The 72,089-nt window shown below is 35.4% G+C and overlaps 1 protein-coding gene across 1 annotated transcript; it reads right to left on the bottom strand.

Annotated features, from left to right (window-relative positions):
* Positions 1 to 17,107: 17,107 nt before the first annotated feature.
* On the bottom strand, positions 17,108 to 68,226 carry CWC22 (CWC22 spliceosome associated protein homolog). The gene is made up of 20 exons (XM_037000378.2): positions 68,091 to 68,226; positions 55,959 to 56,096; positions 52,000 to 52,067; positions 50,552 to 50,662; positions 48,405 to 48,650; positions 45,365 to 45,493; positions 43,729 to 43,897; positions 43,291 to 43,344; positions 40,676 to 40,811; positions 40,380 to 40,586; positions 40,225 to 40,287; positions 36,131 to 36,238; positions 34,896 to 34,977; positions 30,199 to 30,259; positions 26,824 to 26,901; positions 25,991 to 26,143; positions 24,236 to 24,363; positions 22,578 to 22,679; positions 22,267 to 22,484; positions 17,108 to 17,968 (listed from the first exon to the last, which is right to left on the bottom strand). Exons 2-20 carry the CDS (start codon positions 55,983 to 55,985, stop codon positions 17,373 to 17,375), a joined length of 2,736 nt encoding a protein of 911 aa, XP_036856273.1. The 5' UTR covers positions 55,986 to 56,096; positions 68,091 to 68,226; the 3' UTR covers positions 17,108 to 17,372.
* Between the last annotated feature and the right edge of the window lie 3,863 nt (positions 68,227 to 72,089).

The following is a 72,089-nucleotide window of genomic DNA, read 5'->3' as shown; positions in this document are numbered from 1 at the left end:
CCTTTCAAGCTGACCAAGGAAGAAACAGAAAATCTGAACAGACAAATTACCAGCAACAAAATTGAACTGGTAATCAAAAGACTATCTAAGAACAAATCACCTGGACCACATGGCTTCACTGCTGAATTTTTATCAAACATTTAGTGAAGACCTAATACCCATCCTCCTTAAAGTTTTCCAAAGAGTAGAAGAAGAGGGAATACTTCCAAACTCATTCTATGAGGCCTGCATCACTCTACTACCAAAACCAGGCAAAGACACCACAAAAAAAGAAAATTACAGACCAATATACCTGATGAACATAGATGCAAAAATACTCAACAAAATATTAGAAAACTGAATTCAAAATACATCAAAAAGATCATCCATCATGATCAAGTAGGATTTATTCCAGGGATGCAAGGATGGTATAACATTCTAAAATCCATCAACATCATCCACCACATCAACAAAAAGAGAGACAAAAACCAAATGATCATCTCCATAGATGCTGAAAAAGCATTCAACAAAATTCAACATCCATTCATGATAAAAACTCTCAACAAAATGGGTACAGAAGGCAAGTACCTTAACATAATAAACGCCATATATGACAAACCCACAGCCAACACTATACTTAACAGAGAGAAGTTGAAAGCTTTTCCTTTAAGATCGGGAACAAGACAAGGATGCCCACTTTCTCCACTTCTATTCAATATAGTACTGGAGGTCCTGGCCACAGCAATCAGACAACACAAAGAAATAAAAGGCATCCAGATTGGCAAGGAAGAAGTTAAACTGTCCCTGTTTGCAGATGACACGATATTGTACATAAAAAACCCTAAAGAATCCACTCCAAAACTACTAGATCTAATATCTGAATTTAGCAAAGTTGCAGGATACAAAATTAATACACAGAAATCTGTGGCTTTCCTATATACTAACAATGAACTAGTAGAGAGAGAAATAAAAAAAAAATTCCATTCACAATTGCATCAAAAAGAATAAAATACCTAGGAATAAACCTAACCAAGGAAGTGAAAGACCTATACTCTGAAAACCACAAGATACTCATGAGAGAAATTAACAAAATACCAATAAATGGAAACATCCCATGCTCATGGATAGGAAGAATAAATATTGTCAAAATGGCCATTCTGCCTAAAGCAATCTATAGATTCAATGCAACCCCTATCAAAATATCAACAGCATTCTTCAAAGAACTAGAGAAAATCGTCCTAAAATTCAATGGTATCACAAAAGACCTTGAATAGCCGGAGCAATTCTGAGAAGGAAGAATAAAGGTGGGGGCATTATGCTCCCCAACTTCAAGCTCTACTACAAAGCCTCAGTAATCAAGACAATTTGGTACTGGCACAAGAACAGACCCATAGACCAATGGAACAGACTAGAGAGCTCTGATATAAACCCAACCATATATGGTTAATTAATACATGATAAAGGAGCCATGGAGATACAATGGGGAAATGACAGCCTCTTCAACAGCTGGTGTTGGCAAAGCTGGACAGCTACATGCAAGAGAATGAAACTGGATCATTGTTTAACCCCACACACAAAAGTAAACTCGAAATGGATTAAAGTCTTGAATGTAAGTCATGAAACCATAAAACTCTTAGAAGGCAACATAGGCAAACATCTCCTGAATATAAGCATGAGCACCTTCTTCCTGAATGCATCTCCTCGAGCAAGGGAAACAAAAGCAAAAATGAACTCATGGGACTACATCAAACTAAAAAGTTTCTGTATGGCAAAGGATACCATCAGCAGAACAATAAGGCATCCTACCGTATGGGAGAATATATTTGTTAATGACATATCCAACGAGGGGTTAACATCTAAAATATATAAAGAACTTACATGCCTCAACACCCAAAAAGCAAATAACCTGATTAACAAATGGGCAGAGGATATGAAGAGACAGTTCTCCAAAGAAGAAATTCAGATGGCCAACAGACACATGAAAAGATACTCCTCATCACTAACCATCAAGGAAATGCAAATTAAAACCACAATGAGATATCACCTCACACCTGTAAGGATGGCTGGCATTGAAAAGACTAAGAACAACAAATGCTGGCAATGATGCAGAGAAAGGGGAACCCTCCTACACTGCCGGTGGGAATGTAAGTTAGTTCAACCATTGTGGAAAGCAATATGGAGGTTCCTCAAAAAACTAAAAATAGAAATATGATTTGACCCTGGAATCCCACTCCTTGGAATTTACCCAAAGAATACAACTTCTCAGATTCAAAAAGACATGTGCACCCCTTTGTTTATCGTAGCGCTTTTTACAATAGCCATGATATGGAAGCAACCCAAGTGTCCATCTGTAGATGAATGGATAAAGAAGAAGTGATACATATACACAATGGAATACTATTCAGCCATAAGAAAGAAACAAATCCTACCATTTACAATAACATGGATGGAGCTGGAGGACATTATGCTCAGTGAAATAAGCCAGGTGGAGAAAGACAAATGCCAAATGATTTCTCTCATTTGTGGAGTACAACAATGAAGGAAAACTAAAGGTACAAAATAGCAGCAGACTCAAAGACTCCAAGAATGAAGTAGTGGTTACCAAAGGGGAGGCATGTGGGAGGGTGGGTCAGGAGGGAGGGAGAAGGGGATTGAGGGGCATTATGTTTAGTACACATGGTGTAGGGGATCACGGGGAGAACAGTGTAGCACAGAGAAGGCACATAGTGAATCTGTGGCATCTTGCTGCACTGATGGACAGTGACTGCATTGGGGTAGGGGTGGAGGGGTGGGGACTTGATAATATTGGTGAATGTAGTAACCACATTTTTTTTTCATGTGAACCTTCATAACAGTGTATATCAATTATACATTAATAAAAATTATAAAAATTAAAACATAAATAAATACATAAAGTAGGAAGAACAATCCCAAATGAACAGTCTAAATTCATAATTAATGAAACTGGTAAAGGAAGAGCAAATCAGGCCCAAAGTCAGTAGAAGAAAGGACATAATAAAGATCAGGGAAGAAATAAATAAAATTGAGAAGAATAAAACAAGAGAAAGAATTAATGAAACCGACAGCTGGTTCTTTGGGAAAATAACAAAATAGATAATCCTCTATGCAGACTTATCAAGAAAAAAAGAGAGTCAACACACATAAACAAAATCAGAAATGAGAGGAAAAATCACTATGGACTCGAGGGAAATACAAAGAATTGTTAGAGAATACTATGAAAAATTACATTCTTACAAATTTGATAATCTAAAAGAAATGGACAACTTTCTAGAAAAATATAACCTTCCAACATTGACCCAGGGAGAAACAGAAAATCTGAACAGACCAATTGCCAGCAATGAAATTGAATCAGTAATCAAAAACTACCCAAGAACAAAACCCCCAGGCTTCATCCCTAAACTGTATAAGATATCCTTCTTTACGTTTTCCAAAAAGTAGAAGAGGAGGGAACAGTTTCAAACTCATTCTATGAGGCCAGCATCACTCTAATACCAAAACTAGACAAAGACACCACAAAAAAAGAAAATTACAGACCAATATCCCTGATGAACATAGATCAAAAATACTCAACAAAATATTAGAAAACCGAATTCAAAAACACATACAAAATATTATCCATCATGATCAAGTGGGATCTATTACAGGGATGCAAGGATGGTACTATATTTGAAAATCCATCAACATCATCCATTACATCAATGAAAAGAAGTACAAAAAATTACATTATCATCTCCATAGATGCTGAGAAAGCATTTGACAAAATTCAACATCCATTTGTGATAAAAACTCTCAACAAAATGGGTATAGAGGGCAAGTATCTCCACATAATAAAGGCCATATACGAGAAACCCACAGCCAACATCATACTTAATAGTGAAAAGCTGAACACATCTCCTTGAGCAAGGGAAACTAAAGCAAAAATGAACAAATGAGACTACATCAAACTAAAAAGCTATACAGCAAAGGACACCATCAGTAGAACAAAAAGGCATCCTACAGTATGGGAGAATATATTTGTAAATGTCATATCTGACAAGGGTTTAGCATCTAAAGTATATAAAGGACTCACATATCTCAACACCCAAAAAGCAAATAACCTGATTCAAAAATGGGTGGAGGATATGAACAGACAATTCTCCAAAGAAGAAATTCAGACAGCTAATAGGTGCATGAAAAGATGCTCCACATTGCTAATTCTCAGGGAAATGCAAATTAAAAAATAATGAGATATCACCTTACATCAGTTAGGATAGCCAACATCCAAAAGACAAGCAACAATAAATGCTGGCAAGGATGCAGAGAAAAGGGAGCCCTCTTACACTGTTGGTAGGAATGTAAATTAGTTCAACCATTGTGGAAAGCAATATGGAAGTTCCTCAAAAAACTTAAAGTAGAAATACATTCGATCCAGGAATTCCACTCTTAGGAATTTACTCAAAGAAAACAAGATCACAGACTCAACAAGACATATGCACCCTTATGTTTATTGCAGCACTATTTGCAATAGCCAAGATATGGAAGCAACCTAAGTATCTATCAGTAGATGAATGGATAAAGAAGAGGTGGCACATATACACAATGGAATACTATTCAGCCATAAGAAGAAAACAGATCCTACCATTTGCAACAACATGGATGCAGCCAGAGGGTATTATGCTCAGTGAAATGAGGCAGGTGGAGAAAGACAAGTACCAAATGATTTCATTCATCTGTGTAGTATAATGAAGCAAAAACTGAAGGAAAAAAACAGCAGCAGACTCACAGAACCCAAGAATGGATTAGCGTTTACCAAAGGGAAAGGGGTTAGAGCACGTGAGTGGGGAGGGAGGGATAAGGGGATTAATGGGTATTATGATTAGCACACATGATGAAGGGGGGCACAGGGAAGGCAGTATAGCACAGAGGAGACAAGTAGTGAGTCTATAGTGACTTCTACGTGGTATGTGGTGGGGACTTGCTAATAGGAGGGAATGTAGTAACCACGGTGTTGCTTATGTGAAGCCTGAGCATAAGATCATATATCAATGATACCATCATAAAAAGAAAAACTAAACAACACAGAGACTTAAGCAAATAAAATGTTTGGCCAATGAAGGGGTAGCCTTTCTTTCGGTTGCTGGTGACAGGGGCTGAGTCAAGCTATCTGTGAGCTAAATATAGGTTTTTTGTGCTTTAGATTGATTCTTTTCACCACAGACTCAAAGGACTTGAGGATGGGATTAGAACTTTCTGCTTGGCATAGCTTGAAATTTGAGTACTTGGAGGGTTTAAGGTTTCCTATCTGCCTTTAGCCTTCAGTACACTTGTGTTCACCTGTTTTTTAAGGTTAGCTGTTAACCCGCCAAGTCCTCCCTCAACTTCAGGTGAATGCTGCCTTAGACCTGTGAGGCCTGAAATGCTTGGAAGCATTCTTGCAGTTCTGCTGCTCTGCCCTCAAGATTTAGCAGGCCCAGCACCTTGAGCTTTAGGGTAGCACAGTGTCTGTTTCCACTTCATTGCCTCTCCTCCAGCCATAGAAGGCAGCCGTTCCTGGTGTAAGGGCCACAGTGTTTGAGTTTCTCTTAGTTATCCTGTCCTGCCTTCATGCGTCAGCACCTGTGTTTCTGGTGGTGGAGGTGGAGTGAAATTTTCCCCCTTTCTTACCCTTTCCTCAGTCTATCTAGTGATGACTCAGTAAAGGCCTGTGGAAATGTGATGGGTGAGTGTAATTTGTCTTTGAGAATGGGGATCTTAGGGTTTCTGAATCATCATCAGTGTTTCAAAATGTGTTAAAAGCTCAGCTGTTTCCTTCTTACCGCTTTGTGGCAGCTTCCTCCTCTTCCTACTGATCCACCCAAAATGGAGCATCTAGGATTTCTTCTCTCACTTTCTGAATTGTAGTTTATTAGGTTTCTTTGCATCTTCAATTCTCATCTGTGCCCCAAAGAAACCAAAGCTATTAATTTGTATGTTCCCAGATTTTTCTTGTTGTTAGGGTAGGAACAATGTTTTCTTGTGACTTTCTAAGTGGATGCAAAAGGGCCAGGTAAGTGTTTATGTCACATAAGACTCTCTCTCTCTTAAATCCTATGCGCTGTTCAGATAGGTTTGTTACTTCTCTTTTCTCTAGTAGGACTATGTTAACTTGGATTTGATCCTGAGGGTCCTCATTCTTGATGATGTTACTTTCAATACAATAGAAGCTTCATATACTATCATACAGATTATGTCTAATGTAAGTGAACCTTACACTGAACAAGTCTCTCAACTACGATTCCTCCTCTCCCTTCCAGTGCACCTCCATCCTCTTACTCTGTCACGGTGGTCCCGTCTTTTAACATTGTTCTCCTATGGACTCTGAATACTGCTGAGAAATAATTCCTAAAACATAACTATAACTAGCTTTGAAACCCTTCAGGGGCTTCCCACAGCATAGTTGAAAACGCTTTTTATGAGCTGGCCTTCTGTTATATCTATAACCTCTCCATTCTAGATCACAAGATGCGCAACTATATTTTCATCCAATGACTGTTTTGTAGTCTATTCTGTTTAGTGGATGTTGGGTAAATGGAAGTTTTCAACCAGAATCCCTGCCTTGTCTTGATATTGATATGCATATAAGGGCCAGTTCGCACATCAATGTGATGTTTACCAGAGCAGAGCTGCTAATCTCCCAAGGAATGCTGTTCAGGGGTAAGGGGTGAAGAGTAGCAGCCATTCTCTCCTCCCCTCCATTCCTGGTACATAATCAATCACGTGCCTGCTAGTCACCAGGGACTGGCCCACAGAGTTCCTCCTGGAAGCGGCCGGGAGAAAGGGCATGCACTTGACTGGAGAGGGAGGACTTGGCGAGGGTGGGAGAGAGAACAGAGCACCATGGGGGAGAGAAACTTGAGCTATGACAAATGAAACCTTTAATGCTCAATCTACCATTTCCCTTGTCTTCCTTTGGTCTCACCAGATTCCTAAGGCAATTGCCTTGGGTGGGGGGAAGCCCCTTCCTCACAGAGCCACAGTGGTAGAAAATTAATCTAGTCATTTTGGGGTAAATCTAGTGAAGTCATGGTTTTCTTGCTCTTTTTGTCCCCTAGATTGAGTTTCTTGTTCTGTGTCATGGGTCCATCTTGGAACATTTCAGTTATCACCCTGTTCTTCTGCACTGGTGAATCCTGTGATGTCTGAGTTCTTGTCTAACATCTACTTGGAGGTTTCTTTCCAACCCAGTGTTGTAAGGAATCCATAAAGCTTCCTAAGATCTATTGTATTCAGACATTTCTAATGTACTCTTCAGTGCTATGGTGATAAAAAGAATATTTTAGGCTTGCCACCTTCCAAGGAAATTCCAAAAGCCAGCAGGGTACAGTTCTTAACTCTGAGGATTTCAAATTTATATGGAGTCCCCCATTCTCCCTTCAAGTTCAGAGAATCTTTATCTTAGATGGAAGCAGTAAGTCCTCTTCATCACATATTTTTCCAAGTATCTCTGCCTTACTCTTTGAAACTCAAAATCCAAGATTTGACATCTCTGTTCTCTGATTTTATGGTAGCAACTCCCACTGAGGGCGATAGATCATGTGTCTAATGACTTATATGCTGAAAAGTGTGCCCTGAGTAATAGAAAATGATGGCAGGGAGGTCAAAGATAGAAACATACCAATTCACATTTGAAAACACCCATCACATAAACTTGCTTTTATTCTTCCAAAATTTAAATTACTTGGGACAAGTAGAAACAAAAATAGAGATAACATTCTATGTGATACTCCTAAGAGGTTGTTTAAAGATGACGCTATTGAGCCTCCATCAGTACATCTTATACGTGTGTAGGTTTTCCTGTAGCAGCCACATAGTTGTGTTAATCATTCACCAGAGTCTCCCTCATCCTGCACCTCTGATTAGTAATACATATTGGATGGATAGTGGCCAAGAGACAGGGGGATGGCCTATACCTGTACAGTCAACAGAAGTAATTGATTATACAGGATTCTCCTAAAAACTCAGATTATAAACCACAAGTCTCTTAGAGCTAAAAACATTAGAAGAATTGTTGTCAGTCCTACTATACTGCATGCTGACTTTTCCAGGGCTTGCTTCTTTATGTTGCATTCGGCATAAGCTGAAATCATAGTACTGAAAGGTATCAAAAGACTACCTTTAGGTGTGTTCAAAAAGGAGAGAAGTCTTTCCTTCAAAGGCTTACAGGAAAGTAGATCTCAGAGCCCTCCACAGTAAATCTGTCTGACATTTTTCTGATAGGCAATCTTTAAAAAGTAGTGCAGCTGCTGCTAAAGAACAATTCTATTATATTCTAAACACATAGGAAACAGTGATGAGCATGGTTTGTGGGGAGAACACTAGCATATCTGAAGGTCAGTCTGTAGCTTTCTAAAAGGCTGGCATAGTGAAACAAAACAAAGAAACAACAGTAAAAACAATGCAACAAGTATTTAAAATATTTAAACATTTGTGAAGCTAAATATTGGGGGTTTATATAGGGGAAAAGACTAGAAAAATAAGAAATTTCCATCATTAGGAACATTTGTTAATTACTTAATACAATATGAAAGGTATTACACTAGTTGCTGTAATTAAGAGGTATATCCTATTACTCTACCATTGGGACCAAAAGAGATGCCCAACACTGAATCTGAGTTTTATGTGAACCCTAGTTAGAATTTCAGCCCCTTTACGAATACAATATATTTTTACACCTTTGCAAGAGATTTGATTCTCTGCAGATGACTTGCTTTGGCCAGTGCACCCTTAGCAAAGTTCAGGGATCATTATTGTATCAGTATTTGCTATGTAGCGAACTGTAGGCAAACCAGTGACTTTAAAAAGGATTTATTAATTTTTCAAGTTCTAAGGGTTGGCTGATGGTTCTTCTGATCTGCACCAGCCAGGTTAGGGCTCACTCATGTTTGGTGCTTGGCAAGCTGGTCGGTCTAAGGGGGCTTCACTTATATGCATGGCAGTTGGCTCAGTGTCAGCTAGGAGGATAGACACAGCCTCTCTTCATCTAACAAGCTAGCCTGGGCTCCTGTGCTTAGGGTAATACTGATTTCTATAGCAGGAGAGGCCAAAGCCCCATTATACAAGACTATTCAAGCCTTCCTGAGCATCACGTTTGCTAAGAGTGCACTGGCCAAAGCAAGTCATCTGCAGAGATTCAAATCTCTTGCAAAGGTGTAAAAATATATTGTATTTGTAAAGGGGCTGAAATTCTAACTAGGGTTCACATAAAAACTCAGATTCAGTGTTGGGTATCTCTTTTGGTCCCAATGGGGACCATAGTAATAGTACTATACCTCTTAATGAAAGGTACACAGAGAGATCAGAGAATTGACGGCATGATGCAATCTTCCACATCACGCATGTTTGTTTATAGTTAACATGAGGCAATAATTACAACTGTATGGATTTGGAGAGAAGGTAAAAAACACAGTTTAATGTAGGAGATTTTATGCATTATTTTTAACTTGCTTTTGGTAGTAAAATGAAACTACACTAATCCTAAGCATTTATAAGTAATGAATTAGCATAAAATGGAAAGACCTGTGTAACCAACACATTATATCTGGAAATAGAACAATTCTAGTACACCATCTGTCCCATGTGTCCCCTTTCCCAACATCATCTCACTCTCCTCCCCAAAGGGAACTATTCTGACTAGATCAGTTTTGCCTTTTCCCCACCTCATAGAGTTAGAATCATATATTGTATGTTCCTTTAGTTTGCCTTTTTTTGTTCAACTTTTATGCTCTTTAGATTCATCTATGGTGTTGAACATAGCTGTGGTTTTATCATTTTCATTCCTGCGTATTATTTCCACTATGTGAATAAACTACAAATATTCTTTTGTTTTTGGTGTATTGAAGTATAATTGACAAATAAAATTGTGAGATATTTAAAGTGTACAAAGTGATGATTTGATATATGTGTACATTATGAAAGGATTCCCCCCCATTGAGTTAACTGACATACCTATTACCTCACAGTCACCTTTTTTTTTTGTTTGGTGAGAACATTTCAATTTTACTCTTTGCAAATTTCAATTATACAACAGTGTCATCAACTATAGTCACCATTTTATACATTAGATCCTTAGACCTTATTCATCTTATAACTTAAAGTTTGAACCCTTTTACCAACCACCCCATATTCAATAAGCAGTGTTCAAGCTCTATTGAACACCTAGGAGTGGAATTACTGGCTTACAGGGAACATGTATGTTCAGCTTCAGCCAATACTCTCAATTTTCTGAATTGATTTAACTCATTTAAACTCCCACCACTTCCATGCATTTTCTTCCCTTTAACAAACTGCTATGAATACATTTATCTTCAGTTTGGTGTCCATTAGGTTTCAAGCTAATGCATTCTTGCCTTCTACTTTCTCTTGCTCAACTATAAAATGTTTACATTTGGACTCCAATTGGATTAACAGTAGTTGATCCTGCATTTAAAATTTCACAAAACCCCAAGTATATGAATCCCAAAGTGTATCAAATGATTCTGTCTACAATAAGCCAAAATAATTTTTGTTTTCCCTGTTCATTCATCAAATACTTACTGAGGACCTATAAGAGATTTTAGATTTGAACCTAGAGATGCAAAGAATGTAAAACTGAACTTTTGATCGCCAAGAAGTAGTAGATGACTCTCATCAGTAACTGCCTGCTCCCCCACAGTGCCCCCTGCCTCTCTAGTCACTTCTCCCAAACTTGATTCCAGCCTAGGCAAGCAGTGCAGGTTCTTTCATCAATCACAAACACAATTTCCCTTCTCTTTTCCCTCTTGGGATAATTATCCCCATAAGAGTTGTTTTCTCCTTTGGACAAATAAAATAGTATTAAGGACATGAGCAAAATTGTTCTCAAAACTTGAGGAATGGTGGCAATATTTACTTTTCATATTTTTTTATGTATTTTGAAGAATAGTGTGTATGTATTTGGTGTAATGGGATTTCCAGACTGCATTTATATGGTGTAAGAAGATTGCAAATGTTTGCAGTGTTCTTACTGTTCAGTATTTCATATTGTAAAATGATCGGTAGGATACATTAGTTGTTAAGGCAATGCACTTAAGTATCTTTGTGGCTTAAAGGAGGTATTAAAGCTCCCAAAATAGCTGTAGTTAGTACTCTTCACTGGTAATATGAAACCAGTTTTTGTTTGAGAATTGAATTGTTGCATCTGTGCAATACATTTCAAAGCCCAAGAAGAGTGCTGTAGGAAAAGGCTCTGTTGTTTACGAAAATAGATCATGAGTAATAAATTTAACCTCATTTAAATCATTCATTTAGATGTTTCTGTAAAACATTAAGAGCCACCCAAAGGTCCTTTGTTGTATATTTTTCACAGGCCATATTTATTGGGTATATATTTATTTCCACCTATACTCAAAAGGAAGGGCTTCAAGCAAAAGTACTTAAGTGAAAGTGAGGTGAGAACCGCTGTCCTTATCACCCAAATGATTCCAACCCGTCCATCAACAGGAATAACTCTGAATTAATATGGATGGTTTTAGTGCAAGTGGTACAAATCCAAATCAAAGTAGCTTCAGTAGGAAAGGGAATTTACTGGCTCATGTAACTGAGAAGTCTACTTCAGCCATGAGTCAATTTATTTAGGGACTCAAACAAAATTGTTAGGACTTTCCCCCTTGATCTGGACGCTGCTGACATCTGAGCTGTACTGATCTGTCTATTGCAGACTAGCTTTTTCTATGGGCTGTGGATGCTCCAGTTCCAGCAAACACCCGCCTTGATCTATGTGCCCTTAGACATGGCCTGTTTCATGCTCCAAACTGAAACACTGTTGGGGAAGGACTCTCAGTGACCTAGCACAGGTCACACACTCACTCCTGATCCAATGACTTTGTCCAGGGGATCAGGAATTGTGTATGGCCAGGGAGTTCTTTTGTTGGCAAGTTCATCAGAATTACCAGGATTATTCCACAGACGAAAACAGCAAATATCCAGTACAGCCCTCCCAGGGGCTTCAGATGTATTGATCATAAAAACAGTGTTAGGGAAGGGAAGATCTCTGGCTAAGCAAAACGGGGAGCTATTTAAAGTATATATATATATATATGCTTACGGGATTCATACAGATTCCTGAGTTCCTACCAGATACTTGTTCCAGGATTTTTTTTTTCCAGGAGAGAAGCTAACTTGCAGGAGATTCAATGTCTGTTTAAGTGACTAGGTAACTCACTTTAACAAACATTTGACTGTCACTGAATTGTTAGATCTTGAATAATCTAATTCTCTAATATAGAATTAAAAATAATACAATAGTTACAGACAATTGTTTTCCATTTCTAAAATGTGCTGGTTATAGTAACAGGTACAGTGAGAAACCAGAACCTATGAGACAATTATATCAACAGGTTAATCATGCTTCCATTTGCAGAAAACCTACCTCTCAAAATACCACCCAGAATGAGGTAATATTTTGCCAAACAAGTTGGAATATTGCTGTCCACCACACTATTAAATAATGAGTTCCTCATTTAAAACAAACCTCACGAAAATAAGAGGGCAGTATAAATAGACAGTTTAACATGCGTGGACACGTTTAACATGCGTGGACACAGTGATGCTCCTGGAACAAGCACCGTCACTATGATCCACTATAGAGTATTTCCTAAGTGGCAGGTCTACGGCAGGACACAAGGTAGTCTACTACGGTAGTCAGCTGGGATGACTCTGCCTCCTAGGATATATTTAGCAGAACTTGGAGACATCTAGATTCTCAGGACTGAGAGACTGATGCTACTGTTATCTGGTAGGTAAGAGCAGGGATGCTGCTAAACATTCTACATTAGTAGAAACGCCCCCCAGAACAAAGTTTTAACTGACCCAAAATGTCAATAGTGCAGAGGTGCAGATAGAAAGGCAGTGCTAATTACAAGGTCTTTACTATGTGTGCCTTGAATGGCATCAACTGGTATAGAAGAAAAAGCCACTGTTGAGTTCTACATCAGAGCAACCTTCATATTAGTAGCAAGGTGTGTGTGTGTTGAATGTTGAAAGATTTGGATAGGCAAACGGAAAAGGATGATTTGGGTGGAGGGTAGCAGGAAGCACAAACGTAGAGATGAGAAAATTGTCTTTTCAGGACAGTAAATAAGCAGCCCAGCCACAGTAGGGTTTGTGTGGCTGGGCAACCTAAAGAAAAAAATGCTTTCACCTGTCATGTGGGATAACATGGTAGGTGGATGGAGCCCTGGCTTTGCCAAATCTTAGCTGGGTAGACATCAGCATGCCAGCTGGAAAATGGGGTCATGTTTTACCTTTCAGTTGTCACTGTAAAAATTAGGTACTCTAACATGCCTGCTCAAAGGATGGCAGCTCCTAGAACAAACATTAAGAAACACAGGTTGAACTTGAACTTTAAAGAAACTAACGTAACAGCCTGGGGATTTACATTTATCCTGTAGGCTAGAGGGCTTCAATGTGTAAGAGACTGACAAAATGAAAATAGTGCCTTAGATTAATCTGAATCCAGGTAGATGGTATACAGGTTGTCACTGCACTATTCTTTGGGCTTTTCTGAACAGCTGACACTTCTCAGGGGTTAAGTTTTCATTTTTTAAACTGTTCTCCTCTGCAGGAAATTAGGCTCAGTTAAAAACAGATTCCTGTCTGTTTGCTCTGTTACATCCTCAAACAGCACCTGACACAGAGATGATCAATCAACCATTGTCGAAGTCCAGCCAGAAAATAAAAAGGGCCAGAATGATGGCGGTGGCAATTTGGGTGGGAAGATAGGAACATATATCAAAGATTTCCTAAAGTACTATTGACAGAATTTGGTCGTTTAGGGATAGGGGCACAGCTTTGAAATCTCTAAAGTGATGGGAGATTGGTGGCATCAATTGCAGTTAAGTTAGAACTAAGATGCAGACGTAAAGGAAATGTTGTATTTTGGATACATGAAATTATGAGGAGTAGATGAATGAAGTGCAGAAATAAAACTTGACAACGTTGTGGAGCAGGTTAGCTAGAGGGGATTGCTGAGGTTAGCAAAGTAAATGAAATTTCTAAGGAGAGATTAAGAGCCTTATCCTTTCACTCTATGAGAAGAAATTAAAACAATGATCTTTGTCTAACATATAGTGTCACTTCAAAGTTGAGTGATAGTTTTTGAGGCTCTAGAGTGTGCTCACAAACTAGCTTTCAAAAACTAATTTACTTGCAGAGATCAATTTGTTTGGATTTTTAATAATGGGGCGATTTCAAACTTTAGAAAGTCATTAACATTTAAAAATCAGAAGTTATACAAAATCTGTGATTCTTCAATTCTTTTGAAAACCAGGCAGACTTGTCAACCTTTGGCCTTCTTTTCTACAGGCACAGGCGCAGTTGGATGGAGCTGAGCAACTGTTGCTGCCTTTAAAGGACTCCAATTACTACCCACATTTGGTTTGTCTCCTCTGACCCCTGTAGGTATTTGAGTTTGCAATTCTTGGTCTAGCAGTACTATGTGAGCTTTAGTGACAATAATAAAAGAAGTAACACTGGGCACTCCGTTGCAGGCTCTGTTCTAAGCATGCTACAGAGATCATTCACTATTTGAGGGAGGTACTATTATTACACAATTTTACAAATAAGACGACAGACACAGTGGTTAAAGGACTTGCTGGAAAGTCAAGTCAGCAAGTGTTACAGGTGAGATAAAAACCCAGTCAGATTTAAATGTGCAGTTAGCCAAACAGTAGTATTCAAATGAAATGGTAATAAATTGCTCCTTACAAACCTGAGTCTTTTCTTAAAGCAAGCACCTGCCCTTCAGTCAGAAAGACCCGTGTTCTTTTCTGCAGTGTACGCTAGACATACACACTCCTGTGTGACTTTGGGTAGTTGAATATATTTTTTCTACTTGTGCAAAAATGGCCTAAGACAAACTCAGCAGTTTGTCTTTGGATAAAAAGCATGGCCTTTGGATAATCGGGGGATGGTGGTATTAGTAAGATCGGTCCTCACTTTTATCTCCAGAAAACAAAATACATAGATTGGACTAACTTCAAGAAATGTGCGTACTAATGGTAGATATACAACATATTCAAAGGCTTTTAAGAACATTTAAAAAGAAAATGTGGCGGGTATAAACTGGAGTTGTAGAACATATCCAAGGTGAAGGGGCACAAGAGATGAGAGTAAGGAGCCAGGGAAACCATGTGGAAGTGCTGCAGTAAGGGTCTGGAAGTGTGGACATGAAGACGTCCACATTAACAGAAGTTCCCTAGAGCTCACACCGGGCACTCTGATCTCTCTGAAAGTACCAGTGGGCATTAAAGTTTGCTTGACTGGAGAAACAGTCAGTACAATAAACATGGAACAGAATGAAAGCATTTTAAAGTTCAGAAAGGACATTTAACTACATTGAAAAATGTTGAAAATTGGATTGGGAAAAAAATGATCAGCATGTTAAAGCATGAAATCATAAAGCTGACAAATTAGGAAAGAAACAGCAGGCAAGGTTAACAAAAATCCCTAGGTAATACTTACTGTAAGCGTCTGTGCCTCCCCGGCAGCTCCCTGTTCCTGGGTCCCTGCCTCAGCAACCCGCTCGGCCCAAGCCCTCACCTCCTTCAGCGACCTGGCTGAACATCACCTTATCAGAGATCTTCTCTGGCCTTCCTGCATAAAATCACCCCCACCCTCAAAATCGTGCACTCTCCACTCACTGCTTGACTTTGCTTCACAGCACTTACCACTACCAGGTATGTTACAGTTACTGTCTTTCATGACTCTCCCTTCCAAGTATAACATAAGCTCCGTGAGTTGAGACTGCTTTGTCCACCGTTTTCTCTCTAGTGCCCGGACCAGGACTGGGTGCTTTTAAAAGCTCAATGAACACTAGTTACATTTAAAAAGGTAGTCAACTTTAATAACTTTTTAAGGTCTTAAGTACTTAATAGAAAGAATGGTTTCCCATTTTACATTAAGGAAAGAAATTATGAGTTAAGCTTAAAGTGAAGAAAATAAACTAAAATTTCTAGTCCACTGTTTTTTCCTTTTTAGCATCCCTGACGATCAGCATTCAGTTATAAAAATAGCCTCTTTTATTTCCTTTAGGGCTCACAGTCTATGTGCTCCTTAAATCCAATTTGCTGAGCTTCACAGTTCTGTGAAAGGCACTATGTCCATCTCTTCTAATGACAACTCAGCACCTTCTAACCACCACGGTAGGAGAAAATGCTAAAAATAATTTTTCCAAGCTGCTATGTTCAATAAATACATTTACGGGGACAGAACAGGGGGATAGGAGGAGAGGATAATATTTCTTTATATACATGGACTTTATTATTACTTATATTCAAGTTTTTAAACAATAAAAATAGAAAACATTTTGAATCAGAATATGCCTGAAAGCCAAACATTAAGACGGTGGCTCTATTATTCTTGAACCCAGACACCAGCTAAAATGGATTTTATGTACTTTTAAAGTGAACAAACTGTAAGTAGCCTGTTATGTAATATGTAAGTAGGCTTAAATGTCTGTCAGCAAATCTAATATTTCTGAGACAATATTTTATTTCAGAAGTAGTAAATAATATGGCATATATTAATTGTTAAGAATTACAAAGATGGAAACCTTAAAAATTCTTATAAAAATTGATTTCAGTTAGGCTGTCCACATTTCTCATGACCATATGTTTTCCAATGATCTATTAATACAAATTAAAAATTAAACACATTAACTCACCAACAATGATATAATCTCAAGGCTGAGGAAAAAGCACTAATCACAAAGAATTTCAATTAAATATTAATTTAGCAGTCCAGAAAGAAGAAATGTTACCAATGAGAGAAGTCTGAATTATAATATAGCTAAGTACCTGGTTAAAGAATAACATATACCTAGCTTTACCAAAGTGAAAAAAATTACACATACCTATTTTGTTCAAGACATATTATGAAACTTGGTAATTTCTCTACTTTAAAAAAAAGGGTAACCTTCTAGAAGAAATTCAAAGCATCTCATTAACAAAGCAAAAACATTAAACTCAAGTGGTTCATCTGTTTCGGTCCTCAGTTACAAATAAAAAGCCGCTAATAACTCTTTACAATAGTTCTATAAGCAATTGGAAACATTATCAGAAAAAAAAATCACTGATTCCATGAGCATTCGATCATTTTATTAACAAAATATAAGCAAGAATTACATCCCTCTCTGGTGAAACTTTCCTCTTCAAATAATTTTATGGGGAAGGCCTTGAGATGTATCGATTATAAAACACATTAAAATGAAAACATTTTTGAAATGTACAAACATCAATCAGTATTTTATACAAGAATTCTTTATATAAAGTTTGTAGATGTAAAAAATAATTTGTTTCAACTGGATATAAAGCATGTTCAGTTTCTGTCATTCTGCAGAATTATTTTTTTTGCTTTACTGGAGACTTTTCTCTTCGCCAGTCCTGAGTTTTCTTTGATTCTTTGGACTGTTTAGAGTATCTGCTAGATTTTTCCCATTGCCTTTCGGTGTCACCTTTCCCACTGCCATTTTGATACCTATCTTCATCACTTCTAGAATCTGAATGTTTTCGATCTTTTTCTCTTGACTTTGATCTTTCTCTTCGTCTGAAAATTTCACTGTCTTTATTTCGGTATCTGTGCTCATTTTCAGAAAAAGAATTTCTCTCTCCTCTCTTCTTTTTGGGATCACCGTGCTTATTTTCCAAATCTATTTGCACTGCTTGGTCTCTTTCACTCATACCTCTACTGTAACTATTCCGTTCCAAAGGAATACCCCAGTCGGATGGGTATTTTGTTATGGGATCTTTCCAATTTGGATCCCTTGAGTTTTTATCTCTGTGTTTTTCTGACATTCTTTCTCTCTCAGTCCTTGTCTCCTGATGCCTTTGCTCTCGTCTTCTTTCTTCTTGTTTCCTATCATTTGCTCGTTGTTTCCGGATCAGTTTATCTACTTCTTTACTTCTGGTGCTCCCATGGCCCTTCTTTCTTAGATTGGCTACACATGTAAAATGAAATATAGTTAGCTTTTATTTTAATCTTAATTTCATAATTTAACAATATATTTATTGATACACTGTAGGTGTACTAATTTGGATAAACTGCATGCAAAGCTAAATTGATTGAATGGAAAGTCTGATAATAGAACATTTTACAAAATGTGTAATTTTTAAGAATGTACAACATATCAACATTAGTTACCAAAGTACTGTTTTGATCATTAGTCTAAAAACAGCACTTTGTCGGCACTGAAACCTGAGTCAAATATGCAATCCCTCTCTCTTTAAGTAAACTATAGCAAATATCATAAAAATTTTCATCAAGTGATTAAAGTGGTACATTTACACTTATAAATTTATTCAAAAACAAATATTCCAGTCTACATGCATCATATCATATGGGATATTATGTCAGATCTGGTGTCATCAAAATACAATGATCACATGTGCCAGCTGCATCACTTCCCAAAGGTCGGGGAGCAGAGTGACCGAGTCTGCTTAACAGAATGATGAGTATGTATTTTTTCAGATAAAAACCTCTTCCTACCAAAACAACAGTTCCGCAATCCAGTGCTGTCAGAGAAGGTCTAACTACACCAGAAAGAGAAGCTGTGTTAAGATACACAGCCACAGGCTTTATGAGAGCCATGAAGGCTTGATTTCTGAGGACACTCTTCTAAAAAGGTCCTGAACAATTTATTTTACTGATATAATCATAAATATAAATATTAATTACCATGAAATAACTTATCATTTTAAGCTATAAAACAAATTTAATCACTTTGTTATTTATTGTTGGTACATAAATCAAAGGTGCTGAGATGACCAAAATTTCTGTTAAATTCACTTGTATACAGAAAGAAGAAAGAATGGTAGAAAACTGCCTATCCCTGTCCTACCTCCACCCACATCTCACTGTGCTAACCTGTATTTCCTCGGCCAAATGCCTACCCTTGGCATGGTCAGGTGGTTTGCACTTAGGATTTATTTCTCTGGTTCCTACCAAGCAGTTCAGCTGAGCTGAAGCTACCCAAGCAGAAACCATCTGGTTTCTGTGCTAAATCAACACCTCTCTGACCGTACTCTCTGCAACTCTCAGGACTTTGTCGGCACTGAAACCTGAGCTAAATAATAACATGCAATCTCCTCTCTCTTTGGTGTTTGCTTTACAATTTTCTAATTTGGGGGAGGTTAATATTGTTTTTATGCTACTTAATATTTCACTAATAAAACTGAAAGCTCTCTACTGAAATTGTATAAGGCAAATTAATTTTGAATCAGCAAGATCCCTACTGCAGCAATTCATGCTGTGTTATCATCTGTTCTCAAAACGATATCATGAAATACCAAATCCTTTGGAATTAAAAGAGGTGAATGTTAAATGAACAATGTCAGTATATTTCAATTCAAGAATAAACTTCCTGTTGAGCAAATGGAATCTTGCTCTAATAATACAATACACTGAGAGTACAATTCTGGCTGCTACATAGTACGTAAAAGACTTTTTAGTATAATAAGCAAGAGAACAAGGATGTAAAGATCGACCTTCTAATCTACTAAGGTTACAGAGAAAACTGCTGCTTCTCTGAAATAGGCACAGAAAAACATGCATTTTAGACAAGTAGATATCTCTTTTTCAAACTAAGACACTCTGATGGAAGAAAGCAGAATTGACCCTGAAGAAAACCATATATACCTTTTCAGAGAATGGCACATTTGAAACAAATCCTTTACTATAGCACCTCCCCTTCTAAGTAGGATGGAGAAGGCTGTGGAAGACAAGTGCTGCTGCTGAGAACAACCAGAAATGTCAGAAAATTTAAAATCACTTGATTAAAGGCACTCAAGATCTTGAACAACTTGAGATGCTATGAAGGAAGAAAGTGCTCAAAAAATGGACAAGGATATGTCAAAAGAACACAGAGGTCAACCTGAAAAAGTCCTAATTGCCAAAGCTGAAATGACTTGAACAAAATAAATGACAGCACTGGGCTTCAACCTGCAGAATAAGATAAACAGCCATGAGTCTGCATCGATAAAATAGATAGTTGAATTTTAATAAACAAATGGGGGGAAGGACAACTCTATTTAACAGAAGAAATTCAAACTAAATAAAGAAAAAAAGACAAACAGAAAAATCACCATTTGGCAAACCCCACAGTAATAAATAATACAGAAAAGATCCAAAGATGGACACTGTAAGTAGAAGATGACAGTAAGGGGTGGAGAGATTTGCATATTATCAAATTATCTTCCTATAAGATATTAATTTACAGAGAAAAATAGTTTCCAATCAAGTAATCCAGCAGATTCACTTTAATCAAATGGTCAAAGTTAACATCACCAGTAAGACATATCAACATTATTAGATGTACTCGATAAAACACACTAAGAGAAACACACCATTTCTGAGGTGTTCTGGCCAAGAATGCATAATCCCATTCTAATCATGAGAAAACATCAGATGGACTGCCATATTGAGGGACATTTTACAAAATAAGAGACCAGAGGACTTCAAAAGCATCAAAGTCATTAAAAAACAAGGAAAGCCTGAAAGGAACTATCAGAAGTTGTAGAAGACTAAGGAGAAATACAATTAAATGAACGTAGAATCCTGAAACAAGAAAAAGAGCATTAATGGGAAAATGGTGAAATGCATGTAACATCTGTTGTTTGGTTAATTTCCCGGCTTTGAATAATTCAACTATGTTTTATAAGATGCTAACATTAGGGGAAGTTGAGTGAGGGCTGTATGGGAATTCTCTGTACTATTTTTGCAGTTTTCTTGTAAGTCAAAAATTAGTTCAAAATAAAAAGTAAAAAATAAATGCATCAGAGAGCTGGCAAAAAAAAAGAGGACTGGAAGGGCCAAGGTTCAAGAGAAGGCAGAGGTAAGCGGAGACAACACAGTCACTTTCTCCCTGTGCTCATCTGCTGGCTCCAAGTTGCTGCTGTAGGACAGAGAAACCAAGCAGAGCTCTGGAACTTATGCAGGACAAGAGACACAAGAATGGAACTAGTTATTTGCAATATATACATGTGCAACAAAGGATATATACTGAGGATACCTAAAGAACTCCTACAAATCAACAGAAAAAAACAACTTAATAAAACAATGGACAAAGGGCTTGAATAGCTACATAACTAAAAAGAAAATATCCAGATGGCTAATAATATATAAAATGCACTCAATGTCATTAGTGATCAAGGAAATACAAACTAAAAACACAGTGTACTACCATTACACATCTATTAGAATGGCTAAAATGGCACAGATGGCCAATTAAAGTGTTACTAAGGATGGGAGCTACTGGAACTCTCATACATGGCTGACAGGATGTAAACTGGGACAATCACTTGGAAACTGTTTGGCAGTATCTACTAAAGCTAAGTATACATGCAACCTACAACCCTGTGACTCTCCCTCTTGTGTATACCCAACAGTGTGTGTGTGTACACACACATATAGAGTCACCAAAAGATATGTACAAGAATATTCATAGGAACACTATTTGTAAATCTAAGTTGCCACTGAGTAAAAAGGATATTAAATATACTGTGGAATATTCCAATAGTGGAAAACTATACAGCAACATGAATGAATAAAGTATATAACTAAATGTAATAATATGGATTACTCTCACAAAAATAATTCTGAAAGACAGTCCAGACATAAAGGAGATCATACATAAAGTTAAAAACAAGCAAAACTAATTTTTGTTATTACAAATCAGAATGGTAGCTACCATGAGGCAGTAGACAGGAAGAGTCCACTAAGAGTGGTACTAACAGAGACAGGAAACCAGGAGGGCTTACAGGGTACTGGTAATTCTAGTTCTGGTTGCTAGCTACACGGATGTGTGCTCTTTATGAAAATGTATATATATCTATACACCTATAAGGTATGCAATGAATATGTGGTAATGTAAAAAACTAACAAAGCTTTAACATAAAAGTAAAAGACTTAATTAAAAAAAATATATAATTATCAGGAAAGCTATAAACTAGATTATCGATGTTATGAATGGTATTTCAGTCATCACTCAAATATTTGCCAATGAAACATCTCCATTTCTTTGAAGAGGATTCCAAAAAGGTAATATTAGCATTATAAATGTTTTAGTTCACTACAGCCTGCAACAGTGCAGATCATTATTTATATTATTAATTGAGGCTTTTAAACAACTGAACTCTAAAATAAACAAGCAATCAAATTATTTTCTTCCCTCATTGTAAACATCCCCAGCAATAGACTTGTTAGAAAAGAGCGTGATCAATTATAAATGAGTTTCAATACCTGAGGCAGAACTCTGACTACTGGCGGATGAAGAATCACTGTCTTCACTGGAGGACTCTGAACTGCTGTCACTGCTGTCCGAGTCGGAGGCAGAGGAGTCAGACTCTGAGGAGGAGGATGCAGAAGAAGAGGAGGGGGAGGACTTATCTGGTTCCACATCTGGTTTCTGTGCCACAATGACCTTTGGTGTATTTTTGAGATGCTCACGCAATTCATCCCTAATTAAAAATATAATCTGTTAGAGTCTGCTTCAAAGGCAATTGTGCGATAATTTTTTAAGTTGAAAATACAATTCAGAAAATTATCCTTACGTTAAACCTCCAAGACCTATCGAAGTAAAGAAGTTGATGGCAAACCGAGTATTTCTTGGATTATCTCGGGGTAATAACCCTTCAAAGAATGGCTGTAGGGTTCTAAAAAAGGGGAAAAAAATGAACAAAAGCAGACAGATTATTCAAAGATAAAAAAGCAAAATTCTTATACAGCCATTTGTCAGATTTTCTACATATTACATTAGTAAATAAAATACAACCAAGTAAGTTTTTATTATCATTTATTAGGTTAGGCTACATGTTATCTATGAAATGTGTAGAATCAAGTCTTAATTTACTAAGCTAGATTTCTATAATTATACGAGAGGAAGTGTTGAAAAACTTTTTTATATCCCCCCAAGAATAGATACATATGCAACATATATATATAAAATGTAAATGTATATAAAAAAAACTCTTCTCTGTTGTGTGTGTGTGTGTGTGTGTGTGTGTATATATATATATATATATATATATATATATATATATATATATAAAATATACATGCATGCATACACAGCACAGCACAGTAGTCACTGAAAGGCAGAAATCATAGATGAAGACGACATAATCACTATTTCTAAGGAGGGGAACAAACAAAACATTAACATACAATGCGTTTTTAACTGCTTCACTGAATAACTAAATCACAGGGTCAGGAAAAACTGTTTCACTGGAAAAGGTACATATAAGAAGAATGGTCAAGAGTTTGTGGGATAGAACAAGAGAGGGAGTTCCCAGCTCTGGTAACAGAGGCAAGGAAGCACGAATGAGACTGTTCTGCTGAACAGGCTGGGCAGCATTGGTGTGGCTAGAGGGCAGCTTGCTGGTACGAGGAGATGAGCCTGGTAAAGAACACTGGGACAAATAAATAAGTAAATGAAGCCAATGGTGGGGTAGGTGGGATAGCCCAGAATGGGCAGGCAGAACACAGGATGGACCCTTGGAGAATTCTGGAAAGGCAGGCTGAGAAGACACAGACTGAGAGAAGTGAGGCAGGAGGAGAAGAAAGGAGCCACAGTGAGCAGAGGCCAGCTGTGTGAGTGAGGCTGAGAAGTCAAGGGTACGTGAGGCCTGAGAAAGGTTAGATTTGGCAGGTAGTCACTAAGAATTTGAAAGGGTAATTTCAGTAGTGTAAATGACGTAGAAGCTCATGGGAGTTGTGATGGGCAATCTAAATAAACAGCAAGAAAACGGGGATAAGGATTATTACATAAGAGTCCTGGGACAAGCACCAGGCTCAGTGTAATACTCTGAACAAGCACATGACTGATATTCATCTGTATATGCTCACAAATGTCCATTGATTATAAAAAACTATCATTCTAAGGTTCAAAATTAGGGTAAAAATGAAAATAAAATTTTAAATATTCATCACTGAAGAACTCCAGTGAACATGCAAAAACAATTTTGTGTGCTCCAACTAGATGAAAATTTGAGTAATAATTTCTGTGTTTCTCTACTTGAACTAAAAACCACTATTAAAAATTGCTTGTTGTCCTGTGCTACGGAACATGAGATCCAGAGTAGTAAAGAATAGATGAAGGAAATATTAAGGGCTTAACTCTTGTGTTTATAACCAAGAATGAACTTGTCACTAAAGTGGAGGAAAACCCCTGATGACAGTAAGAATAAAAAGTGCTTAATGATTAACTTACTCATCCTTTAATCTGGCATTAAGTTTAGGAAGACCCATGTATTCACACAGTTCTTGGAAAAATATTTTGACAAAAATTCTGCTGGATGATGTAGTGGTTTCTTCACTCAGCTTTATACATTCAAGAACCTGAAAATTAAAATTTAAAAAACCCCACAATTTTATTTTGTTCAAAAGACAGAGTGAGCAATAGTTATAACTAAGTGTCCTGTAAAATTATGATTTTTCTTCATCTTCAATCAGAATTATCTCTGGATATTATCTCTTGTGCTAACACATATTATTTCTTGGCAAAGTTTAAGACTACTTCTATATGCTAATTTTCAAAATGTTAAGATGCTACAGAAATAGAGTTCATTCTCTTTCTTGAGTAATGTGCTTTTTATAGCAGGGTATATTCTGTCTTGAGCATATAATGCTGAAGCAAAGATTACTAGCTCCTAAACTTCACTAACCAAAATGTGGGAGTATGAGGGTTTGTGGCAAAATGGCATTTTAGAGCATTAGGCTATTATATAGTACATATAATACATGATAAGGTAAAGACAGAGTGATGACTTGTTCTGAATACTAAGACAGGCTTAAAAACTGAAGCTCACATAGAGATGGTTTGGGGCAAATAAAAATAAAAGAAACCTCCATATTTTATGAGTTATGTGTTCCATCTGCATCGACCGTTTAAAACTTTCCTTTGTTTTCCCAAAGAGAGGGAAAAAATAAGTAAAAATTGTTAGGAATACGCTCCTAGGTTAGCTAACAATATACCTATTAATGCAGCTGGACATACTTTATGTTAAAATATTACAAAAATCTATCCAATGTTTATAAGCTCAGTGATGCTGCTTCATTCTACCATTAGGTTGTAGGATTCTACAATGTGATCCTCTTCTTTCTTTGTCCTTGAATGTAATTTCTTTCTTCTTAAATTCCCTCAGCAACTTTACTTTTCTTGTAATCTATCACTTTTTGTCTCGTATTATTTTTATGGGCATATCTTACCTCTTCACTTACATGGTAAGCTCCTCGAAATTAGGGACCATATACAATTCACTATGAATGCCCAGTATCTCTCTTAGTGAATGGGCACATAGTTGGTGACTAAATAAATGGTTGTTGAATGAAACTAGTTTTACAGTAAATGCCAGATTCATGAATACATTTCAAATTCCATCCAGTGAACATTTCCCCATTAAGAATATCTTTTCTTATTCTAACATATGACTACAGGCACTCCTCTCTACAGCTTACTCAAACTCAGTGTTTGCTAAAAAGAACACATTCTGCTAGGATAATCACTTCACTCATGTCCTAACTAGAGGAGCCACTGACAGTTATTCCCTCAGGAAATGGGCAGCTAAGTCAGGGATGTATGACCCTCAAACTACCGGTGTAAGTGAATATGAGTTCGCATGCACATATGTGCACACAGAGAAGATGAAAACCTGTAACGTTTTCCCTGAAAACACTCCTACCCATCACTATTAAAAAGTATTGTGATATTTAGATTGTTAATATCATCCACGATGGTATTTTCTACATTCATATATATTATTTACTTACCTTTTGGTCCCAAGTTACATGACTTCCCATGTTACAATATAACTTAAATGATAGCTATTATAGTAAAAGGTTGCTACAGATTTCATTTTAAAGTACATTTCCTACATAGCAAAAGTGTGGCTATGTTAAACTTCATACCCATTTGAGAAAAAAAGGGGATTAGGAAGGAAGAATAATTATTGACCCATCTACTTACACTCCATGGAAGTGAGTCAGTGTATAAGAGGTGAGCAAACATCTTAGCAACATTTCTCAACTTGTTTGTTTCCAAGCGGTGGATGGTATCATATTGTTCTTTGAATATACTTTCAAATGACTCCATGTATTCTTTTTTTAGCATGCAAAATCGCTAATAAATAAAGAAAATTGAATGTCAACACCATTATGAGCATATTAAATCCCAAATTTGTTGAACCAAAAATTGATAAATATTTTGTGTATCATACCACTCAATCTTTTTGTGTTGTACGATACGACACTCAAAAAAGAAGTTAATATGTATCATCTCTATCTACCTGGGACTCATATGCTAAAAGAAAATTATACAGACAGCTAACTGATCACAGACACATACATACACTTGTCTACTATACAAATATACTTCTCTGTGGGTAGAGTTTAGACTTAAAAATTATTTTAGCTCATACTCTATTTGTGTTGCCTGAATATGTACCTAACTTCAGAAATTGCTTTCTAATTTTGGAAAAAAACAGCATTTAATTGTCCTCTTTTGGAAATTGTTACAAAGCATGTATAATTCCAAAAAGTTCTGGAAGAGTGCTATGCAATGTTAAGACACTATAAAAATAAAGTGGGAAGGGTGGAAGCTGCAGAGAGTGGGAAACCTGAGGGAGGGGGAACAATTTGCTTTTAGCAAAGATACATCATTATATTAGACAAGGCCACAAGTAGACCTATTAATTCACAATATTCATATTAATAATTACCATATTGATTTCATTAAATTTTAACAAGAAAAAAAAGGCTAGATCATTAAATTTCAACAAGAAAAATGAGGCTGGAACTCACCCCAGCTAATAAGCCAAAAAATTTCTCATACGTCCTTTGTTGGGCACAGCAATCAAGTATCATGTTGCAGAGTTCTTTCTATTTGGAAAACAAATTATATTCATGATTCAAAACAATGAATCCACGCTGCATGATAATTTATATATCGACAACCAGAATTTTTAAATAAGGTTTTAAAAATACAACACTTCCAAAGCTATGTGAACTTTAGTTACTAAGACAAAATAAAAAATTCAATCAATGTCAAGCCTACAGTTCTTTAAACCAGGGCTGACAGGTTCCATAGTTGTTTATGCTAATTAGATTGATTAGAGAATTTTAAATTCATGTAAGTAAGTATGTACCACTTCCAGAAAACCTTGTTTATGAAACAGATACATCAAGAGACTGAATATACTGTATTCTAAAAAGATTGACACAGAATTCTTTTAAATACAGATCACCAGTACAACATCTAACAACTCAGTTATATACCTTCCAAAGATTTAAGCTCATATTTAAGGAATATATTTAATTAGAATAATTAAGGCTGAATTTTTCTAGCCGCAAGATACATGTTATGCACATAGGTCTGTCGATACAAACAGATGCAGTCATTCCATAACTGCTGGAATAACATTGTTCAATCAGTTATTTACATGCCTTGAAACCCTATGAAAATCCTGTTGAACTAATAAACACAAGAATAAATCCAGGATCAGGAAATACCATCATCACAAATGATTTACAATTAACAAATATTAATTCCTGATATAATCCTAATAATACATGTGTTATAGCAATTTCAAAGGTGACAAAAGATAGGAAACATGGACAAATCAATGGAGACAAAATGAAAAGAGGCATAAATTTGTTCTCTGACCACTGCTGCAGAATTGACTAAATATAAATATAAATCTTCTATAGATTTTCTTATCAGAAAGCTTATAATTGTTTTTTTCCAAATACAGCAACAGTAATATATTTGCTTTCTATAAACAGCAAGCCTATAAAATATAATGTATACCCTTTTAGTCCATTTTTACTTTTATTTAATTTTACCTTTATGTTTTCAATTAGCAATTTTGACATTTTGCTATATTTAATAACATGAGATGCAATCTAAGCAAATATAGTAAATATTGTAAGAAATTAAGTCAGTATGTATTTACTACATATATCTACATGCAAGGGGGAGGAAAGGAACCCTGGATAAACACAAAACAGACACTCCAGAATACTGTTGTCCAGCATGGTAGCCCCTAGCTACATGTAGCTATTTAAACTTAAAATTACATAAAATTTTAATTCCTCAGTCACACAAGCCACATTTTAAGTATTCAAAAGCTACATGTGACTAGTGGCTACTGTACTGAACAGTGCAGAACATGAATATTTCTATCACTGGAAAGTTCTATTGGACATCACTGTTCTAAAGCTGATAATCTACTTTTAAGTCAATCTCCTCAAAGGCTTTACTTCACAATATAGGGTTATTTTTAGACATCATTGTATTACTAAATCATTATTTTTAAAGATTAGTCACAAGGTACCTCAATTAAATGAATGTTTACAAATGTCCAAGTTCTGAAAAGGTATTTCATCAAAATTTAAGATAGTACTAAAGATAATTAAAATGAGGTTTTTGAGTTTTACCATATTATGTTAATTTGATGTATTAAAAGGCATTTTCCAACTTTTTCTACAAACAGTATTTTAAAGTAACATGTTAATCAGGGTTTTAAACAGTATAACATGGTAATATGCTGATATACTGCTAATAAAGTCAGTAAACTTGAAAAACAAATTACTTCCTTCCCTAGACTAAATGCAATTACAAGAATTATTCCCTGTGGCTTATAATAATTAAATATTTTAACATTTTAATTAAATATTACAGTGATTTTAGGGAAAGTGTTTTGAGTACATGAAAATAGATACACTAAGAAATACTCTTCCAAATGTTATCAAAATATTTTGAGGTTAGTTCCAGAACAACTATCGTCTGGATTAATATTAATAACATTTATAATGATTTAGTTATACTCATCAAATAATGTGACAGACAATACAGTAATTTCAGTTTCAATTATAATTTTAAAGGTTAATTCACTAACTTATTTGCTTCCAGTGATGACATGTCAAGTGCTCCCAAAGTACAAACAAGTATACTATTATTAATATACCAATAAATAAACTTTAAGTGGGAAAAAATGATGTTTAAAACTTGAAATGAATCATTTCTTTTTAAAATTCAATGCCACATCATTTCAAGAATCAATGTTCTAGAACACACGTTGGTAAATTTTTCTGTGTAAGGCAGGTAGTAAATATTTTAGGCTTTAGAGGCCAGTTGGCTTCTGTTGCAATTAGTCAATTCCACTGCTATTGGGTGAATGCAGCCATATATATCAAAGAATGGGCATGGCTGCATTTCAATAAAATTTTATTTACAAAAATGAGTGGTGCCAATTCCTGTAACAGAGCATACTTAAAGTCTTAAGACAAAGGACTTGTATCTCTTGAACTTAACTCAGATAGTGAAGGAGATCTTTTAGAAGAACTAGAGACCAAACAGCCTAGTAGAGCATATATATTAACTCTGGCATTTGTGCTGAGTCTACTACATGTAAAGCAAGATGTGAAATACAAAAACCCTGAAAGTCTTGGCCCAGGTTCCAAGGATCTAAAATGTAGATGGGCAGAAGGCAATACACATAATACAACTAGAAAAAAATGCGCAAGGGAATCCATTCCTTCTAGTCTTTATTATCCTTTCTATTAGGGTTCTATGATACTTTGAATGGTCAAGTATACTGAGTTTTTACACTGTGAGTCCAATGGTGAAGAGGGGGATAATATGTACTTTATGGATCGCTGAATCTCTCAGTCAGAGTACTTGACACATAGTATATGTTGAATATAATTACTGAATGAATCAATGAATGAAAAAAAGATACAGATTCTTTCATATTATTCTATTAAAGAATTTAACAACATGCACAGTGATCTTTATAATTTCTACCACAAAAGAATGCTTTAGTGAATAAAGTAGATGGACCATGTAATTCATTGAGGAACAAATTTCCTACTGTATTTAAGCCACTATTTGATTTACAGGCAACCATTCAGACATTTATGTAAATTGTGGTGGTTCCAGGGAGATTCCCTCCTTTTCCCACATCCCATTCAAACAGCTGATTTAGTTCACTGGAGTGAATAGCATATATGAACTCTCCACTACTCCTGAGTTTTGAATTATTTTAAAATTTTAGAAAATCTAAATTTAAAATATGAATATTTAATACTGAGTTGTTACAAGTGATGAAACCTTTTAACTGTCAAACATTTTTATAGCCAATACATATTTTCTAATAGAAAAAAAAGTAAACATACTGTTTGGCTTTCAGGAAACTCCATTTTCAACAATTTGTGAGCACATTCTTCAAAATCTAAACTGTAGAGATGAAAATGGTCACAATAGTTAGGTTAAAAACTTTCAACGTAGTTAAAATGTAGTACTTTTTTATATGTAAGAACCTTACTGTAATAATTGTCTTAAATATTTTACTATAATTTCATATTGTATTATGTATATAAAAAAGACACAGCTCTAAACTTTACAAAGAATGAAGAATTGATATATGCTACAATGTGGATGCAACTTTGAATTATGCTAGTAAAAGAGAGTCAGACACAAAAGGCTATATATACAGTATGATTTCATTTATATATAAAATGTCCAGAATAGGCAAATATATAGACACAGAAAGTAGACAATTTTTATTACACTGCTAAGTATTTCCACTTCTCTCTGATCTAAGTCAGGAAGAGGTTAAAGATACTCCAGAAGCCCAGCATGACATCTACTGCTTAATCACATTTACAAATCACTTTAATTCATACCCAAGCACAGGGCTTCTACAGTTTATAAAAACTAAGCACAAAAATAGTAAAGGACAGAGTCACTTAAAAGGAAAAAAGTTTGCTTTTATAACATTCATGTAAATTGCACTAAAAATATTTTCAAATGCTTTATTTGTGAGAATTATCATATCAATGTGAATGTGAATCAGGGATAATGCCAATATATTTGTACTTTTTGTAGAATATTCAAGCCCTCATTCTTTGATAACAGCGGTAAAAAATAATAACCCACTGAAATATAATAATTATGAATTTAGTTTTATAGTTAATCTGTACCCCTTACAGATTATACATATAGGTAAGATTAAACAATATGTCACAGTAACATGAAAATATTAAACAGTAGTTGATAAACTTTAATATACAGCAATAGCAAAAAGTATTTAAAAAGATGTGACATTTTCTTTCATACTTTTTTTTTTTTAACAGGATTAGCACTCAGGAAAACACCCTGCAATTTCTGAAAGCAAGTAAAGTAGTCGATGGAAAAATTTTACAACTTTTCTTTTCCCTATTAAGTGAAGGATCAAAGAGAAGGTAAACTGTAAGACAGTCTGTTTTCCTTGTTCTTGTTTTATTTTAAAATGTATTTGATGACTCCCTAAAGTTATTAGAAGTTGCACTAAATATAAATATTAAATGAATTAGATATGCTTGATATTTTAGTTCTTAGCTTGTTGCTAAACCAAATGGAATTCCAGCTTTAACACAAATCAACAGTGACTGAGAGAAGGGTAAAGAAAAAAGATTTACATGACACTGGTTTTCATGTTTTGTTTACAAACGGTTTTGTTGATGTTTCCAAATGAAGAAACTTTCAGTTGGTAAGAACATGATAGTCCAACCTCCCTCTGATACTATAGTTTCAATAATAAAAACCAGACTGGATCAAAGAGGAATATCTTAATATTCAAAAGCAAAGCCATTTGTAAGTTTTATGTTTGGTATAATTAAAAGAGGTCATTGAAGGGGCCAGAACAGTAAGAAGGTAAGAGTACTGGTGAGATCACTCAACAAGTCTGAAATGAAAATAAATTAAAAAATTAAATCACACCTCAACAAACAAAAAGCAAATAAGCCAATTAAAAAATGAGCAGAGGAGCTGAACAGACACTTCTCCAAAGAAGAAATTCAGATGGCCAACAGGCACATGAAAAGATGCTCCACATCGCTAATCATCAGAGAAATGCAAATTAAAACCACAATGAGATATCACCTCACACCAGTAAGGATGGCCAACATCCAAAAGACCGACACCAACAAATGTTGGCGAGGATGTAGAAAAAGGGGAACCCTCCTATACTGCTGGTGGGAATGTAAATTGGTTCAACCACTGTGGAAAGCAGTATGGAGGTTATTCTGAAAACTAAAAATAGAAATACCATTTGACCGAGGAATTCCACTCCTAGGAATTCACCCTAAGAATGCAGTAGCCCAGTTTGAAAAAGACAGATGCACCCCTATGTTTATCACAGCACTATTTACAATAGCCAAGAAATGGAAGCAACCTAAGTGTCCATCAGTAGATGAAAGGATAAAGAAGATGTGGTACATATACACAATGGAATATTATTCAGCCACAAGAAGAAAACAAATCCTACTATTTGCAACAACGTGGATGGAGCTAGAGGGTATTATGCTCAGTGCAATAAGCCAGGTGGAGAAAGGCAAGTATCAAATAATTCCACTCATCTGTGGAATATAAAAACAAAGAAAAAACTGAAGACAAAACAGCAGCAGACTCACAGAACTAAAGAATGGACTAACAGTTACCAAAGGGAAAGGGACTGGGGAGGATGGGTGGGGAGGGAGGGATAAGGGGAAAAAAGGGCATTACGATTTAGCACACATAATGTGGAGGTGGGGACATGGGGTAGGCAAGGCAGTATAGCACAGAGAAGACAAGTAGTGACTCTATAGCATCTTACTATGCTGATGGACAGGGACTGTAATGGGGTATGTGGTGGGGGCTTGATAATGGGGGGAGTCTAGTAACCATAATGTTGCTCATGTAATTGTACATTAATGATATCAAAATAAAAAAAGAAAATCAAAAAATAAAAGTAAATAAATAAAATAAAATCACAGAGTTCAGCTGTCAGAACTTAGTTTTGTTCTTAAGGTTTCCAAAAGGGAACTATTTGTATAAAATGTCATATTGTCATCTGACTTGGTGATTATATTTCATTCTTGGTTGCTAGGTTGGTATACTACTAACATAAGACTTCAGGAAAATACAAAAAACTGGAAAAAACTACTACTCAAAAATCTGTAATCCAACCTCCTCTCAAGATAATCACTGTTAATAGACTATGTATTGCTTCTAGAATCTGCCTACCTATTTAAATAGTTAAGATAATACTACTGGCATAATAGTTTATATTTTATATACTTTTTCCCCCAGCTAACATCAAATCAAACCACTTGTTCACATCAATAACAATTCTCCATTAACCTAATTTTCAACGGTAGCATAAACTGGACATTTTGATTATTTGTAATAGTAAGACTTTTTTTTTGCACTGAACAATTCTGTATATAATTCTGTCAATATGTATTTATTTAATACAATGAAAAAGAAGGATCGAATGGCATAGACACTAAACCATTGATTCATATCACCAAAAGGCTTTCCATGAGTGTAATTTAAATTTAAATTCCCACCAGTAATGTTGATGTGCAAATCACTAAAATCATTAGTCCTGAGTATTGTTGGTTAAGAAAAAAATTTCAGCTATCTTAATGACCAGTAAGAGCACTTACTCCTCTAGTGATATTTGAAAACATTTTTTTTATAATCCCTTTACATGAATCTCCCAACCATGTCTAAACATCTTTTTATCAGTCTTATGTTTCTATCCTAAAATTTGCATAAGCTTTTAAATATAGTAACCATTGTCATATATACATTTTTTTTTTACTAGACATTTGGGGGCTCAGAACTCCTAACAAATAGTAACACATAAGGTATTAGTTAATGCTACTAGGATTGGTCTCACTATGAAATAGGGCTATTACTTGTCTAATGCTTTAATTTTCCAAATCTTTTGTGTGATTCAGAGATTATCAAGGTTAAGTCAACTAAAAGAAAATTTTCTTTTAGATAATTATTCAAAGAGCTCTATTGTAACTCTTCAAAGTTAGTGTTAATAGCAATATTAAAATAATGAATCTGTTTACAATTGACTACTGCTCAATTTCTAAAAAAAGGACATACAAACAAAAGGAAACTCTAAGAGGAGTAACCTATAATAAGACTTTCTCATTTTCCACTTAAAGTTTGTATGAAAACAATATTTAATAGTTCTTTCATGTGAAATGCAAATAAATATGTAAGGATAAACCAAAAACATTTCTAACCAATGGTTTGCTGTTTAACATTTCTCTTTTTGAAGATGAATCAAAGCCAAAAAGTTTTCAGACAGACTGAAAACAAGATGACTCCTACTTATGAATCACTTTTGCTATTACAACATACTAAATGGAAATACACAAAACTTAGTAACAAAACAAACTGTTCCTCCTCCAATGTAAAATGTAAACACTATGCCCACTAAATCAATAGGTTGATTTGCATACAAAACAGATAACTAAACATTTAATATTTTCATTTATTTCTCCTCAAAACTAAATTCACAGCTTTCAAAGGCAATAGGTTGTTTTTATGACATCACAGTTCTTAACTTAACATTACTTCAAAGGGTACTCAAAATCTTCCTTATTCCTATTCCCATCTGCAGAATAAATCAGTGTTCACAAGTTATCCAAACAGTGCTTCTTTGCTTAGGACCAGAATTAGAAACCAATTTTGAAAAAATATTAATTTCTACTACACATTAAATACTGTATATATAGCTAACTATAAATCAGAATTGTTTTTAGGGTTTTTTTTTTAGTGATATTTAACTATAAGGAATGACACACTTAAAAAAAACATTTAATTCTGAAATACAATTAGACCTTACAAATAAGTAAAGACAACTTGTTCTTGAAGTGAGGAACCAACAGTAGGGACCTATGAATTTGGACTCAGGACAGGGGTAGAGAGGCATGTAGTCTGAAATCCCTGAAATGACATTTTGCTTTTTGTCATCAGATTTTAAAAATCCCATCTCTTTGCCCATCCTCTCCCAAAAATACGGGTCAACTGAGCTACAGTATCTTACCTTGACTGAATGGCAAGATAAATTGTACGACGAAATGATACTAGATTAATTTCTGTTTTGTCATGAATAGTCACTTTTTGTCCTGAAAGGAAACATAATTATGAAAACACAAAAATAAATGTGAGGCACTGAAAATGTATCTTTGTATAACAATATTTTCATAAATATTTAGAATTTGAATTTAATAAAATACTCTTTCTACAGTATAAATTAGTATTTGTAGAATTCAAAGTAACTATATCTAGTCTTTTGCCATATTTTACAGTACTTTAATAAGTTTTGTCAGCTGAAAGAAGTTAGAACCACACCAGGAAAACTAATTTTGTTTGTGTATCACCTGCTTATTTAGACACTATCAAAGGATGCACTCACGCTATGGTTTGGTAAAGCATTATTTCTAGAATTATAAACAGAATCTTGATAATTTGGAAAAGCTGTAACTTATGGTTAGAAATTCAGTCCACAGAGCATGCCATCATATTGACCAGGTTGGAGTATCATGACAGGTTGGATGGGTCCAACATGACTGTGTACTTGTCAAAATGTTCTCTCTACTGAATGGAAAACTTTTCTTATAAATTATTGAATAGTTTTTATTGAACAGCATTTTCACAACAACAAAGAAATTTTAAAGTTAAATGTAGTACATGGATAGGAGATGTAGTAAATTAATATCCTACGTATGTATGTTCTGATATTTTAACTGAGACTTAACCAAAATAAAGTTCTAAGCGTATTTTTCTGTGTAATAATGTAATCAAAGCTGAAGAGGAAGAACATCATGCCTGCTCTGTACAAATATAGCTTTTGGCCTCCCCACTCTATTTTCGCCAAAATTAATGTAGCGAATATCTAGTTGCTCTCATCTGTCACATTCATGCCAGGGTTACATAAATCACATGCATTCAACATGAATGCACCTTTTTCATAGTTTAGAATCAAAGGCATAAAGTGTCAAATTAAATTTATGATATTAAAAAATAAATTTCCTCAATACTCGTAGAGCAGGGTTTTTCAACTTGGGCAATACTTTTTGGACAGGATAATGCCTGTTTGTGCAGAGCAGTCTTGTGGCTTACAGGATGCTGGACAACATCCCTAGTCTTCACCCACTAGGTATCAGTTGCATCCTTCCCAACCCTTCACAATTAAGAACTACCGTTTTAGAGAATTGTATTAAAATTGATTTAATTTCCAAGTATTTAGAATATTATTTGAGAAAGTTATACTTTTACCTTCTCCATCTTCTTCTCCTTCTTCCTCCTCCTCTTCTTCCTCCTCCTCTTCACTACTTCCAGCATCTTGATCTGTGTTTGAGTCACTGTCTCCTTCATCAAGAATTTCTGTAGTAACAAAGTAAGTTGAATAAAATATCAATAAACAAATGATGCCAATGAATCTTATTCTGAGAAGATCACTCTCAGTTCACTGAATGAAATCTCTCATGGTTTAATAGTTTATCAACCAACAAAGATGATTACATAGGCCTTATGACACTGCCTTGGTGGTCAGAGAGCATTGTAACTGATTCAAGTAGAGAGAGGTATCATTCTTCTGCCACACAGGAAGTGGCCATGAGACAAGGAAGAGATGAGAGGAACAAAGAAACAGTATATGAAGCTTTTCTAAAAGAGCAAGATCACTGGAAAAATAAATTATGAATGGAAACTAGCATATTGTAGTCAAAATATTATTGGTTCATCATCAAGAAGACGACGTATACAAAAAAGTTAAAGTTAGATCCAGAAATCAAGAACACAGGCTAAAAATATTTTTTGAAAGATTAGAGGGAACAATTGCATAATTTAGTGTTCACTTTAAATAAATAGCAATGAGATTTTTATCAAAATGTCTACCTACTAAATTGAATATTATAATCTATTCCAAAATTTTCCATATATAAATGGAAGTAGAAGCTTTAAAACCTTTAAGAAAATTGGTAAGTTGAGCACTTTACTGGATTATCACTTCTTAAAATACAAGTCACATTCAGAACTGGACAAAAATAGTGATGTAAATATGAGACTATGCAAGCCCAATCACCATGTTAATAGTTAACAAATGGCAAAAATCGAAATTATATTTTGCCAATGGTGTGTGCTCTATTAGTCTGATAAAGGATTTCAGAAACCTGGTCAAGACTATCTGCACTTCTATTTTAACAAGAAATTTTTAACACAAAGTTTTGGGGTCAACTCATTTTTAGAAAAATGCTAATTTCTTCATATTTAACTAGGCAGTATAAATCAGGAGCCACTATAAAATTCAATGTCAGCAGAGAACTTCACACTATGAAGAATTAATCATTTAATAGAAATGGAGAGTTATCATTCAGCCCTCAGCTGACATACAAATCTCCTTAAGAATATTTATAACAAATGATTTCAAGAAATAATAGAAAGTTGTCTAGTTTATTATTAGATAGACTTTTAAAAGCGGAAACTATTCAGTATTCAACAGTAGGAAGACAGGCACTCCTGCTGTTTTCCCAAATGCTGTAAGACCTAAAACACAAGTACACCTGGGCCACTCTAAGGTGCTAATTACTAAAGCTATGTGTGCTTCCTGCTGTGGCCATTTTCTTATGCCAGCTCCAGAAGATTTTATGAAAGAATGAAGGTCAGATGGATTGTCTAGTCCTTTACATCATCCTCTCCTCATCTCTCCACTTTAAAATCTACTTACTGAAATCTCTTATGCAATGACAACTGGATTTCATTAACTGAATGAAGCAGTGGTTTTAGCATATGGCCTGTGAGTCCCTGTGGGGATCATTGAGACCTGTCAGGTGGTAGGCGAGGTCAAAGCTATTTTCATAATAATACCAACACATTATTTGCCTTTCACTGTGCTGTAATCAGCATGGGGAGTCCAAATGCAAGGGAGTTAAAACTGCTGCGGCCTGAACACCAATCAGGGCACCCAACGTTACTCGCAGTCATTGTGCTCTTTGCTACCTCATTCTTGTAGTAGGAAAAAGAGCCAGTTTCACTTAAGAATGCCCTTAAAGAAGAAGCAGAAAATTATTAATTTTATTAAGTTTCAGTCCTTGAGTGTAGGCATTTATAATAATCTGAGTAACAAAATATGAAGTTTGTATACAGCATGTCTGTTAAAGACAGATGTACAATACTGATGGTTACATCAAGAAGAAGCACTTGTGTGACTATGGTTTACAAGATGAGTTAGCTAGCTTTCATTTTAATTGAAAGAATGGTAAAGTATACTTGTTAGATATTTGGCAGATATTTTCTCAAATATAAATGAAGTGAGGCTGTCACTTCAAGGGAAATAACTAACCACCATGGTATTTGCCACCATGATAAAGTTAGAGTTTTCAGGAGAAAATTAGAATTTTGGAAAATGTATATCCATTCCTGGGGCTTGACAGCTTCCCAATAATTAGACTTTTCTGATAAGAATGGTGGCAATATTAATAAATATGATTTTTGGTATTACATTAACATGTTAATTTAATTTTGATAATGTTACTGTGTTAACACTTGGAAGATGTACATAACTCAGAGAATCAGTATTTTCCACATGATAAATGTTACAAAACAATGCATCAGTAAAAGATCCATTGAAACTGACAAGCCAATTGATTTTAATGTGAGAGTATGAAAATTCATGGATATTACTGGTTTCACATTGTAATTAATATTTAAGAAACTATTAGTTATTAAATATTAGCATATTAAGGGGTAATATACACATTATTAAGTAAAGGCTATAAAAATAACTCTCCTTTTTCCAACTACATATCTATGTGAGGCTAAATTTTCCTCACATACTTAAATCAAAACAACCTTATTGCAACAGATTGAAAGCAGAAAAAAATAGGATGTTTCCTGTTAAACTGTATAAAATACATAAAATATGCCATTCTTAAATATTTTGTTTTTTTGTAATGCAGTTATTTTCATAAAAATATGTAATATATATAAACATCTAGTTTATTATTTTGAAATAATGTAATAAGTATTATAATATTCTCTTTTAATTTCTAATAAAGTAAATGTCAGTAGATATAACCCACATAAACTAAAGCTCTTGAAGTCCTAAATAATTTTCAACCATATAAAAGGATTTTGAGTCCAGAGTTTAAGAAGTGGTGTAATAAAGGAGAATACTTTTTCCCTGGCACTGGCTAACTGCTGAGACTGTAAAAAAACGGATGGGGAATTGTCAAGCTAAAAAAAAAAAAAAAACATGCATAATAAGGATTCCACAAAACCATTTAGAATTTTTGAAGGAGACTACAAAAAAAGTAGTTCATAAGAAAAGAAGACAAAATGGGTGTAAGGAATTTCCGTGTTTAGAAACAAAATTATAACAGCAAAAGAAAGCTGGTCATTGCAATGAAAGGTCCCTAGGAAATCAGCATCAAAGAAGAGAAATCTATTTATAGTCCCAGATTTTTAAGAAACGTATAGAAATGGAAAGCTTCTTACACCTTTACATTATACTCAGCATTCGACCTCTCAGCCTGACTAACGCATAAGAAGGCACGCAGTGACGGGAGTTTTAGGTCTCTGCATTCTCTTCCTAGGAGCTTTCAGAGCAATTAAGTACTTAAGTAAAATCACAACTCAAGGGAAATAAACCCATGAAAGTATAATATAATTATAAAATATAATTATATGATATAATTTTATAAGTAGCCTTGAATATTACCTTTAGAAGGAAAAGTATGATAACGAAACATGGGGAAAAAATATCATTGTCTAAATACTTGTTCTGTGGCAATACACATTTATCCTTACACAAACATCAAACAAGTAACTTATTCTAGGTCACTTAGCTACTAATGGCAAAGACAAAATACAAACCAAAGTCTGTCCAAAGTTAGTGCTTGCAATATATTAATGACCTACAAATGATAATAATCAATTCATACATTTATTAAACACAGATACTATATCTAGTGTTGATTGATTTTATCAGGGTATTAATCTTCACTGAAGAAATAATAAAGTATAGCACTTAATTGAATATTAAATTGGGTGTCAATTTAAGCAGCAATGCTTTAGTGGTCATAAAGTTAAATAAAGGTCACTACTAATATGGGGAATATGTCTTATGAGGGATGAAACTTAAGGATTGCATAATTTAAATAGAGGGAAAAAGGAGAAGGAAAATTAGGTAAATAATTTAGAATGAAGTAATACCACGGAGAAGTACTAGACAGAAAGAAACAACGCATGGGGGAAGTGAAAGGCTTTAAAGGACAAGAGATTTCATTAGGTTGGGGGGGGCAGTAACCTCTACCTTCCTATCAGTATTACATAACTACATAAATTGCTTCTATTTATAAAATTCTACATACCCTTCTTAATAGCTTTGTACTTCTCTTCATTCTCCATAAAATTAGGATCCATCTTGAAAACATCTTAAAAAATAAATTAAAAGTTAAGTAAGCGTTTATTTCCTGTATTAACATTTGTTGGTGCCCCACTTCCCAACCTGCATTCCCTTATTTACTAAGAACATCTTCTGGATTATAGTCATCCTCCAGGGGGAGCATATGAGTGAACTGATCTTCTTCTTCCACTAAGTCAAGTCCTTCTAGGATAATAGGGTGGTCCTTGAATCCATCTTTCCGTACAGCAAACATCACTTCAATCATATACTGAACTCTCTTGTCAATTTCAGACTCATGGAGAATGTTTCGAAGGCGTTCAAATATAGCTAATATTAAACAGGAAGACAATAAATAAGCAATAAATATTATGATATTCAAACAAAAGCTCAATATCAAACCAAGGACACATTCTTACCATTGATGCCTCTTGGTGACACTTGTGTTAACTTGAGGCCACATTCCTTGAGAAAACCAATAGCTACTTCAACACTATCATCTGTTGGTCTTTCCAGGAGCAAAGTGAGCATTTCTAAACATAAAACCTCATGTGCCTTAAACACAATGAAGACATACAGAATGAGAAAATGCTTTGACATATATGAACATACTACTGATAGTAATTTTAAAAATTAGTAAATTTGGTTTTTGCAGCAATATTGTACATATCATGAGCAAAGTTTTATAATGTATGCAGAAATATTCCACAGATGGGATATAATTTTTCTTTTACTTTCATTGTATTTCTATTAAGTATTTCCAGATAATTATTCCAAATATCTAAATTTATTACAGTGGATACAACTATTTGACTTACCTCTAGAAATAATCATCTTATACATTACATATAGGAAATACAATACACATTAGCTACAGGAAACACCATAATTAACCTTAAAATATAAGTTAAAAATCATATACTAATATTTTTAATGAGATATTTTTATAATCACTATATGAAGAACAGTAATATTATTATTTTTATAATGCTTTTGTCCATAACCACAACTCTTAATTTCCACTTTCCAATTTATTCTATCAGCCACTCTGTTACATAGCAAATAGTTCTAAAATTACATAAATAATACTTTTATGAGAAAATATTTTTAAGTTTCTGGTACACAAGGACACTTTTCAATACTTTCTCTATTTTTTATTTTAACTAAATCAAGCTATTTACCCTAAACATGTTAAAAAATAAATGCTTATAAATAATGTCAGGTAGAATGGGAATATATTTCTATTGAACTTTGCTGTGAAAAGTAAATGAACTAGGAAGCCTGTTCAAAATACCTTGTGTATGGCTATCTAAAGTCAAACACTTGTTATGTGGAAGGAAAATGTGTACATCTCAACTCAGGAAAACAGCCTCTTTACATTGAGCATAATATTAAAAATACATATTGTCTGTATTCGGGGGGGAGCTGGAAGGAGGGGTCTAACAGTCCTTAAAAAAATTTTTTTTAATTTTTTATTTTTTTTCATTTTGGTATCATTAATATAAAATCACATGAGCAACACTGTGGTTACTAGATTCCCCCCTTATCAAGTCCCCACCACATACCCCATCACAGTCACTGTCCATCAGCATAGTAAGATGCTACAGAGTCACTACTTGTCTTCTCTGTGCTATACTGCCTTCCCCGTGCCTCCCCCTAGGTTATATGTGCTAATCGTAATGCCCCTTGTTCCTTCTCCCTCCTTTCCCACCTACCCTCCCCAGACCCTTTCCTTTTGGTAACTGTTAGTCCATTCTTGAGTTCTGTGAGTCTGCTGCTGTTTTGTTCCTTCAGTTTTGCCTTTGTTCTTATACTCCACTAATGAGTGAAATCATTTGGTACTTGTCTTTTTCCACCTGGCTTATTTCACTGAGCATAATACCCTCTAGCTCCATCCATGTTGTTGTAAATGGTAGGATTTGTTTTCTTCTTATGGCTAAATAATATTCCATTGCATATATGGACCACATCTTCTTTATCCATTCATCTACTGATGGACACTTAGGTTGCTTCCATTTCTTGGCTATTGTAAATAGTGCTGCGATAAACATAGGGGTGTATATGTCTTGGGTCTAAAAGTCTTACATCAGTGACAAGAAAATATTGTCCTGTAATTAGTTGGGGAGATCTAAAATATTTATTATAGCTTTTTTGTGGCAATGCCAAAACTATCTCAATATAATTGAAATATACATTCAGACACTAAAACATATTATTATCTGGGCTTTTACAGATATAAGAAATTAAGTCTGAGTGGTCTTAAGTAGCAAGTTATTGTAATAATATGACTAATTACATTAAAATCTACAAGGTTTCTAAGAGTGAACACTGGAAAGACTTTCATGTAGGAAAGAATTAAAATATTAATGTTAGAGAAATAAGACTAAGTGTGATTTTAGAATTCTTCCTTTTATGTATATTATAATTATACTTGATAACATACATCTGAAAGAAATCTTGTAGTATGAACAAGAGCAATTTTACTATTTCAAGTTTAAACAAAAGCTCGATCAAAACTCTCAAACAGCAGATGAATAATAAACAAAACCTGAACAATAATAAAATTATTTGCAATCAAAACTGATTAAATTATTTAATCTACTGTATTTGATAAACTGAGTCAAAAAATATTTGACTATATATTATGTAGTTGCAGGAAATAGTTTTTTATAGAATATCAGATGGTATTAGGTTCTCTTGAATGTCAGATACAGGGGAAAGGAGAGGAGGATATACCAATTTTATTGTTTTATAAATATGACTAAATAACATCCCTTTTGGAGGAATAATTTTTAGTTAAATAACCATACATACTATTAAAAGATCAATTTGATAAAACACTGATTCTGGTTCTTTTTTATCAAAGATATTAAATACATTTATTATAGTTTTAAACCTGAAACTAAAATATCATCCAAGATACTTATCTGAAGGACTATAAATTAAAACAAAAATAGAAATATGTCACTAAAGCGGCATCAAACTTGTGGTCCGATGCACTGAATGGCAGGAAGTTTTGAAGATAATTACTTACCACATTTTGATTAATAAGATGTGCTACAAATTTTGAAGCTGTTAGACAAAGTTGCTGAAAAGAGAAGGTAGAGATTAATCTACAAACTAAAGCCAATTTTCCTTTGTCTATAGAATCTTCAGCTTACTTATATGCTCTACATAAAATATGTAACACACCACGATAATTTTTACATTATAAGAAAGTTGTAAGATAAAAACTAATCCATGTGAAAGACTGCCATTTCTGCCTAATTATTTATAATTCTCAGTAACTACAGCCACCATTTTTGTGGCTCATCATTAGTGGCTAGCATATTTAGTAGAATAAACAAGTACTCATGAATTACAGTTTAGAAAAATAATTCTTATGCAGAAATAACCTTTGCTTATTACTGTTGATACTGGCTTACTCATCTGCCCCTACGTGACAGTCTATTTACAAGCCCATTAAATATACCTTATCATTTCTTCGATAGCCTTTTCGAAAATTAAGAATTAATCTCTTGAGAATTAATTCTCCAATTTGTGGAAATTTTGAGTTGATAATTGCCACTAATGCTGCATAAACATGGGTAAAGATTGGAGAAGCACCCTGTGCTTGCAAAACTGATCTGGACAGCAGGCCTCTGTTTAAAAAAGAAAAAAAAAAAAAGAAGTCAAAGATAATCTCCAATTTAATTAGTAAGCAGTATTACTCCTGTGTAAATAATCACAAAAGCTAAAACTAGACTAGATTTTCACCACATTATCTAGGAGAAGAGTTTGCCTTACTGATAAATAAAAACTGCTTTTGAAAAAACAAAACTTCAATTTATACTTTGTAAAATAGATTCTACTTTAATTTTTTCTAATTATAATTCTTCTGCATATGTTTGCTATAGTCATGAATTTGAGTTTTTTAAACTTTTTATGCTAATTTAACATTTTCAAACATGTGAAGGAACAAAAGAACTATTTCAGAAGTACTAAACTCAGACTTAATGTACTACTTCCACTACAGATCCACTGTTTATACAATAATTAATTCTGTGTTTAAGATAAATATTTGGATGGTCTCTAAGACTATATTTTTTAAAATAAAAATTAAGAAATGGAACATTCCCATGAGAGAAAAACACAAAGCACTGCAAGAATAATGCTAAAAAAAGGACAGGAAAACAAAAAGTTCTACTTCTAACTCACACTGAAATGGGTACGTTTCTATATGTATTTGATAAAGGGAAAGATGCAAGGTGGCCTAACTTAAGTTATTTTTGGCAATATAATGATAAATAATTATTTGATTGCCAAAAGGTAGGAAAACAATGCCTTGATAATTACCAGGTTTAGGTATGACAACTGAATTACTAGAGTAGAAAATGAGCAAAGAGCCCAGCTTACAAGCTCTAAGAGATCTTGCACAACCCATAAAACTTCTCTGAGTCTGTTTTTTTCTTAGTAAAATGGGAACTCTCTACCTGCCTTTGAAGATAATGGCTGCCTCTTGGTCCACTTTCTATACCACCAACATAGTACACCTTACTTTATACCCCCAAATGTTTTTGAGATGATACATCAGGACCATGTGAGATGACACAGCCCTCAGACTTTAAAATTAAAAAGAGAACATAGGATATCCTCATTTCCTGAGCCTTTTAAATATCATAACTACTTCAAACCACAGAGAAAATGGTTAGGTAATTCTTCTGCTTTTTAAAAATTTATTGTTGATCTTTCTCATTTCTTTCACATTCTCACTTTGCTTTTATTAGAAATTAAATTGGCTTGAGGGTAGCTCTTTTATATATATATACATATATATATATACATATACATATATCAATAAATAAAATATTACTCATGAGTTTAAATTATGGTATTCAGTAAACAAGTATCTGTGCAAAAATCATTGTTATATCAAAGCTTCTTAAAAAGAAATATTCGACAATCTTTAACTGTTGTTAGTAGCTTACATTTTTACAAGAAATGTATTTTAAAAAAATATTCCCAACTATGAAATGAAGGAACACAATAAATCAGTGGTTACTATTCTTGTTGTATGTTCCTTTGAAAAATTTCTATGAAATAAAACAAATAAAATAGTTCTTGCTTACCGTCCTCTAACTATATTTTCTTGAAGAAGTTCTTGAATAATAATGCCTATATTAGAAATGTTGACTTTGTTGATAAGACCATTGATTGACTTCTTTAGGGCCTCCCAGCTCATCCTCTGGTATGCTAAGCTAAAAACAATTGATTTTAATAAAGATGGAAATTTAGTTGACAATTACAGTAAGTGGTTATAGTAAGAACTTTAAAAAATACTTCGTGTTCCTTGGTTTTAACATTATTTTCACAAAATGACCCCAAAGTATATAACTATATATAATACACAGATTGTATCCTAAACTATATTTGATGTTCCATATGTTTGGTGCTCACTAATAAAATTATGTAAGGACGTACATGTATACTGAAATTTACAAGATTAATAAATTAACATGTTTTACATCATAACATTTTCTTTACCTAAACTTGTCATTAAAATATTTTAAAATAAAAGCAATTATTTTTTATTTTAAATTATAAGATAAACTAGCCAAATATAAGCCGTGAAAAGACAGTTTTTATTATGTCCCTTCTTAGTCTGAGATATTTGCATTCTGTTATTATGGTCTGTTGCCTGCATTCCCAATAGAAAGAAATGCTAAAATTTAGTTAGAGATTAGTGAAAATAAAGAGGTAACATTCCCCCCCATTCACATTCATGAATTGCTTAAATTCCATACATGGACTTCCTGAAGGTCTCTATTTAAGCATCCCTGTCTTGGAGTAGTATTACCAAGGAAGGGATTGTGATAGCAGTCTGTCCTGGTGGGGAAGAATACTTTATCACTGACAACATCCTCAGCAGAAACTGAGGTTAAGAAGCAGATCAACTTGCAGTTAATTTTATCATAGTGTCTAAATTCCCTATAGATCAGATCATATGCTCCCTTACTGCCTGCACTCGAGTAAGGCAGTAGAACACTCTCCCTGCCCCCAACCCGAACCCTTTCATATGCTACTATCTAGAGAAGTAAAATCTATGGCTTAACAACTAACCTGATCAATAAGATACTGCTGATACCAAATCAATCTCTCCTATTAAACTGGTCAAAAGACTACATTCAAATACAAATACTTCCCAATTAGTAAGCCTAAAATATGCCTGACTGACGCAGGGGGGCCATCAGGTGAGAATTTGGGGATCAACAGAGGTGAGGCTCAGAACCTCACCCCCCCTGCTTTGAGAGAAATCTTCTGCATCCGTGGATGTCTTGCTGCCCTTGTCTAGCCTGGATTAATACTTAGTCCATAGGCACACACCTGATCATCTGATCATCTACATTTGCCTTCTTACAGCACTAAACTATGTTTTCTACCTTTATCTTGCATCTACCTACCACTTCGGCAGTTTATTAAAAATAAAAATAATAATAATAATAGGAGAAATGTGGGATCAACATATAAATCAAGTACAAAAATCAAATGAATATTCATATTTGACCTGATGGTTTATAGGTCATATTGCATGATCAAAACCGAAAGTTTCTGTGATGAATGCCCTTGTACTGTTCACCATGTAAGAATTTATTCACTCTGTAAGAATTCGTTCACCATGTAAGAACTTGTTCGTTATGCTTCAGAAGATTGGAGACTGACGAGAATTAGGCTTGAGATGGATTAATGATTGTACATTGAGCATTGACCCCCCTATACTGAATTTTATTGTTGTTAACAACCATTTGATCAATAAATATGAGAGATGCCCTCTCAAAAAAAAAAAAAAAAAAAAAAAAAAAAAATATGCCTGACTGAGTATCTACTGACAGCAAACACTACAGAACTTCTCTTGGCGACTTTGACTTCTCGTTGTTTCCTTTACAGCCTAGGAACAGGCTTCAACTGTATATAAAATCATCTTCCATGAATTTATTTAAAATTGCATATATGTGAACTCTTCTCTGCCTCTTTATTCATAAAGAAGTAGGAGCTGGATTAACAATGCTTCAACTTTTACACTACAGATTGTCTTAGACTAGATTGGAGGCAGTGAATACGTCTCACTAATGCGGCCATTACTGCCTCCTCCAAGAGCAGAACGCCTAGATGATCTTAAGCACCCTCTAACCACAAAAGCCATCTTCAAATCCCTTTCCAACAAAGCACTCAAGCCACCACTACCAAGTGCTGGAATATGACACAGAAAGAGAAACTTATTCATTTTAAATTTAATGTCATTTAACATCCCTTTCTAGCTCATACATTTTTAAAATTTTTATTTCAAATATTTATACTTTATTTTATATAATGACATTTCTATTTCAAGCTAATTCTTGAAACAAATTTAGATTTCATTTATATAAGGCTCTCAGGTACTTTCAAGTTGTATTAAAACACACATGAAAAATACGCTAACACTCTTTCTTGGGTTCAACCGACATCTATTTTTCTTAAAGCTTAGCTACCCTCTATCCCAATCTTTTTACTAACCACCTGGAAGATGAGTGGCCATTTCAATCTTGGACCATACTTTTCCTAATTTCCTAAATACTATCTCATTTCACTTCGGTCTTGAAAACTTAGCTGTACTTCCCTACATAGCTCTTCATCATCCCAATTATTTTGAAAAAAGAAGGGAAGGTATTTTGAAGGTGAGTATTCATATATGAAATTTTACTGTTTGCCTTACTGTAGCAAAAAATTATAGTCTAACATGTTATAGTCTAGGAAAACAGAAAATTGTCAACATTGTTTCATACATTAGTACAGGGGTTGGCAAACTACACCCATGAGCCAAATGCAGACGACAGCCTGTTCTTGTAAATAAAGCTTTATTGAACAGAGCTACACTCGTTTGTTTAACTTGTTTTCTCTGACTGTATTCTTTAGAACAGCAGAGTTGAGTGGCTGCAAGAGAAATGGAGTAACACACAAAGCCTGAAATATTTACTATCTGACCTTCTACAGAAAAAGTTTGCCAATTCTTGGTTTGGCAACACTAGGAAGATTCACTTTAGTACTAAAATATCAATAATACTCTTGATTATCTATGAACAAGTTTTTCAATGAGGATATAATTGCCTTGTATATTTAGTGACATTGACATGCCTGTTTTTATCTGTAATCTGTTCTTGCATCATCCTGAGTTTTGCAGGAGGAATATATGCTCCACCAGTGCGAGTAAGGAGAGGGTCCAGATCTTCTTTCTTCTTCTTTGCTGTAGGTTCATCCTGAGCAGAGGAACTTTGGGTCACCAATGGTTCGGGGCTTCTTCTCCCAGGAGACGAGGATTTCCGGGACCTTTTCCGGTCCACATCTCTTTCTCTTTCTCTGCGTTTTTCTCGGTCTCTACTTCTGTGTAACAGTAATTTTCAAAAATGAAAAGATAATATAAATTATATTCTTAAATAAACTACATACCAAATGAGTGAGACCATTTGTGGGCTGTAAATTCAGACAAGGAAAAGTGGTCTGGAATAATGAGAAGTGCTTCACAGAGAAAATACAACTGAAATTAGGTCTTCAACACTTGACAGGATTTACAGTGGGGACGAGGGGAGGAGGATGAAGGGGCAAGGGAGGGTGGCATTCTGTAACTAGGAGAAGACAGAGTAACTACTGAAAAACTGAGCAAGCAAGGGTATTCAGGCCAGAATGAAAAAATGAGCAAGGGTGTTTTGGCCATTTCCTGGCCAGAATCAGGCCAGGAAATAATTATTATGTATAACAGTAACCGGAAAGATGAATTTTGAGTCAGGCTATGAAACCTTAAAAGCAACAGGCAAAATTTAAGTTTCTTTTACTGGAAGTGATGGGAAATCATTCATAGCTTCTGAGTAGGATAGTGACATGAAAACAGTGTTTCAAGGAGACAAATTGGCTTGTGAGGTACATGATAAATTGTATAAAGAGAAAACAGTTTATCTCTAAAAATGGCAATTCAGGAATAAGAATGTTGTAAAAAACTGTAATATTTGAAGTAGTTTCTTGATACCTGGTATTTTTATTAAAAATCTCAGACTATCAGAAATTTCTAGTTATTTGAGACAATGTGATAAAAATCAACCATTTTCTAGCCACAGTAACTTCCTTACCAATGTAGGTGGGTATTGGCTAACATCTTTAAAACATTCAGGGTATATTTTCTGAAACTATCAAGAACTAACAAGAAAGAGTGAATCCTTACTTTTTGCTATCTTTCTCCAGAGAAGAGTTTGTCCACTTAGCTGGTGTGAACATATACCACCTTGGAAGTGCAGATCATTCTGTTCATGCTTTGTGCAACCATTAGTTATATGAATACAATAATAAAACAAGTTTCATATTACTGCATTACCAGGAAATCACTGAATAGATTTTAGCTAAATCTAGAGGTATCAGTATTTGAGAGGGTGTGCAGAATGCCTAGCTCCCCAGCTATGGTGGTAGTAGTTGCGCTATGAAGGCATCATTAAAGTGACAGCAGATGAGCCCAGTTTTGGAAGTAAATTTAAGCTGACATTTTAGGATTGCGTATATATTAGACAGTAAGTAGTGAGAAGAAAATTTTGGCTGCAGATATCAAATAATGTGCTTAGTTCCAAATTGTGGAGGAATTTGATCAAAATTCTAGTGGGGGGACAGTCTTGGTAGTCGTGGAATAAATAATATGAAAAACATCAAAAAGGACATAGAACTTAGTGAACAATAAAACACAGTAGACAAGTTTTTGACACTGGATGACTCATAGGCTAGGTAGTAAAGTGCTCCAAGACTCAGGTAAAAATACTCTATAATTCAATAAAAACTAAAGATTGACAACTTCATTCTTAAAGTCTGTCTGCCATTATGCTATAATGTCAATTGAGATCACTCTATGTGATATAATACAACTTTATTTCATTCAGTAATTCAGTAAAAAATCTCAAAAACTTACATAAGCAACTCCTCATACAGTACAGTGCTGCATAATGAATAGGGGCTTAGGCTCCTAGGTCAGACAGTTCTGATCTTGCCACTGAAACACTTCTAAAACACTAACAAATGACTTAATTTCTCTAAGCCTCAGTTTCTTCATCTATAAAACAGAAATAACAGTATCTTTTTCACATTTTTACTACAAAAAGGGGTTAATTCACATGAAATCCTTATTATAAAGCCTGGCACATAAGATGAGCCATTTAAGGCTAGCTACTATTATTATTGTTTTTATTATAAAGAATGAACAAAACGTAAACAAGTATAAAGTTTCTACAGTTTAAACTTCCAATACCAACCGTGACTCCATGCTACCATCATAAGAACGTCCTCTTCTTGAATGCTCATAGTCTGACTTGCTATAATCAAAGTGATCTCTATCCCGAGGGGATCTTTCTTGTTCTGCATATCTAACACATCAAATAAGAAACTGAAGTTATAACTTGAAAACAACTCTGTTCTAAGTACTTAGGAAAGTCACATGTCAGTAATGCTAAAACACTTCTATGACTGAACAATGTCTTATCAAACTATTTTTAACCAACAGCTTATTCTGTGGACACCTATACGTTTAGCCATAATTATAGAAGCTTGCAGCCTATATACAACAAAACAAATCCTGGAATTCACTTAACCAAAACTTGTCATCCTGATCCACACTGTCCTTAGTAAAAGATATACATCTGGGTATCATATATAATTAGCATGAAAAAGGCTGTCCTACAAATGACGCCTTTTGCTTATTTTAACAAAAGCATTGAACAAATGAGACAAGTGTCATCAGCTGGCCTCCATGAAGAACAGTTTAACTCTCATCAAAGACTATATTCATCAGCTGTTAGTCTTGGCATTATTGGATAGCAGTGAGAATGGATTACTATCAGCAAACAAGGATGGACAATATAAGACCCACTATTTGAACTGTAAAAGTCAATAAAATCAGAAAACCTTGAGAAGTTAAATACATACACAAAATAGTAAGTATATAACATAAGCCATATTTTACATACCCATTTACAATGAATTTATATATAAACACATATAGATGTGTGTCTGTGTGTATATGTTTGTTTTTAAAGAGAGTAAGTGGTTGATAAAAGGTATCAGGTAGTTGCAAACTATGGCAATTAACTTGTCCATGGAGCAAATATCTAGACATTGCAGAGTGGAGTAAGAAGAAAATAAATAAGGAATAGGAACAGAAAGAGATTAGATAACTGAAAGTTTAGAGAGTGCTCCTCCCTTAAGTTCCTTTTATAGGTCATGGCTTATTAAGTGAAATTACTAAAGTTCTACTATGAATGCATGATAAACAATGGTAATATTTCTGAATCTTTGATCTTACATAATTATGGTAAGCTATATATAAAATATTTTGAAAACTATAGAGAGCTGTGTAAATATAAAGGAAAGAAGACAGAACAATAAAAGAAGCACTTCAAAATAATGTGATCTTTCATTTAGTTTTCCATCTTATAAACTTTCATTCTATTTGGTAGTTCAGATAATAAAATTATTCCTTAGCAAAAAATTACATAAAAGTTAAATAAAACATAGAATTATTTACTACAAAACTGGAATAACCAGTCAAGAGTGATTTGTCTGCAATCCCACTTAAGTAATATTGTTTATAAAACCATCAAATAGAAGTGGTTCACCCTAAAATTAGGAACCTAAGAGAACTAAGTAATTTCTTAAACTCATTATAGCAATTTTTAATTGCCTTTGGAACACATAAACTGTTTACCTGTCTTCTGGTGAGGAAGTCCTCTGATAGGAATTATAGTTTTCCCTTCTGTCATGACCAGAAGAATGCTTTCAAAGGGGAAAAAAGAGGGGAGGAGACATTTGAAAAATTATGTTAAAAACACATAGACAATAAAATATGTATCTGGAAAAATTGAAAGTGCTTTGGAAATTATCTCAAAACATATTTTTTTAAATCATACTTCACATTACTAAACAGTATCAAAGATGAAAGGCCATCAAGATAAGTATCTGTAGCAGGTACCTGTTTGTACTATGGACCAAATACTTTTTTTAACCAAAATAGTTCAAGGTAGAAGAAAATAATACTCAAAATTTCTATGCCACTTAATTGATATTTTACTCCTATGTAATAAGTTACAAATCTATAGAACAACATTTTTGTTTCAGCAAACATTATTTTATTATCTGACCATGTATGGCACTATATTAGGCTCCAAGGATTTGAAAAACATGACTTGTAAGATATAACTCCTATACCAAATCCCTTTGAAAAATAAAAGACATACAAGTAAGTAACTTCAATGTAACATAAGATTAAAGACATGTCACTTGAGACAAGAGATATGAACCATTCACTTTAAGAACATATCCTAATTTAAAAATTCAAATATACTTAAGAAACCAAAATATTTATCTCTTTAAATAAATTTTTTATACCACTGGTCACCATTCACACTGAAAAGCTTTTAAAAAAATATTAAAATAATTTTAAGTAGCCTAACTGTAAGAAAGAAAAAACAGTATGTTTTTTAAAGTGCTTTACTCTTGGAATCTAAGAAAAAATAATTAAGCTGTTCAGCCTACTTACATGCTTGCCTCCTTAATGGGAGGCAATTTAACAATAGAAAATTACACTGCACAGAAATATAAACAAACTCCAACTTCTTATTTTATGGCTATCTAACAGAAGTTTGAGTCTAATGCTATCATAGGTTAACTGACAAACATTCTCATTAAACACTGAATTTTTAAAATAGTATACACAAATTGGACTAATCTATGTAGGTGAATAAGCATATGATCAAATTTTTGCAGTCACAGTTTGGCTGTTGTTTTACATTGAACACAACCATCTTAAACTCCTGTTCCTAACGTGTGTAAGAAAGTTTAAAAAACTATTTCACTAGTAGAATTGTTTAATATATATGAGATAGGTTTCCACAATACCTGACTTCTGGATCCCAAGCCAAATACAGAGCACAAGATTCATTCAACTCATGGTGACATCAAACATAAACTTGCTGACCATTTACTACAAGACAGAGAGAGCCCTTATGTGTAGACACTCTGGAGTGTTTGGCAGATAGGAAAACCTTCAAGGAGATGATGATCTTGTAAGATTTCCACCATTCAACATTAACAGACCATATACTCTTGAGAGAGAGAACAAAATAGAAGAGAGGCGGGAGGAAAGTGAAGGAGAGAAGAGGAGGAAGGAAAAGAGAGAGAGAGCAACAAAATGGCACTACTTTTTCTTTTACATGGCATTGCAATTATTTTGACTACATTAGGGAGAAGGCCTCAATTCTGTGCTAATGATTTTTTAACACATCTCTGCAACAGCTGTTGTGAGCAAGAGGGAGAAACTAAAAATACTGAAGCTGTGAATCAGGATGTCGTAAATATGATCAACTTAACAAATGACTGGCACACATAGTACTGAGGAGTGACAGTGGCTAAAGGGGGGACATGAACTGGTCTTTGGCAGATGAATAGGATTTCACTAAGTTAAAAACTATTTTGAAGTGTGATCCAAATACTAATTAACTTGAATTTCCCTATTTCCTTCATCTTAAAATTTAGATTATAAGGCAAAGCCGGTAGATGAAAATAACATATTGTCAAAATCAGCTTAAAAAATTCTCTGGAGTGTTAAGTAAAGCCAACATGGTGCACCTGCAGTCACCTGTAGTCTCTAACAGAGCACAGAGGGCAGTGCCCCAGCGTGGGGGCGGAGCCTAGAGGCTCTGCGCACCCATTAGGCTCAGTGAACTAGTCCTCAAGAACAAGGAGAGAAGGGCTGCGAGAGTAGGGAGCTGCTCCTAGCTAGTTAAGGAAGCTACAGAAAACTCAGGGGATCCTCAACTGATTCCTCCTGAACCTAACAGATGAGTCCTCAGAACCTCAGGGGAAGATCTGAGCTTCACCTGAAGTAAGAATGGGGCCAACCCAGCTAGTGGACCTGCCTGTGGGAAACAGGATGGAGAGGCAGGCCGACTAAATAGAGAACTGGCTGGGAGGGCCAAGCCACTAAGTGTGAAGGGCATGCTGACCCAAGACATCCGCTCCTAGGCTGGGGCAATGTTGCAAAGGACCCATCAGGACCACAAGACATAAAGACGGAGAAGTGCGGTCTAAGAGGAGCAGGAAGAGGACTCTGAGAAAGACTAAACACTTCTCCCTCTGTGTACAAGGTATCCGTCTAAATCTGCTCTTGTGTATCAAGGCTCAGTTGAGTAAGTTCTACACTAGGTTTCCTTCTTTCTTTATGCCCCCAGCTCCTAACAGTCTGTTGCATATTAAGCCCATAATTAACAAACTATTTAAGTGTCTGAGAACAAGGAGTACAAGTCCCAAAGAGGCAGATTTCAGAATAACACACAAGGTGTCTGCTGACAGATGACACTAGCTTTGGAGACAGTGAGCCTCCTGCCACAGGACATATGCAAGCACAGGCTAGATGTTTCCGTAGCAGGAAGGCCGGAGAGTGTCTTTTTTACACTTGACAGAATTTAGAAGGGATGGCAGCAGAGTTAACCGAGGTCTGTAAGTCTATTGTTCATTTATCTGAGGCATGACAGTGGGTAAAGGGGACTTGAACTGGCCTTTGGTAGATGAATAGATGAAGATGAATATTAAGTCTATCAATTCAGTTTATGAAGCACCTATCATGCACCAGGCTTTGTATCTGCTGGTTCCTACTGCTCAGGAGGTCAGTCTACTGGTTCTTTCTATAGTAGGGAGTTTAGGGGTACAGAACTGGTGAAGGATAAGAAGAGGTCCCTAGATTTATAATTAATTAAAAATACACCTTCCCCTTTACTGACTCTTAAACCTAGGACATGAGGTTTCTCCTTGTAGATCCATGCAGTTGAAAAGAAAGGAAGTAGAATGGTTTGCTCTGCTAAGTCCACTCACAGGCAGAGGAAGAGTTTTGAAAGTAGATGGAGTTACTGGTTTCTGTTACTGCTCTCACCTCATCTACTACTCTCTGTTTCTTACAACTTGTTCCAGCCACATGAGACTCTGCCTTTGCACTTGCCATTCCCTCTGCCTGGCACTCCCTCAGACATCTGCACGGTTAACTTTATATCCACCAAGTCTCTGCTCAAATGGCTATCTTTTCAGTGGCCCAAAGTGCTCAGAACAGTCACTGGGACTGTAAGAATTCATCAAATATCTGTTGAATAAAGAAATGTGTAATGTCTAAAGTAAAGGACAACACAGAATAGCTTGTTTATGCATATGAAATATGCAATGCAAAGCTCATTTGTGGACTGAAATGGAGGAACTATGACCAAGTGAAAAAGGAGATACCTGTCTTTATTTTATGGTCATTCAGGAAAACATGCTCTTTAAGAATGGTGGTATGTCCTGCCCTGCTGTTTATTTTTATTTCGCACATGCTCATTCACATGCACTTTCTTGATCTGTGCTGGCACTGATGTGTGAGTGTGTGTACAAGTACATTCAAGTCTCTGCTCAAATAGCTACCTTTTCAATGGGCCCACCCTCTCTGTTAAAACATGCAACTTCCAACACATACATACACACCCTACCACCCTCTTGCACATTACTGTTCCCATCTGACCAAGTATCTACACTTAAAATTGTATTAAGTCAGATGTATGTATGATGTCACTCTACTGTCTGGATTTTTGTTGACAGGATAGGTACCTGACTATAAGCTTTTGTTCATAAGTTTCAAACACTTACTTTTATCTGTGCCACACTACTTTTCATTTTTTGTTGCCACTTGATTTGATAAATCAGACTCCTTAAGCTGGTCCAAATAACAAGGACTGAATGGCATGAATTCCTTGACACTTTACTTTTCCTGTCTGCAAACGTCACCTAAAAAATATACCAAAGAAAGCTTTGTTATCACTGATAAAATGTATGTGAAATAACATTATTTTTTCCACATAATGAATGTTTGACCATCTTATTTTTCTATGTAGTAGGCAGAGGCATAATCAATAATTAAATAAATAAATTTTAAGTCCTTAAGTAGTTCCACATAACAAAGTATAAAGAAAACATTACTAGAAAAGACTCAACAAGACAGCAAAGAGCTTTAAAAGGGCTTATTAAGTACCATGAAGTATTTAATGATTGAGAAGAACAAAATTTAATTTAATAACTGATGTTGGATAACTATTCAAACTGATCTATCCTATATTGTAAAATAGTATTATGGTATATAAGAACAAGTGAACAGAGGAAAAAAATCATCTAAGAGAAACTCAATATAAACTAAGTACAAAGTATCCTATGTCTCCATATAAACTGAGAACAAAATATCTGATGTTCTTACAATAAAGATCACTCAGAAATAAATATTTTTCCTCATGGAAATACAAGGTGCTAAACTAAAATAATCAAGTCTTACTGTGATCTACCAGAGGCACAAGTCTTCATATATATATGCACAATGAAAAACTAGGTATTTCTCAGAAAAAAAACTAGTAACCAACATTAAATGCTAAAATAAAATGCCTTTCAATATCCATCTGTTAAGTTAATTTCAGGAATTTTTGAAAAATGGTGAATAGTTATGTTTACATAGAAATGTCATTAAAGTATTTTATTGGAATTACATACCTAAATGGTTGATGGTTTATGATACATTGTTATGGTAATGAATCACAAAAATAAAATAAAATACAATAAATAAAATATAAGATAAATATAAAATAAAATAAATTAAAATAAAATAAAATGAAATAAAATAAAATAAAATCATAAGAGGTAGATAATATAGAAAGACCTGTGCTCAGTACCAAACAATTAAATACAACTAAGAAAAAATTTTAATTTGAGTAGCCAGAAAGGATTTTACAAATTAGTCCAATTTCTTCTTTTTAAAGATAAGAATACTGATTGTCAGATAAATCATTTCAGTGTCCTAAGCTATAATACCAGTTAGTGGTGGACCTATAACTAGAAGCCTAGCCTAAGGACACGCAAAATTCCTTCCAGACCACATACACAAATAATCTTGATGCTATACAGTGATGCAGAGCTGCTGTTGTTGAATGCAGATGGGGATGTACACAAATCACTAAGTCAAGAAACATTTCAGTTCCAGTAGTTATCATGGTATCAAGATTATTAAATGCAATTACATGTACATAGAGTTTAAGATAAAGGCCATGATTACTAAAGTAATACTACCTACTAAAGAATGATGACAAACACAAATTTAAACACTGAAATGGAATTTCTACAGGGAGAAAATTTTCACTTGTAATACAAAAAAAGTTCTTGTGTTACACAGCCTTGGTCCTTGAGGTTTAAGATGTAGACCGCGGTAATTAAAGTAGTATTACCTACTGCAACATGATCACACACGCAAATTTAAACACTGAATTAGAGTCATCCAGATGACAAATATTTATACAATGCTCTTATTATCCTAAAAATGAATACACAACATGAAAAATTGAGAGAAGGAAAGAAAGATCTATTTTAACAGATAAGTTCAGCTTTTCTAGGGAAACTAGATATAAATTTGATAATGATAAAGGTCTCAATGATTATGTACTTTAGTAAAGAAATTCATTTAAAGAGTGAAATAACTTGTATAAATTATTTTTTGCCGGTAGGTTTAAATATGCTTATTAATTAGTGAGGTCTGAAATATACTTTATGGAAAAATTTAAAGCCTAGAGAACTGTCAATGTCCTTACTATCTATAATCTTTTCTTACTCTTCAGATGATCAGTATCTCAGTCCTTACAAAATTGATACTGTATTAAACCTCAGTAGAGGATTTCATACTCCTCTCTTCTAATACTATTATATAAATGATCATTCACTTATGTCCACAAAAGTTTCTGCTTCTTCCTTACATTAACCCATGGACCCCTTCTATAAACTAAAATCAGGAATTGGATGTCCAGAAGGAATGTCAAAAGAATCTGAGTAAAAGACTTTACCTAGTACTGTGTACTATTTATAGGGAATAAGTTGATGGTAAGTGGTAATAAATAATTTTAACATATATAGCAAGAAAACCTGGCACTAGAGATACTATTATCATCACAAACTTGGAACATGATCATGACCCACTGAACAATGCCATACATATGGATTGATAGCACCTCCAGAAGAGAATGGTCTATTCTTCGGCTGGGGCTGACTGAACAGATAAAAAATCATTTATTTACTGATAAAAATGAAAAAATGGCCCTGATGCAGCTATGGAGGGGGACTTAACAACTGAAGAAAACCCATACTGTGTAATACGGATTCCACTAACTTGCAAAACAGAACTATAATGCAATTTAAGCCACAATAAACTTATTTATGGATTTGTTCAGACCCATCTATTCCAAAGTAAGATTGCAAAATAATGCCTGAATGGACTTGTGTGTTCTAATGATCATCTACTGTTCCAACAATCTTCTAGTTTCTAAATTCTGCCCTAACCCTGCCAAGACCATCCAATGACTACCTCTAGTCCCACCAACTTTATTAAGTACCCTTCCTTAACACCTCTTTTTGAGACACTCCATGATTCCCTATAGTACACTGTCTCCCTTGCTGCAGCAAATTAATATACCTAATTTTTACTACTAATTAGGTATGTTACTGGTGATTTTTTCATTGGCGGACTTTTGCATACAAATGCCCCAGTTTCTCTAATAAGTCAATGGCACATGGGACAAAAGGACAAAAAAGAAAAGAGTGGGACAGCTGTTAAAGAAAAAAAAGACATTTAACAGACCAAATCAATGAAAAGTGTGGACCCTAGTTAGATCCTGAGTTGAACAATTTGCTCTACTCTGAAATGAAACAGATGAATATAGTAAAACCCATGTCACTAATCTGAATTCTAACTTAATTAAGCACTAACTTAATTAACTAAAGAACTGTACTCAGCCTTCCTTCTAAAATGGAGGTGAACTGAAACTGTTACCTCTTCATAGGAGACAAAATAATAGAACACTTTCTAATCCAGTAAGACTGTGAACTTGCTGACAATTACTCTAGTCACATGATGGTAGAAGAATGAAAACAGTGAGATTTAGAGTCTCACAATTACTTAAATCCTTTTGACACATTATTTCCTATCTAAAAGAACTTATATTAGTATGTGCCTGAAGTAAGATGCATTTTGAAATCACCTCTTAACCTAAATACTATGCCCAAGTTAGTAATGAAGGACAGCTAACATCACTAATACACAAACTTTTAAAAAGTATTTTCTTCTCCTAATATAACATGTATTCCATTGACAGAAAAGTCATTTAAAAATAATGTGGTGATGAGTGTTCCAAAGCTGGTGTGCAGTGGTGAATGTAAGTCAACCACCACTGTTCAAAACCAGGCAGTGGGAAGACTGTCACTGCTCACAGGAGCTCTGCAACAAACTTACCATCTGTACTAATAGATTCTACAGAACATCACAATGATGTAATGATGTTCCTGAGATAGCCAGAGAGTAGCTAATTAACTACATACACTTCCTGTTTTAGAAGTCAGATATGTACAGTTTAGAGTAAGATACAGTAACAATAACAAATAATGATAAATTATTGCAGCCACAGAGATACAATACTAGGCATTTCATTTATATATTCTAATTCAATCCTCTTAACTACCTTGCTCTGGTAATTTTTTAGCCTTATTTTTCAATAGGAGAACTGAGGTAGAGAGATGAAGTACTGTTTCCAAGTAAATTATAGCCTAGTATATGGCAGAGCTAAAATTCAAAAAAGCTTATTTGATGCCAAAATCATCTGACACTGCATTCCAATGAAAATTCCACTACTAATAAATTGACACCAAACTGGTAAAACATGAAATGTAAACAGATAGTCTCAACATGCATAGTAATAATTTTAAGGAGTCCTTTATTTAATTAGCATACCTAATTCACTGTGACCAGGTTCAACATGAACAAATAAAACAATTAAGTCTGTCAGACGAGATTTAGCACTTTCCTTGGCTCTTTCTCCTGGGCCTTAAAACCTGGTTTCTTTTCTTAAGTTATTCACACACCCACGTACAGCAAGTTTCTATGTATTTTATTTCAAATTACCTTGCTTAGTTACATTTAATAAGTTTTCTTTTTGATCAGTGTCACCTTTCCCCTTTCTACCGTTCAACCATCATCACCAAATAATATTCTAGCAATCAAGTACCGTCTGTTATATCTCCATGTCCCAAAATTAAGTGTGAAATTGACAATATTATAAAGTAGATTGCTACTGCAGTTATAATAAAAAATGCATAAAGTACTATCATCATCCAGATTTATACAGAATATGCCTGTAGGGAAATTCTGAGAGTTCAACATGTGCATACTTAATACTTAGACTAATTAGAAATTCCTGCAACAAGAGCAATTTATCTAGAGTTCATAACTTTCTCTGTTTTTCTTAGTGTCACTATGTGGATTTTATGATGAATTATTAAATTCCTTTCTCCTGTCACAAGTAAGCAACTCAGCAAAACCACACCTGCTCTTCTGAGCAAGGAAGTCATTTCATAATAAGGGAATGTAGTTTAAAAATGATTTTTCCATCAGTTTCAGTAAGCATCAGAAAGTCAAGAGGCACTTTAGTCAGTTAACTAGAAACTATGAAATTGTAAACTGTGTAATTATCTCAAAAAATCCAAAAAATGAGAAAACATTCAACTTATAGTGGAAATGCACTGCTTTCTCAATTATTTCAGTTGAACATTTCTACTACTATCTCTGAAAAATACTATCATAAAATTGTTAAAAGGGAGTTAACAAAATGGATTTCCTTTTGTTTATTCTTCTGTATTCTACATTCTAGTAACAGCTCACTTGGCAAACTTCAAACATTATAACAGAGTCAAAAGAGAAACAAAAACACTAACAACCTTAACTGTCTAATGGGGAAAAATGTACTATTAAACAGTATTCAAAATAAAGACTAGTTTAAATCTGTTGTAAATGCAAAAATCTAATGGGAGGAGTCAATAATGGGATCCTCAGGAAAATCCCCATGATATGCCACATAGGAAAAAGGTAATTTGATTTCAGCAAAGGTTCACAATTTCAAGAAAATAAAAGGCAAACATTCCTATCCCTTTCAGAAAAAGTCATCAGACACTGGGTGACAATCCCTTACCTGCAATTCTGAAATATGAAAAGCTCTGAAAATACAAATATTTTTCTTAAACTTAGGGCAAACTCATTTCGTAGTAAAACATGTCAATCATTATCTTGAGACTTAACATGACTCTTTATTTGATGAACTGCAGAAATATTAATGTGTCTGATAAGAGGATATTGCCTTGGACCCCAAATTAGAGGTACTTAATAAATATATATGCACAGTATTCTTAATTTAAAATCGAAAGACATTGAATGTCAAAACAGTTCTGGCTCCAAAAATTACAAATTAAGGAGTTGCAGACCAGTATTTCCTGGTGTTTGTTTCCAAGTCATTCTGCATACTAGGCATGGGTTTTGACTCAACCATTTAAAAGGCTGAAAATTCTCATGTTCAAATATAAGGGTGGAAGCTGTGCTTATAGTTAGTACCTGGATTTTGTTTGAGGTTTTGTAAGTGATGTGGAATAAACACAATACAAAAACCTTTGACTGCTCTGACTCGTGTAGGGGAGACAATGCCAATTTGAGGACATCTTAAGACAGTGTGTCTCAAACAAGTAAAAAAACAAAAACAAAAAAAAACCCCAAAAATCTTAAAATTTTATCATTTTAATGAACTCAGTAATAATATCTGTACTAAAAATCACTCATTATAAACCAGGAGGAGGTATTATCCCTATTCATTTCCTACATCATGAAGACAATCTATAGTCATCTGTATTTAAGTAACAAAAAAATTAAAGAGTAAGTGGTATGGTCATTTGGATATGCTACTTAAAAATTTTTTAAATTCTTCTGTTAGTACAATGATCCTCTACTGTGCTCCCCTTTTCACCAAAATGTACTTTTTTGAGAGCAGGAATTTGTCAGTTTTTATTTGTTTCAAAATTTCTATGAGCTATCTCTTGATTTATCGTATTGATTGCCAATTGAGTTAGTTTTAAAGAAAAATTCTATTTGTTGAACTCATTTGTTGAACTACAATGATTTGTTTAAATAGAAATTATGACATTTATGGGGCAAATTCCCCTTATCCTCTCCCCTCTTTGGTTCTATTCTTTCTCTTCCCCTATACAGCCATGTTTTCTTTTTGACAGATGAGTCTACACTTCTTAACCTCGAATTATGAGCCACCCAGTAACCTCTCTTACCCACAATTTGATTTTCTACTTCTACTACTCCACAATACCTACAATGGTTACACAATGACCTCCTTGTTGCTAAATCCAGGGGCTACTTCCTTCTTTCATCTGACATTTCCCTAGCACTTGGTGCTGCTAAACCCACCCCCTCTTCTTGAAGTTCTTGCTTCTCAACATACAGGGCTATCGTGGCCATCTGGTTTTCCTCTTGACTCTCTCCCCATCCACCCCTTGAATAAGTACTATCCTGTAGAGCTTAATCTTTGTTCAGATTTTTGTTTGCTTTGTTCACTGTTATATTCCCAACATAGAAGGCTCTCAATATACATTTGCTAAATTAGTAAATTAATAGTCCTTATCTTTTTTTATCTTAATATTCTCTCTGGCAGACCATCTTCACCCCTACACTGTCAACTAACAATTATAGGAATGACTTTTGCTCCAACCCAGCCTTCTCTACAGAGTTCCAACTCCTTATGTCCCAATGGCTATGGGAAATTTCCATATGGATGTCCCAAAGGTTCTCTGAACTAGGGTAGTCCAAATTGGAATTCATCATTTCCTCTTCTCCTCCAATCAGCTCTTCCTCTAAGACAAAGCTTATAAATTAAGCCATGTGACAATCTCCTTTTCCTTACTCCTAGTCAGTCATCAAATCCTAATGATTCTACCTTCTCCATTAACAGGAGATAGAATCAAGCCTACCCATTCTCTGTGCTGTCATATACAGAAGGTAGTGAGTGGGGGGCTCCATTTCAGGAAAATCCCCTATTGAAACTATCTCAGGTTCATTTCAGAAGGCAAAATTGTTTTTGACCTAACAAGCTTTCTCACAAGGCCTTTTTATCCCTAGGCTATAAGAACTTTTTCAACTTGCCTCTAAAAATATAAATTACATATGTATACTACTAACTGGTAGGGTTTCATTGCATTTCACTCACACAGGGCAAAAAGTGTCGCTTAAATATATGCGAAGCTGCCTACAAGGAAGCCAGGCCTTAAATTAAAAGCACATTCCACTAAGATATACTCAATACTCTTCCACTCTACTTTCCAAATTTCCAAGTTTTAAAACGGAAATTGTCTCAATACCTACTTTATCAACAATGTTTCTGTATATTATTCTTTAATAGAAAAGAATTCTTCAGTAGCAGCTACTGAATAAAAACAAGTCATCAGGAACATCTCTGAAGCTACAATATTCTAAATCAATTGTATTTACATCCTCCTAAAGCCCCCCATCTTGCCTTAAGTTTCCCCATACAACCCTTGGTTCATGGCTCAACTGGGAATGGGATTTAACTTTCCTCATTAACCCTTGCATCTCATTCATTGGTCTGGTGACCAAGCTAAATTTATAACCCTTTAATAATAAAAAATAAGAAATAAAACCTTAAATTTCAAACCTATCCCATAACTGCTCACCATTTTGCTTTGTGGTAACAAAAGAGTTCTAGTACTCCTCAGTCACCCACTCAATGCTTCCTTTTTCATTTTGTGTTAAAGTTTGTATTTTTGCAGAAGAGTCTTCTTTTTGAGGTCATAAAAATTGAAAAGATTTGTTCAATAAGCAAACAGAATTTAAAAAAAGATGTGGCTGGAGCCATAACTGATACTTATTTTAAGAAGTTGTTCAGAAAAGTATTTACAGAGAAAATGAGAAAGTATAATAAGAGAAAGAGCAGTATGGTCATAGATCTTTTTCTCCTTTTTTACTTTACACCCTATTCTCTAGAAACAAATTAAGGGTAGAGTATTAAAGGCAGTGTCTGTGTACAGTGAGGTGATATATACATTAAAGTGTACACAGGGGATTATGGTCTGAGAGATTAAAGCTCCTTTCCTCAGGCAGAGAAGAAAAGTCTATGTGTTACAGCAAAATCATAAACACAATACTACTGGAAAAAGAGGAAGTGCAAACAGGTGCATCTGGGGCATAAACAAGTGGGTCTAAAAGCTGAATCTGGAAGGACAAACTGGAAACGGGAAAAAGATCATTCAGGCAATAAGATCAGCCTGTGTAAAGACTCAGAGCTATAAAAAAATTTAGGAAATTCCAAGTTGTTTGGCTAGAGTATAAGATACAGACAGAAGATTCAACAAAAATGAGATAGAACATGAGAGATTCATGAAGTTAACGCATGAAAGGCCTTGTATGAGAACACTGAATCCTTGAAGTTCTTGGTCACTGCTATAGGACAGTGCCTGCCACTTATCAGATTTCAATTCTAAAATATAAAAGGGATATGTGGACTTTCTTGATGAATATTCCTATTGTTTCAAACATTAAACTCCCTACAATATTTTGACAAGTTCTTTGCCAAGGAATACCATGCAGCCTTGTCCCACCTATTAACCCCTACTTCTAGGAATTCCCAAGCAGTTTCTCATGAACTGTATCAAGGCAGCATTATCAGGCACCAGCCCCAATCTGTCTTAACCCCATGTTAACCTGGGCTTATCAACAACTCGAATATCTCCCTATCAAGATTAAAAAATACCAATTCCTTTGAGGGCATCATAACAGGAAATCTGACCCTGAACATAGTTACTTCAACTTACAAAAACAAGTCTAATAAATAGGTATGCCACATATCTTCAAACATTCATAACACTTTGTGCCCCCTCTCCAAAATCTGTTCTTTAGCTGACCTAACTAAGCATATGGGCTGGATACGCTCCGCCAGCTCTTACAGCACAGTTTTGAAGGCTGTCTGTCTGATTATTTAAAGACCCAATTTAGCAAACCGTGTTCTAAGTTTTAGGGAAACCACATCACTGAGAGATTTATGAAGTAGCCCCTAGACATACAGCACTATATTCCACTATAGAGGCTCCAGTCACCAGGTTTGGATTAAAGCTATTCTGATAAATTAATTCAAGGAGGGACACACAGGGTAACTTTTCAGGTGAAAGTGCTGAACTCTGTCTAGCCTGTTCAATTGCGTGTTAGACTCAAAGTCAAATTAAATATGAATCTCCACTGGGTCTCTTCTTCTCATTAGCTAAACTATTCTATAATCATGGAGCACATATGTCCCCTGGCCAAGGCAGCCCATACAATCTTTTTGATATCTAGGACTTCTAGCTTAGTTAAAAATAGCAAAGGCTTGCTTATTCTACTGCTTCCTTGCCTGATGTATTATTTTTTAAGAAAATGCTTTGAAAATTTGTACTGTATTGCAGCACTGAAATGTCTCTTCCAATGTCCACTTGGGAAGTACATCTACTTAGATAAAATAATACTGAGGCTACATGTTTAAAAAGTCTGGAGTGTGCTGAAACTAATTTACCAGAGGCCTTTTTGGTCCGTCACCTTCCCTTGCTAGAATTCTCAGACTTAAACAGAAAAGCAAAGAAATGCAGCAAGGAAGCCCTCAAAAGTCATCAGTGGGATCAGCTGTATTACCAAAAACCACTTCTTTCTTAAAACTAGCTCCAGGCATGACTTATGCCAAATTAGGAAAAGACCAGGTAACACAAAATTCAGTCTAAATACAAGTGAGCAATATAGAGAAAATAATGTTCAAGTTAAGTCATAGGCATTATAAATACACCATGTGTCATCATGTACACTCTTAAGTTGTCTCAAGTACAAGAAGTGACCATCGGTCACTTGGCAATGTACAACTACCAGGGAGAATAGTTAACTTCTAATAATTCAGCAGCATGGAAAACTGACAAGAGCTAAGAAGGGTGGTTCGGCAAAGTGAGTTAAGTTGTCTAGAAAGTGTCGATTTCAGAAGTGGCTGGAGTTCTCCTATCCGAAGCCTATGTGGCAGTGATAACAGGGAAACACTGGCTGGCCAGAGATCAAATTCTTTGGAGCAAGGAAGGCAGCAAACCTGATTCTGGGGGATGAACCACAGCAGATCCCTAGAAGGACTAGAACAGTGGCTTCCACACTAACTGGCCTGAGAATCATGTGGATTGCTTGGTAAAAAAAGTGATGGGCCCCCATTCCCTAGTTTCTGATTCAAAAGGACCAGAGTAAATCCCAATATTTCACATGGCTAACAAGTTCCCTGGTTATACTGAAGCTGCTGATTCAGAGGCCCATTTATTCAGAAGCAGTGGGCCAGGCTATCTGATCAAGGTTCTTGGCCTCACAGCTCCAGCCAAATAAGGTGTGAAAAGCTCCATGAAAAGGCCTGGGCACTTAAAAGTGGAGAAGCCCACATTCAGAACCAAAGAACAAGAACTGAAGCACAGAGAAAGTTCATCTACAATCTCATAGTAGTAAAAATAAAATTATAGCTAACAGTGTTTACGAGGTACTGTGCACAGCACCTTTTAGTCTTTTTCTTCATCCTCAAAACAATCCACTGAAGTAGGTATTATTATTATCATTATTCACATTTTGCAGATGAGGAAGGTGAGACTAGAGATGTTAGGCAGATCTAGTAAGTGCTGAACCTAGACTGGAATCTTTGGATTAGTAGTCCATCACCCAGCAGCAACACGAATAGGTCTATAGATGCTACCTGTAGCAATGCTTCTTGAGATCAAAATCATACCTTTAATGACAATTCTAAATCTTCTTTTCCATAGTAGGATGATAACTGAGGTTAACTCCCGATACAACTAATCCTAAAACAAGTCACGTTTAAATACAGATGAGGAGGTAGGTTAACTGGTCTTTTGAAGCCCAAGTTTGTTTATTTACCTGCCATCGCTAGTCTGCGGACACCTAAAAATGCAAAGGGAACTCTCGCAGCCATAATTTATTCACCTAAAATAGTCCTTTCCCCAATTTTTTCCTTCTTCATTTATATAAATTGTTTTAAGGATTAAGTGAAAATAGGTAAAACGGTTATTGCAGTTACACTCAATGAAACTAACGATTATATTACCACTACATGCAAGCGCATTGTACAATCCAGAGTTCCTTAGAAAGGAGGTGATCGGAGATCCAAGTTTGGGAGTTACCACAGTATTAGAGGTAGATGAATTTACGAAGGAATAAAGGATGTCAAAAGAAGCGCACAGACCACGAGGAAAGAGCAGTCCACCAAACTAAACAGTAGGTATCATTATTTACGAGACAAATGAATGAAAAAGAAACGATTTAGTGAAATTTTAAAGACGCAGATACTATGCTGGTGCCAGGCTGAAGAGCGGAACTTCCACTATTATTTTAATTAAATAGTTAATTAATCCCAATCACAATGCCTGGATCCAGGGCACTAAGAAAGGAAGAAGCCTTGGGAAGCCCTAACGACTGACTCGAAAGGCTTTAAGTGATCCGCGCCCGAAAACACAGCATACTGAAGGAGCGACGACCAGCTAGATTTCTGCAACAAAGGCACTGAGGAAAGACAGCGTCAGGATCCTTCCTAGGAAAGAGGTTCTTCCGCGCAGGCGAGGAGGGAGTTCACGGGGACCCCTTCCTCACCCGCCCGACTCCTCTGCCCGACCGGCTCTCCCCCAACAGCGCGGGCGAGTGCGCGGCGGAAAGACAGCCACGCGCACCCCGGCGCCGCCCGCAGTAGCACCAGCGGCTCCGCACCCACTCTCGGGTCCCTTACTCGTCCCACCGGGTCAGGCAACCCGCCACCCCCATTCTGATTCGCAGCCTGTGGCGAGTCTACGGAATTGGGTAATTACCTGGAGCTCCACCGTGCCGCCATTACACCGGATACACGTCACTTCCCCTTCCCGGGCCCTGCAGTGGGAAGGCGGAACGTGAAATACAGAAAAATCTGACGCTTAATTGACTTTAATATGTTATCCCATTAATTAATTTTAAATAGCGTATCATAATATGAGATTCAGAGCCATCGATTCTGCCACACTTATCCCTTCCCAAGACCGTGACAAAAGAGAAATTCACTTGAACTACAAAGTCCAGCATCCACCGCCTGAGAGAGCGAATGTGACGGTAGAGATGGGCGTTCTTTTTTAGGTTGAGAAGGCCGCAATATAGGGTGGGAATTGTAGTTTTGGTTAAGCTCTGGAGAGTAAGTCGTGGTGGCTTGCCGGAAACATGGGAGAGAGAAGGTTTTAACATAAATCATTTTAACACTCTTTTTTGCAGTTGGGGTAAACTGGATTTTCGTAATCACTTCTCTGTCAAATGCTTATGAAGGACACCCTTTTCAAACTTTTACAATAGATCAAGAAGCTGTATAAGCAGAAATGTTACTAAATCCTAAATGCCGACTAAGTTGCAAGATTTCAAGCATGTATGGGAGAATAGTGGACCGTAAACGTAGTGAAAAATGAGGAGAAACTAACTCTGTAGAGAAAGACGAGGCCTCTATTTTACGCCAAGCTTCTAGCTGGCAAGACATTGTGAGGAAGAATTGCCTGACAGACTTGTAAACAGCAGTCTGTACAGAGATCAGAGGTAATCAAAGTGTTTCTTAACTTTTACTTTTCAGTAGTAACAAAACCCAGAAGTTCAAGTACTTGTTACTATTTTGGGAACTATCTTTTCCTAAAACAAATGTATCTTTGTTTTCCAACTTAGTATAAACCAGGCGTAGTTTCTCCAAACACTTCTCAATAAGAAGTTTAGGATGCTTGTGCTACCAACCCCAGTCAGGTAAGTGTAATGATTACAGATAAATACACTGGAGCTGGACTACTTATGTTTAAATCTTAAATCTATTAATATACTCATGGATGATTGGCATTGGGCAGGTTAATTCACAGTATGTGCTCATTTCCGATCTAGTAGGTAAAAATTATAATAGTACCTGTGCCATAGAATAGTTTTAAGAATTAAATTAGTTGAATGCTGATGCACTTGAGATAATTCCTATTATACATCTATCTACTATATATATATACATATATACACATATAGTAGATACATATATATGTGTATATATAGTTGATATATGTGTATATATAGTTGGTAAATGTATATATCTTGTATACACAGTAGATATATATATATCTTCTATATTTATCTTCTCTATATATATATCCTTTTTCACATTTAAGATATTTGGCCATAGTTAAAAGTGCATTTTTGTGTCTTAAAATATTTAAGTGAATAGATTTCCATTGTACCAATAAAGAGCACAGGAGATGAAACTGGTAAGCATTCATATCTATATTTGAAAAAAGCACAATACCACCTCTACAATTATCAGTAGAAATGGGAAAGTCGAGTTGAGCCTAGGGAAGCCAGGTGGAGCTGGAAAAGACTAGGTCTGTCATTTGAGTCCTCCAGGAAGCAAACAGTGAGATAGAATTAAGAATGTTAAAAGAAGAAAGGAAAAGGAAGAGAACTGGATGGAGCAGGGGTAGCTCCAGATCAAAGACAAAGAGTCCTACACTAGAATAAAATGGCTAGGTCCTTGTAACACAGTCATTGGCTGAAGCCACCCCAAGAAGAGTGTGGCTTCAACTCAAAACCTGAGGTGGATTTGAAAGTGTTAGCAGTTGAAGCTGTCATCTGACTACAGCTCCTCTCAGCTAGACAAAGAGCCCTTTCTTGAAGAGGTATCTGACCTGCACATCTATGTGTTTGTCGCAGTCAACCTCTTGCACCATGTAGATCCCCTGTCTATACATATTTAGGGAATAGTTCCTCCAGGATTCTCGTAGGCCTCTCTTCCTCATAAGAAACCTAGAGAAGTTAGGGGGACAAACTACAGTCCTTACCTTTGCAGTTGGTCTTGAACCACAACTGAATTCATTGTGCCTTTCCTCCACTAATCATTCTAAATTCCCCTCACTCTCAGCAGCTATCTCTGCTGGTCTCGGTGATTACACTAATGCATAAAAACCTTAATTCCTAAGAAATTTGGGCCCCTGGTAGTAATCTTCTAAGGCAGGCATTGCTGCACTTGTCAATTTACAGTCATTATTGGGCAAAGTAGTACTAAGAGGTGTGAAAATGGATCATCTAAATATCACACATATTCATACTGGCTCCTATTGTGTAATAAAGTCAAGCCTATTGCCTCCTGCTGATCAGAGTTAGCATCTCCTGCCAAGGCATTGACTCTTCTTGCCTGCTTGTCCGTGAATTTAAGAAGTCCAGAGTGCCCAGGCAGCAGCTGAAGCGTAGTTCAGTCAGAGCCTAGCTATGTCCCCTAGCAAGAATATGGCTTGGTGACAGCTCAGAGTTGCAGGCTTGAAAATCACTGTGTCCCCCAGGAGGTCATTGGCAATGATGGTAAATGGGGCTACTCCTGTTTCAGTCTCTTGTTTCCTGGACGCATGCATTGTTCCTATTAGTGACTCAGAGCCATATCAAGGTATCCTGTATCCTGGGAAACAGCACCTCATCCTTGCAGAAAACCGTCTCCCAGCAGGTGCTGGAACCTCTCCCTCAGTAGGCCTACTATGTGCGATATTAAGCTACTAGCTTCTGGGAAATGCAGCACATCATACAACCAGTGGAACCCATGGTAATGGGCACCCTACCATACCATCTTTGCTGTGTAATTATATAACATCCTGACTGGATGCTGTACTGTATTGTATTCCATGTCTGTGGGTCAAACATTGTATAATCCCTAGATAGTGCTGTGGGATGAAGATTCATTGGTGTGAAATGCAAATGCCTACCTTAAGTACATAATCTATTCCCATGAGATGGAACTACTGCCCCTTCCAGGATAGAAAGGTCTCAATGTAGTCAACTTTCCATTAAGTGGATTCTTAGTTTCCTAAAGAAGTGATGACATATTAGGAACTCAACATTTGTCTCTCTTCCTGGCAGGTTGAACTTTCAGATGAAGCAGTAGGTAGGTCAGCTGTGGTAAGCAGGCTCCATGGTGATGGACCCATGCACAGACTCCATTTCTGCTACCATGGCCATTTCATTCGCACGTGTATTAAGGAACACTCATTGGCTGCCCATATATTTTGCCCTTACTGATACTATGTTCTATTAATCAACTCCCCAACTTCCTCCTAGCTGCTGCTCTGACGTTCTGGTCACTATGGTAGCTGTGACCCTCTAGCTTCTGAGGATTAAGCATTGCCTCAGCCTCTGTTGCCTCAGGGCCCCATCATCCTCACTGCTACTAATGGCCTGGGCTCTGTGACACCCTCTCTATTGTCAGCTTAGGTCTGTAAAGAGGAGCCAGTTCTGGACATCTTTGTGATGCTGGTGTCCCTCAAGCTTGCGCATTGCTGTTGGCCTTGCAGAATGATATATTCTCTGGGCCCTCTTGTGGAAAATAATTTTCAGGTATGTTTTCAGGCCTCATATAATATATTACTCACTCCAGCATGTCCACTTTCCTGGGCTTTTTATTTCCTTTCTCCTGAGTTGCTATGGCAATTCAGGCATTTCATTTTACACAGCATGAGCCATTGCTTTCTCCAGGTGTCTAGGAGTCACTCCAGTAGTGAATTTGCTCCACCCTGTTAGATCCTTTCCAGAGTGTTTAACCCTATATTCCCAGAGAGTGCCCCAAAGTCAGTAAGCTCTCCCTGTCCAGTATTATGTTGCCGTGCTCTCTGCCAGTGACAGGTCTTAGCAAATGTACTACCAAATTGTGTCAAGGACTAGCTGTGCCCTGTCCACTTCCTGGGAAGGACACTTCTGTGCCAGTCAGGCAGTGTGGGATCCCATCTCAAAATCCAACTTACCACTTGCTTTTTAGGGTCATGAGCCACTATGTCAATTGAGTCCTC

This window comes from Manis javanica, chromosome 12 (genome assembly GCF_040802235.1).
Source record: "Manis javanica isolate MJ-LG chromosome 12, MJ_LKY, whole genome shotgun sequence".
Taxonomy (NCBI): Eukaryota; Metazoa; Chordata; class Mammalia; order Pholidota; family Manidae; genus Manis; species Manis javanica.
The sequence above is the reverse complement of the archived record's forward strand: the minus strand, read 5'-3'. Positions and strand labels throughout refer to the sequence as shown.

Coding starts and splice junctions, on each gene's coding strand:
- CWC22 (XM_037000378.2), bottom strand. CDS start 55,985: ATGAAAAGTAGTGTGGCACAGATAAAA. Junction 43,898..45,364: donor GAAAATATAGTTAGAGGACG/GTAAGCAAGAAC, acceptor TTTTTTAAACAG/AGGCCTGCTGTCCAGATCAG. Junction 40,288..40,379: donor TAATCCAGAAGATGTTCTTA/GTAAATAAGGGA, acceptor TTATTTTTTAAG/ATGTTTTCAAGATGGATCCT.